Source organism: Camelus dromedarius, chromosome 8 (genome assembly GCF_036321535.1).
Source record: "Camelus dromedarius isolate mCamDro1 chromosome 8, mCamDro1.pat, whole genome shotgun sequence".
Taxonomy (NCBI): domain Eukaryota; kingdom Metazoa; phylum Chordata; class Mammalia; order Artiodactyla; family Camelidae; genus Camelus; species Camelus dromedarius.
The window spans coordinates 8,187-79,230 of NC_087443.1; the positions used below are offsets into that span (position 1 = coordinate 8,187).

At 43.2% G+C, this 71,044-nt stretch overlaps 2 protein-coding genes across 9 annotated transcripts; one reads left to right on the top strand and one right to left on the bottom strand.

Moving 5' to 3' along the window:
* The first annotated feature begins 4,881 nt into the window (after positions 1-4,881).
* LOC116155649 (zinc finger protein 39) lies at positions 4,882-14,995 on the top strand. Of its 5 annotated transcripts, none has more exons than XM_064487806.1 (5): positions 4,882-4,941; positions 5,574-5,811; positions 7,594-7,652; positions 9,869-10,033; positions 12,795-14,995. In XM_064487806.1, exons 2-5 carry the CDS (start codon positions 5,732-5,734, stop codon positions 13,475-13,477), a joined length of 987 nt encoding a protein of 328 aa, XP_064343876.1. In that variant the 5' UTR covers positions 4,882-4,941; positions 5,574-5,731; the 3' UTR covers positions 13,478-14,995. The 5 variants fall into 5 exon arrangements, 4 of the variants coding, with proteins under 4 accessions (XP_064343876.1, XP_064343879.1, XP_064343877.1 ...); XM_064487809.1 differs by lacking the exon at positions 12,795-14,995 and adding an exon at positions 10,274-10,697; XM_064487807.1 differs by having other exon boundaries at positions 4,888-4,941; positions 5,578-5,811.
* An 8,947-nt stretch (positions 14,996-23,942) lies between these two features.
* On the bottom strand, positions 23,943-34,600 carry SYCE1 (synaptonemal complex central element protein 1). Of its 4 annotated transcripts, XM_031462081.2 has the most exons (13): positions 34,408-34,600; positions 28,915-28,977; positions 28,240-28,299; positions 27,850-27,924; positions 27,180-27,227; positions 26,883-26,937; positions 26,130-26,219; positions 25,817-25,880; positions 24,952-25,018; positions 24,742-24,865; positions 24,560-24,670; positions 24,329-24,416; positions 23,943-24,089 (listed from the first exon to the last, which is right to left on the bottom strand). In XM_031462081.2, the coding sequence occupies exons 1-13, from the start codon at positions 34,475-34,477 to the stop codon at positions 24,012-24,014; spliced, it is 993 nt and encodes a 330-aa protein (XP_031317941.1). In that variant the 5' UTR covers positions 34,478-34,600; the 3' UTR covers positions 23,943-24,011. The 4 variants fall into 4 exon arrangements, with proteins under 4 accessions (XP_031317941.1, XP_064343880.1, XP_064343881.1 ...); XM_064487810.1 differs by lacking the exon at positions 23,943-24,089 and having other exon boundaries at positions 24,097-24,416; XM_064487811.1 differs by lacking the exons at positions 23,943-24,089; positions 28,240-28,299 and having other exon boundaries at positions 24,097-24,416.
* Positions 34,601-71,044: the final 36,444 nt, after the last annotated feature.

Here is a 71,044-nt window from a genome sequence, read left to right on the forward strand (position 1 = left end):
CTGTCCTAGGAGACATTTTCCAGCCTTCCACTCCTTCAAACCTCCAACAGCATCCCCTTCCATCCCACCCCAGGTGGTGTTCTCACTTCCCATTTCTCTAAGAAAGCAGCAGATGGAAGAGAATGTTTGCAGCCCTGGCACCCGCTAGCAAGGGCCCCTGAGCACCTGCACCTGCATGCCTCCCCTTGACCTGCACCTACATGCCTCCCCTTGACCTGCCCAGAGCTGTACTCCCACATCTTCCCCTCTCCCCACCTTCCTACGTGAGGAGGTGGCAACCTTGTTCCTACAGCTCTCAGACTACAGGCAGGGAGTCATCCTTGATTCCTCTGTCTCCCTTACATCACATCCAAGCCACCAGAATGTCCCTTCACTCTGCCTTGAAAGATGTCCAGATGCACCTGTCTCTCTGCACCAGATGTCACAGCTCCCTGCCTCTGCTGCTGCCGTGGCCGCCTTCCACTCTGTTTGTGCTCCGCAGGGGCAAGCAGGGCCCTGGAGGCGGTGCTCCATCTCACACACAGGAAAAGGCAGAGACTTTCCATGGCAACTGAGGCTTCCTAGGTCCTGCCCACCCTGCCTTTCCTGCTCTCCTGCCCCCATCCGCCCACCTCAGCGGCTGACCTCATGCCCCCCACCCCAGGGACCCTCCTGTCACAGGGCCTGTGCAGGATTCTCTGAAGGGACACTCTTCCAGCAGATAGACACCTGGCCTGCACTCCTGCTCTCTCAGACTGTGTTGAAATGTCACCTTCCCAAGGACCTGCTACTTTCTCCAAAGCAGCAGACACCCCCAGCCTTCCAGCCCCTCCTCCCTAGGGTTTCCCACCCACATGTCTGTGCCCCAGCACATTCCGGGTGTAACCACCACGCTGTGCCCATCAGAATGTGTATCAGAGAAGACAAGGGTCCTGCAGTGCCCTGTCTCTCTCCAGTCCTAAAACACCGTGTACACCTGAGATTTGTCAAATGCCTAAAAAATGGTTTGCTAAACTTCAAATAAAGAGAAATAATTTAGAGAAAAAGGATGGAAGAATGACATGACTGTAGAAGAGGAAGAAGGTGAGTCCCGTGCCCTGGGCCGTCTTCTCTGGGTCACCCCACGCAACAGCCGCACGTGGCCTGGAAATGTGCAGCCTTAAATCTTGGGGAAGGTGGGGGAGGATGACCGGCCAGTGGGGGAGGAATGGTTTTCATTTCTAACTTCCACCTCTGGATCCAGTCAGAGTGGGCTTGTCCCCAGCTGTCTGCGTAACTGCTGCCTGTCAGCTGCCATCCCATCATCGAGATGAGGGACACCAAGCCCTGGAGGGTGCCCTGTGGGGTCAGACGGTTGACTTCGCAGGCTGGGGTAATGCCCAGTCCTGGATAATGCCCTCAAAGGACAACAGTATGTCTCCAGCCTGAGCACCTGTCAACAGGTTTCTCCCCGGCTTCAGACTTGTCCACCTTCTGTTCACATGGGCCTTCTGGTGGGGCTGCTGGGCCATGCACTGTGCTCGAGTCCCTGTTCCTCCACTGCAGCACCACCCAGACCATGGGCACCCTGCCTACACTTACCCCCATCTGCTTACTTTTCCTCTTCCCCGTTCCCCTCCATTTCTTGTTCCAGAACATGGGGGCTGACATCACTGGTTGAGGGGAGGGGCAGCAGCAAGCTCACTGGTGTGGGGTTGTGATGGGGGGTGGAAAGGCCTGATTCGGTGTCACACGGGCAACCTGGGTCTGTTTCGCCAATTAACACCTGTGATCTGTGCAAGTTATTCAAACTCTCCGAGTGCTATGTCTTCATCTTTAAAAAAGAGGATAAAAATGTCCACTTCCTTGAAGTGTTGCTGTGCCAAATGAATGGTAGAGGCTGTACTGGCTTTTCTGTGGGTGAAAGAAGTTGGTTCGATTTGATGATCTCAGTTTATCTCTGCAGGAAAGGCCCCTGCAGTGCTCAAGGGGAGGAGAGAGTGGACACTGGGCACACTCTTTCTATGGGGCCCCCTACTTTATATTCCCCTTGTGTTTGTGGAATGCCACCTTAGAGTATATGGGGGAGAGTGTAGGTATTTTCTGAGTCCTCATACCCACAAAAGTGTCTTCATTTTGCTTTCATGGCTAACTGGTAGTTGGGAAAGTAGAGAATTCAAAGTCAACGTCACTGCTACTGTATTTTGCAGTGTCCAAGGGCTAGTGGACAGTAAGTTGTCTTGTTCCTTCTTAGGGAACCAGGATTTTCATGCCCTGTGGAAGTATCCGAACACCTCCTCATCACAGGTGCTCTGATTTCATCAACAGTTTTCTCAACAAGTTGGAGGAGGTCCAGTGAGGGCAGACTTTTCCCTATCCTCACACCGGGGCTGGTTGTGCAACCCTCGGACCACAGGTGTCACCCACAGTCTCAGGACAGGAGTGGACAGTCTTCTCCGACCTCCGTGTAAGGAGTGGACATACCTTCTAGTTCTCATCAGCCTCCCATCCAAAAGCTATTCTGGACTTAGTTTTCCATCACAGGGCATATAAATGGAGTGTTTATCTTTCTTTTGTTAACTGACTAGTGTTCACTGAGCACCTGCCAGGCAACCTAGCCCTGACTGAGACTCACAAATCCCCAAATGGCTCACAGTCTAGTGGTAAAGATGATGCATTAATTGGCTGATATTTAGAATGACAACTGCCACCATGGACACTCAGGACACCTTAGAAGCACAGATCATCTCTGTCCCTTATGCCCAGACAGAGCCTGCCACATATCAGACACTCAAAAAAGGACTTTAGGGATGTTGAGTGAGTATCTATCTTAACACAGGTGTGTGTGTGTGTGTGTGAACAGACCCCAAGCCAACTGAAAAACAGTAAAGAAACAATTCCTGGGAAGGGACATGAGCTCTCACTACCTCATAGTATCAGTTTAGTGCCTTGGTTCCAGCAAATTTATTCTCTTCTTCTTGCAATGTAACCCTGAGGCCTACCTTTGCAGGGCACAGCTGTCTCCATGGCCCGATTTGGGAGTACCTTGGTCTTATTCCTGATCTCCTCTCCTTGGCCCTGAGGACTTTAGATTCACACATGGAGGAAGAGGTTGCCCTTACTGGCCTGTATGTTATTAGAGGTAGGCTCAGGGTGAGGATCACATATTCACATGTGTATTACTGTCTCTGTTTTTATGGATGAGATGACTGAGGCTACAGAGAAAGGAGATGACATTCCCTATCCCAGAGGGATGAGCGTCAGGTGCTGACTTCCCCTCTCCCCAAATTCCTGTCAATCATTCTGGATTTAAAGGATCTCCAAATAGCACACCAAAAGGTGTTTAAGGGAGAAGAGTTAGATCCAGGGCACTGAAGGAGGGCTAGGGGTCCCAGAGTCTGAGAGAAGGGAATGGGAAGTAAAGGCTGAGGTCCCTCAGTGCAATGCAGTTACTGAGGGGCAACTGCAGGATGAGAAAAAGTACATGAATTTCAACAGAGTAGGTAGTATTTTAGGAAAAGGGAAAACCAGAGATAGGTCACATAGGTGACAGGGCCAGTCAGTCCCCACTCCTGCCAATGAAGTGCACACGAACACAGTCACGTAAGTCAGGTCTATCCCCGTGCGCGGCAGCAGGAGCTCTGATAAGCCTGTGTTGAAGTCCCTGCTTAATGTGTGGCAGAAACCAGGGACGAGAAGGCCCCATTCAAGTCCATCTCGCAGAAAAATAAAGAAGTAAAGATATGATGAGTAGATTAGTGAATGAATACACCTTTGGGATTTCTAGGCAGGTCATTACCAGACACTGGAAGTGTAAATTTTCACTCACCCAATGATCCAACTACTTTATTCTTGCACATAAACTAGAGCAGGCTTTCCAACAGTGGACTGTCATCTACTGATGGCTTAGACATTATTTTAGTGGATAAGAATCAGCATCTTTTTAACAGGTTCAAGGAGGGCTGCTGTCAGGAGTTTAAACTACTCCATGTTATTGCTGCCTCAGCGTCCACTCTGTGTGATCAAAGGGGCCTGCTACAACCGCAAAATGAAACAGCTCTTCCTGTAAGCACGTAACCCAGGTAACAGTCCGAGAGTCACAGACAAATGTAGGTTCCTGACATGACTTTCTCTGCAGCCCTTGTGAGCAACAGCTCCCCTCCCTTCCAGATCTTCCCCTTGTGTGGTAAGACCCGCAGAGGTACCAAACCCCCACTCTTGGTGCTCCGAAGTGACCAATTCGGTCTTAACCCAGACACCGACAGCACTTCAAGGACAGGCTGTAATGCAGGCGAGCGCTCAGGTCCCGCCCCACCCTGCAGGCACCTGCGTCAGCTCCGCTGTGGCCCCTCGGGGCACGCACGAGGAGCCTCGTCTGTTCCCTCTTCCGCGTGGTTTCCGTTCAACAATGGCTCCCCATCGCACACCGGGGATACATGGTAAAAACGCCAATTTCCCGTGATGGTTACGTAGTCTAACAAATCGCGGACACTTATGTTTCACATTCATACTACAGTATACACCAGTTGAAAAAAAACCAACCCTCGGTTCTATAACCGCAAATCCGTTCTGGGAAATAAAAACGGGAAAGCTGACCCCTAATGTCATCGCAGCTCGGCCACATAAGTCCCCACCGTCCCACGACGCCCCTCCCCTCCGTCAGAGCCCACGTGACGCGGCGCCGCACCCAGGAGGCTGCACGTGGGGCCAGGCACGGCCCCACCACAGCCGGGTCCCAGGCAGCGGGGCCCACGCCCGCGGAAGAACACGACGCCACGACGGCCGCGGCGGCCATACGCCCGTGGGGATCAAACTCCCGCGAGAACCAAACTCCCGCCTCGCGAGGACGCCTTGACGCATGGGACTCTGGGAAGGAGTCTCCCGGGTTCCTTCTGCGCGCGCGCGGCCCCGCCCACAGGTCGTCTTCCACTCGGAACTTCCGGGTTTCCCACGAGCACGGGGCCGGGGTCTGCGTCCGGGAAGGTGGGTGCGAGCGTGGGCGGGGCTCCGGCGCTCGGGGACGCCGGGCGGGCGTGGGGGTTGCTCCGCTTGGTGGGAGGGGAAGGGTCGGCGGGTGCGAGCGGCGGACCTGGTGCTGGCCCGGGGCGCGAGTGCAGCATCAGGATTCGCGGGCCGGCGCTGGGCAGGGCCGGCTCGGCTGGCTGAGCGCCGCTCGATGAGAGAAGGTGCGCTGCCGACGGCTGGACAACTGCCTCCAGAGGCTTCGCGAGCTGGGTGGTGGGTCCAGGGTGACGGCGAGGCCGGGGCGGGGGTGCGGGCAGCGTGCACGGGCCAGCTCTGCCCCTGGCGCGTCCCGGGCGACGTCGTCAACCTCGGAAACGCCGGCGCCCGAAGGACTAGCGAGATGCCCCCGATTCCTGGAGAAGTCACTGTGAAGGGTATGCGGACCGAGTCTCACAGGGTGGCAGTTGTGTTTGCGGGGTCTCGTGGAGTCTCGTTAGCAGGGCAAGGGTCAGGTCCCTTCCTGCGCTGTGCGGCCTGCTTAGCGCTCTTGATTTGCGTTTACAGTTTATACAAGACCTGGTTTCCAGGGACCGTAGTGCCAGGGGAGATGGTCGGGCTCTGGATGACCGTACCGTTTTCTTTGTAACAAGGTAGCTGTTATGATGAGTGAAGAGGAGACGCCCCATGGACAGAATCCTACCCGAGAGACAACTTTGTGACTTGAACCCTCTCGCCTGCGCTTCGGATCAGAGGCAGAACAGTCCCAGAAAGGAAGAGATCCTAAGTTTAAGTGGCCAGGCAATTGTTGATGCTTCTGCCCAGAGTGACTGAGATTGGGGTTGGTGCTACCTCCTCCAGAAGTTGTCAAAGACGGGGCGATATTGGAAGGTTTGGACTGATTTGTAGAAGACGACCTGAGCTAGGCTGAGAAGGGGTGGGCAAAGAAAGGCCTAAGGAAATGGGACTTATTGGAGAGGTCCTGAGGGAATGGTCTCGGGTCAGAGGGAGTGGAGGGACCTGTCACGGCTGAGAGAATCTGTCTACAGTGCTTCATAATCGATCCCATTCCTTCACACCCCCCACCACGTCGTTTCTGTTACCTGATCTCTCTCAAACCGGGTGGTATCAGATATCACTATATATAGAGGTGTGCTGATGCTTCCTCTTCCTGGTCGTATTTCTCCCTTGTAAGAAAGATTGGGGGTGGGGGGGGGGCGAGGGGAGATTTGAGGATATAAGTAATTTGCCAGGTTCACATGATTTTACTATATACATCAGGCATCTTGACTTTTGGATAGTATTATCCACTCTGCCACAGTTAAGCCAAAACACGAGCTTATTTTTGAAAAATACAGTCAATTCAAAAGAAACTTTTTTTAGAAGACCTTGCCTTAACATGCCTATCCTATTCTCCCTAGTGCTTTTTGTGCATTATGTGAATTCCAGGGACTAATAAAACAAGTGGTTCCCACTTCACATCAGAAATCTGTTCTTGATAATCGTATCTTCTACAGCACAGTAACAGAAGCCTATTTTCCACTGTTTAAAATAGGAAAATTAGAGTGAATCACATTTCACTCTGGCTTCAAACTGATTTTTTAAAATGTGAATAAAACGCAGCACATGTCGCCATGTGTTTAAAAGACTCGTGTTATAATGTAAAAAAGTTAAAACAGTTTTCTGATCTGCACACTGTTGCTTTGTACAATTGGCATGATCTGTTAGTTCCAGCAACCTTACTGAAGGCACCCAGTTGGCATTTGTTATGCTTTTCAGAAGTTCTACATGTGGTTGTGAAGTTCTGTTGATTGTGTGTGGCACATAATGTAACTCAAGACTTTCTCCCCCATGTCATTTTGTTAAAAATATTTTACTCTGTGATGAACCAACCTAAATTCACTGGCTTAAAAAAAAAAAAAAACAGTAAAAAGAAATATGCTCAGAGGTCTATGTTCCAGCTTTCTGGGCTCGGTTTAGTTGGTCAGTTCCTGTGCCAGGGCTGTCTGGGTCACACATGAGGCTGTAGCCGCCTGGTGCCACTTGGTGCCCTGACTGAGGCTGGTTGGTTGAAGATGACTTCCTTTACTTCTTCAGGGGCTTGTGCTGGCTGTTGGCTAAACTGCCTGTCCCTCACAGGCTAGCCCCAGGTTTCTTCACAAGATGACAGTGTTCCCAGAAGGCAGGCTCTAATTGACAAGTGCTTTTTATCCTATGTTTGCATCGTATGTCCTTTGGCAGGAGCAAGTTAAATGGCGAGACACACGTCATTGTCATTGGGAACTTCACAGGGAAATAATTAGGGGGAAGTAACCATTGTTTAAATAAACAACTGTTATTTAAGCATCTTTAAAAGTTTAAATTGATTTTTACCATTAACTGTTGATAAATCAGTAAGAAACATGTGCTTTCATTAACTTAAGGATAAATTGTGGATCTTACTTCTACAAACTAATAGACCTGTGGGTGCTCCTTCAATAGGGTCTTTCCTGCCCCTTCTCAAGGTGTAAATATTTTTGTCCCACAGGAGGCACACTGGCCATCTCCTCACCCCACCCCCACCCCAGTCTATCTGGTCTTTTCTAGTTACTGTTACAGAGCTTTAGCAGGAGAATCTAAGAGCAAGCCACACTAGTTCTTTGATGACACCGCTCCATTTGCCTTCTCTCCCAGCTCTATTTCTAGACTCCTCTGTGCATCTCTAAGAGCAGCAGGAAATGAATACATCTCAGGTGAGCTGATTTTTTTTTCCTTCAGCTTATTTTGTATTTTGCTGTATGAGCTTTATGAGGGTCCTTAAACTAAAATGGAAAAGTAAAATTTAGCTTCAGGGCAATATACATAAACAAAATGAAGGTGGCATGTGGATAGGCAGGTAATATGAGCTTAGAGTCATCCAAGGTAAGTGCAGTCACAGATACAGTTGTTACCTGATCGGAATGGACCCTCAGAAGAAAGCATGCTGCATCCTCTTGGGACATGAGAACTTACGGACACAGAAATATGAAACAGTGTCCTCATTGTCACATAGATGATGGAGTGATAGTGTTTCACCGCCCATTGGGAAATAAATGCTTCATGCATCTGCAGTGGTGACCGTTACCTGGTGCTAAAAAAGAACTTGCTTAATAAGGTTTTTCTGGAGTTGCTAAAATAGTTCAGTTCCAGACACCTTTTGGCTAAATCTAAGAATGTGTTGTTTATTAGGATAATGTTACACTAATTTACTGACTCAGGGAGAATTGATACCTTTATGATGTAGCCTCTTCCTGTCCATGAATATGGTATGTTTTTTCATTTATTAAGTTCTTTTGTGTCCTTCAGGTTTTTCACCCCTCACATAGTTTTGTGTGTTTTTTATTAAATGTATTGATAGGTGTTTGCTTGTTGTTGTTACAGTAAAAGCGTTTTTGTATAAATGAGATTTTTACGCATTATGCTTATACTCTGCTAATTTATAGAATTTTCTTATATAACACTATTTTCACATGATTCTCTTGGGTTTTCTAGGTATGGATTATTTGCAGATAATGATCATTTTCATTACTGTCTCTTCTATTGTGTGGACTGTTACCACTCAAATTGTTTTATAACTATGGTGATGCGGCTTCCTTATCCCCCAGTGTTTCCTGATTAAGCATGATGCTGACTTTCAGAGTAAGACATAGACGTTTTATCATTTTAAGGAAGAATCCCCTGAACCCTCCTTTGTTAAAGGGTTTTGTTACAATTGGGAGGGTATTTTGTAGATCCCTGCTCAGTGTTGATGTGGATGATTGTAGAATTTTCTCCACAGAAATATGAATATGTTGAAATATATTAACAGACTTCTTAATATTGAGGTTTGCTCTATTCCTAGAATCATCTTTAAAAGTTTCTTCTCTGTTGTCATGGTTTGTTTCTCTTTCCCCGTCAGTAAATGGTAATGTTTTCTGAAACACCATCCTGGTTCCTTTTCTCCTTTCAGTCTTTCAGGTTCTCCTTAAGCAGTTTCATTCACTCTGATGGCTTCAGCTACCACTAGAATGTGGCTGTTTCCGAAATCTCATATTGAGCCTGTTTCTCTCTCCTGAGCTCTGGATCATATATCCAGTTGCCAGTTGGACATCTTCACATCTTTAACCACAGAAATTTCAAAGGTGATACGTCCAAGATCTTTGCTGCTTCTTCCCATCTGCTTCCTTGTCCTTTTCTCCCAAGTTCAACTTACAGTGCCAGTATCTACCTAGCTGGTGAGAAAGTGGGATGCATTCACCCTGAGTGGTTATAAGCAGCTCTTTGGGATGTAGAAAGGAAATACAAGGATGCATGTGTACGTACTTTTTTTTAGAAAAATGGTGAGCCCAGAAGATTTTTTATTGATGGAATTAGATCACATACTTAAATGCAGAATACCATTATAATCAGTTCCTTGAATACCGTTACTGTCTTTATCTGTCACCGAAGCCTGGGAGCCCCTTCGTGGACGTGGTGCTGCTGGTGCCTCCATTCGTGCGGCATCTGCTCTTCATGCCCTTGCGGCTCGACTTCTGCTCTTGCCTCATGTTCACAAGAACATGTGGTTCACGTTGAACAGCTCACATATTTGGCTCTTCAGTGAAGTGCAGCCTGATAGCACAAAGCACAGCTATTCTTTGTCTCCTTTCATACCCCCCTGCCTTAAACATGTGTGTAACCTAGTTCATCTCACACACAGGCAAGAATTTGTACTTTTGTCTCCATACCAGGTCACACGCTCCTTTTATCTGTAGCAGCAAGGACCCTTTCAGATTTCTAAGGGAAGGTATAGTAGTACTTTTAGGAACTAATGAATTGACACAGACATAGGATATTCCTATGGTGATTTCTTCCTGGCCCACAATATAGAGCACAAAGCATGGTGTAGCCTATGTAAGATAAAACACACACAAAAGACTGAATTCCCAGGTTTCCTGTTCTGCTGACCCAGGCCGATGCTGTGAATTGAGGAGAAATTTGCTGTTAAAAGGGCTGGTGTCATTTGAGGATCTGTCTCCAACCTTCACCTGGGAGGAGTGGCAGGACCTGGATGATACTCAGAGGACGCTGTACAGGGATGTGATGCTGGAGACCTGCAGTAGCCTGGTGTCACTGGGTGAGCAGAACTCCCCTGGTAACTGCCAAGTGCATGCACCTTTTCCTTCCTTGGTAAAGGTGCAGTTGTTTATAAAATTAAGTGATGCTTAGGTTCAAGATTCCAGGCCAAGAAGAATGTGTGTTCACCCCTCTGGTCAGGGATTCAGATTGACCCTTCAAGAGTTGTGCTATTGCCATTCTTCAAAGCCCATGAAACTTAAGCAGTTTGGAAAAACCCTACATTATGTCTCATCAGCAGGGCTCTGCATTACCAAGCCTGAGGTGCTCATCAAGTTGGAGCAAGGAGCAGAGCCATGGACTGTAAAAGAGCCCCCAGACTAGAGTTCCCCAGGTCAGTTAGTGCATCCCAGGCAGGGAGGCTGGGGAGAGGAGAGCACAGCCGATGTTGGCCATGCTCAGCTGTTTTCAATCAGTGGTTTCCCGAGTCCATGCCTTCAGACAGTTTGTCTGCATATATCAGACTCAAGCCTTGTCCAGTATCCAGGTACGACTCTCACTTGTAAGCCTCCCTTTTCTGTTAATTGCTGAATATTTTCTCAGATTTACAAAAACCCAGTGCCTTCCTGCCTCTTGGAATTTTTCTTGGTTAGTCTCTTTCTCTAGATTCTCATTAGGCCTTCTTTTTGTCCATTCTCACAGACTGTTTTCTTTTGGGCATTTATTCATACATCCATGTATTCTTTTAATATGTTAATTGGGAAGTTTTAGGCACTGGGAATATCTGTAGCTGTTTGGATAACAGCAGTAATGAAAGAAATGTTCTTATTTTGTTGAAAGAGAAAAATGAAACAAATATACATGTTTAATAGTCAAATAAGAGCCACAAAAAGATTGAACCAAGATGAGAGAGAAAAAAATAGAGTGTATTGTTCTCAGAAGGGTGCTCAGAAGCCACATTTAGGGGAGATTCTTAAGTGTTTATATTGGTAGAGCTTATGTCTGAGATGACTATATTCCATTTTGGCATGTAACTTACATAAGATCTGGAGTAGAGAGTGGATATCACTACTGGAGATGGCAATTAGGAAATCATTAAGTCTAAACTGTTAGGGTTAGAGGAGGTTGCCTAGGGACCTATTAAGAACATGAGAGCAGGGGTCCAAGTGCAAGCCTTGTGAACCTTGACATCACGAATCATGAAGCTGAGGAGGCCCCAGTAGATTGTTTACCATGGAAAGTGGTGATCTCTGACATGGGAGGAAAAAGTAGAGATTTGGGTCCACAGCCAATAAAACTAACAGTTTCAAGCTGGGGGAGCTCAAACCTTGGAGTGGAGTTTGAAATTAACATTTTTACCTTCTCTTGTGAAGATCACTGTTGGCATTGCAATATCAGTGTACACACACACACACACACACAGAGTATGCGGAGAGAGCTGATGGCTACTCTAAAAGTTTATTAAGCTACACAGGCTTATAAAGCAAAAGAGAACAATATGGAAAATGTTTAACTATGGTATGACATTTTATGACTCCCTAGACGCACAGATTGTTTTAAGGTCAGGATTTTAAGATCCTCTGATATTTTTGATAGATTATGCTCATCATGGAGCCAGTGAGCCTTACATCTTATCAGGGTGGAACATATAAGAAAATAGCTGCTTGACGACATTCTTTCTGACTCAGGCGGCTGTGCCTGTGTTAGGTTGCCCCCCGCCGGGGATCTTACCCATGATTGGCTAACCAGCCTTCTCACCTCTGAGTCTGCAGCTTTTTATAACTTGTTTACCATTCCAGCCCAAGGCTCATTCCTTTGTTCACACATCTGGGGGGCTACAATCATTGTTTAAAAAAAAAAAAAAGGAAAGAATGAGAAATACAGATAGGACTCCAGTTTCAGTATAACTAGGGGACAGCTGAAACTATAAAGTACAGTGAAGTAAATGTCTTCAGAAGCAGTCAATTATCAAGTAATATCACTGGTTCCATGAAATGAGGTGAAAAGCCCAGCCTGTTGATCTCAGAAGGAACCAGAAAAAAGCTTTTTGAAGTTGGTGGGCACAGCCTGGGTTGTAAACTTAAATCCTTCAGACCAGCAGGAAGCAGTTGCACAAAGTAATGAACTAGAGTTTCCTGAACCTGTTAGCGTTCTGAGAAGCCAAGGATGTATTGTTAAGTTAGAAATTTAGAGATAGCTCCCTTTTCTGGTGTGGAGAAGAGATCAATTAAGCCTTTGAAAAATCCACCGGTTCCTATAGCTGTTCCCCAGAGAGCAGTAAAAAGTAAACAAACATAGGTGTGAAATCCTTGTTCCTAAGCAGTATTCTTGTCTAGGTGACAGGCACATGGCCCTCTCCCACATCCTATGAGTAGCTGACCCAGGAAAATCATGCCATCTTCAAAGCTCAGTGATCAGAAAAGGGCTGGCACAAGTTACACACAATTAGAAGAAAAAAGGTAGAGAAAATAGACAGGAAACAAATGGTAGATGAAAAGCTCTCAGCTGAAATCTACATCTAGAGAGTGAGTGAATATTTTGATCAAATACTTCTTATGATTTAAAAAGAAGGAAGAAATTTAAGCAAAAAAAGAAAAGAAAAAACCCCGATGATTTGATATTAGAAAACCTAGTAGTTTGTTAGATTAATTCACTAAGGAGAAAAATCATATACTTATAAAGTCAGTATCCATTACTGACTTTTAAAAAATCTTATTCCACTAGGATGGAAAGAAACTTCCTTACCTTTACAAGATCATCCCAGAAGAAGTACTTAGATGTGGTTCACAGGTATGTCTGTGATCATTTTTATCTCCTTCTAGGTGTCCACATAATGGGTGACCTGACTGAGACCAGCCAGGAAAATCATGGCAGACCTTTGTGGCAAATTGTAATCACCAGCAACAAAACATCAACTAAGAGGACAAGTGACTTGGGAAGAGCCTTTAATTTGAGTTCAACCCATATTTCAGGACTGCTTGTAGGTGATGGAAACTCCTCAGGAATGAAACCAGAGGAGCTGAATGTGTGTGAGAGCATGTTTCGCCCTAGTGAGCCTGAGGAGACACATGCTGGAGAGAAACCAGAGGACAGTGATGGAACTGGGAGTTTCCTCAGAGATGTTGAGTGTTCTCATTGTCAGCAGAAGAGTCAAACTTTGCAGCAGCCTTTTGAGTGTAACAGACAAGGGAAAGGTTTCAGGAAGGAGGCAGTACTCCTTACACACAGGAGGGCCCCTGTGGAAGTCACGGCTTACAAACATAGTGAATGCTGGGGAGCCCGTGATGGGTCAGCTCTCATTGCCCAAGGGAGACCTCACATGGGGAGGACCTTTTGTCAGAAAGAAACACCATTGAATCTTCACAGAGCTGATTTCCAGGAGCAACAGCACCCATGTAATCAAAATGGGAAGAATTTCAGCAAGAAATTACACCTCATTCAGCTCCAGAGAATTCAGTTAGGAGAGAAAACTTTTGCATGTAAAATATGTGGTAAAACTTTATAAAAGGTCAAATCTCACCAGACATCAGAAGATACACACAGGAGAGAAACTGTATAAATGTAGTGAATGTGAGAGAACCTTCATCATCAGTAAAATAGTCCTTAGAGAACATCAGAGAACTCCTATTGGGGAGAAACACTATGCATGTGATGAGTGTGAGAAACCCTTCTGCTGTAAATCAGACCTAACTGTTCACTGGAGAATCCACACAGGGGAAGATCCCTTTGAATGTAACAAATGTGGGAAATCCTGCCAGAAGTCAGCCCTCACTGCACATCAAAGGATTCACAACAGGGATACCCCTCATGAATGCAATGATTGTGGTAAAACTTCCGTAAGAAGTCAGTACTCACTGCACATCAGAGAACTCACACAGGAGAGAGACCTTATGCATGTAAAGAATGTGAGAATTCCTTTTGCCATCAGTCAGCCCTTGCTGTACATTAGAGAACTCACACAAGAGACAAACCTTACAGATACAATGAATGTGGGAAATCCTTCTGTGTGAAGCCAAAGCTCACTATACATCTGAGGTGTCACACAGGAGGGAAACCCCATGTGTGTGAAGAATGTGGGAAAACTTCCTACCAGAAGTCAAAACTCACTGTACACCTGAGGACTCACACAGATGAAAAACCTTGTAAATGTGACAAATGTCAGAGAACCTTTGGTGAGAAATCAACCCTCGATAGACATCGGAGAACTCACACAGGGGAGAAACCCTATGGATGTAAAGAATGCTGGAAGACTTTCCATCAGAGGTCAGCCCTCACTGTACATCAGAGAACTCACACAGGAGAGAAACCCTATGAATGTGATGATTGTGGGAAAACCTTTTGCCAGAAATCACACCTCAGCAAACATCAGAGAACTCACACAGGGGAGAAATCATGTGTGGCTGAGACTGGCTTTATGTTTGCCCAAACTCACTATCTTTTTCTTTTGGGGACACAGCCTGCATTTCTCAGCCTTCCTTTACTGTGGGTGGGGCTGTGTAACTGAACTCTGGACAGGAGAATTTGAACATATTTATCAACATTACTTCCAGGCCAGGCCACAAAAAAATTTCCATGCATTTCTGCTGATTTTTTTTTATGCCCTGTGGTCTTGTAACGCAAATTACTCCCAGGTTTGCCTTGGGAGCCACACATTGCAGATGGCAACTGGACTTAAGACAGAAAGGACTGATAATGGAGAGTGGAGATTTCCCCAACTCTACCAGAAGCTTCTATTTGTGTTTTACCTGAGTGAGGAATATTCACTGTTGGGCCCTTACAACACTACTAGTCCATTGTGGCCAGTTCATTTTATGAATTTGGGATAGACTGTGGGAAGAAATTACCAGTCCTTGTGTGGAAAATTCACACAGGATGGAACCTGTGTTGTCATCCTTCACCCCCAGTCATTTGACGGAAAAATCAAATCATTGGAAGAGACAAAGAATGCAACAAATGTAGGAATGCCTTTATCAGGCGGAGACAGATCTTGAAACACTGAGAATAAAATAAAGCTTTATAAATATCTTAAGTTTGTCAGAGTTTTCAATAAATCTTGCAGCTTATACACATATCAGAGAATTTCTAATGAAAACTATCAGCCTAGGTGATGTGGATGAAGATTTTCAGATAGAAATAATAAATATTGTACTGAAAAAATTTTAAGACTGTAGACCAGGGGTTCTAGTGGGGGTGGTTATGCCTCCAAGGGGACGCTCAGCAGTGCTGCTCCCGGCGCCAGCGCAGTCAGTCAGAGCAGTCACAGGGCCCGTGAAGGGTCCAGGGAGTGGAGAAGTAGTCTCCCTCTGGTGAAAACGTTGCAAGGGCATACTGCAGATGAGTCTGTGGGATGTGACACGTTACTGTGGTCATCTTTGGAAGATAACAGTATGGTATTGCCCACTTTATGGCCACAGTTCACATAGCTTCCATGTGCAAACTACTCATAGTCTGTCTCCCCAAAATCTCATTTTATAATGCTGTTGGCTAAAAATCCAGGATCTTGTCGTGTGTATCAGGTGTAGGTTCACATAGGCTCGTTGAGCACAGTTCCATATGAATGGTTGCTCTTAACCCGAAGGTGTGTGACTTGAAGTGACCAGTTACCTGTCCTGCAAACACTCAACTGGCAGTGGTAGCACAGAGATCCATTCAAAGGGGAGGGGATTGGGAGGCATCACTGGCTAAACCTAGCAGGACACGCTGTCTGTTCCTTGATGAGGGTGCAGTGGTTCAGGGAATGATCTCTAGTCTAGGGCTTTCGATTTTGCGCTCTTTGAGTCATCTTCCGTTTTTCATGAGACGTAGCCTGATTTTGTAATAACTGGTTGCTTCTGTCCTCCTTCCCAGAGGGCTTTTTTTAAATTTGAACTTTTTAAACCTCTTATTTCAAAGTGATTTATTGTGGTATGTCAAATTATAATCCATTAGATAAAAACCACACCCACATTTCCTCTGGAACACATTTCCTTCCTCCATCTTCAACTGATACTGTTGTGGGGACGTGCCCCTAAGATTTGTTAAAGCCCTATTTATCATCTATTTGTGAGGATTTACAAGGCACACCCTTAAGAGTCTCAAGAAAGGGTCTTACAGCAATACCTTTAGTCTGAAACTTACTGTGAGGCTACATTGTACTGGTAGATACTGAATTTGATCTTCAACCTGAAGTCATTTTATGCTGGAGAAGTCAGAAAGGAGGACCAATTTTACTGTCAAACCTAACATAAGTCCTGGCTCCTTTGTGTTTTGTCTAGATCATTCTCTGGAGCAGAACGATTTCTCTCTTTAAGCTCATCTCTCTCCCCTGATACCTTGTGGTGTGTGACTGCCAGCTACGAAGGTTTTGTCTCAGCTAGAAAACCACCTTAGTCGCTCTGCTTTGTGATGCTGGGCTACACTTCTTTTCCAGTCGACACAACCTTTGGCTTTCCCAGAAAGGGGCCTGGAGGGAGACTGTGAGGCAGAGCAGGAGGCATGGTTCTCTTCCTTCTTTGGCAGACGTCCAGGTGGTTGCGAGCAGGGGATGGGGAGGTGGCACAGGGGTGAGGAGGGGCGACACTGGCATTGCTCTCATCACTGGCCCTCGTTCCTCAGTGGTGGCTTGCACCTTCTGGCACCTTTCTTTGCAACTGTGCTGGCAGCAACTTTCACATGTCCTTGACCAGAGGCCTCCACCCAGTGTCTTGATACCAGAGAAGCAGGAACCACCATCCTGGGGCAGCCCTTCTCAAGTCTGAATTTCAGCCCTCCCAGGACCTACTCCTTGTACACTCTCCCTCAGCTGTTGGGATCTGAGCCATTTACTGCAGTTGCTGCCTCTGTACACCTCAGAGTTCTTCTTTCTACCTTTAATAGTAACTACTCCCAGTTCATTCTGTTAACATGCCACAGCTCAAATTACTGAGGAGGTTTCTGTACCATCACTTGGGTACACAGTGGGTAAAAGAAACATTTGGTATTTTCAACCTCTGTCTGGAAACCTTTGTGCCAAATTCCACATTAGGATAGTTACCGAAGTTTTCACTGCCACATAACACAGGACATTTTCCACACAAGCCTCCAATTTCCTAACTGTCCTCAAGTTCCTGTTAAAGATCTCCTGAGGCCCCTCTCCTTTCACCTGCTACCTGGTTTGAAAGTCAAAACACATGCTTAGGATTTGCTAAGGCATCATTCATTGATAGCCACCGAATTCTCTTTGAATCATCTGTTGCTGTGAAGTAAACCAACTACAGAAATCAGCATCTTAAAACAGCGACTTATCTCCCAAAGTTCTGTGGTTTGAGTGGGTTCAGGTAGTCTGCTCTTATCAGTGTCTTTAATGCAGCTGCATTCAGCTGTTCTCCAGGTCTGTGGTGAGCTGCAGACTCAACTGGATGGATGAGCTGGGTGTCCAGTGGACAGCACTGAAGCTTTCAGCTGAGGGCTCAGCAGAGGCTGTCACCGTGAGCAGGAGAAGAATGTGGGCTTTGTACAGCACAGCTGGGGACTCCAAGAGTCAGAAAGTGGAAGCAGTCCGGCTGTCGTAGGCTATGTCTGGAACAGGCACAGTGACACTTACACCATATCCTAGTGGTGGAGAAGCCACGTGGTGCACTGAGTTTCAGGGGATAGAGAAATGGACTCCATCTCTTCATGGGGAGTAGCAGGGTTGCATACTGGGGAACATGAAGGATGGGCAGTATTGTGCCCGTCACTGGAAAATACAATCCGCACACTCATTAAATGCCCCACTTGAAATAGCAGCAAAGTGCAAAATACCGAGGAACAAACCTGACCAAAAAATCATAAAGCTTCAATGTTAAGTGCGTGCTCTCAAGAAGAAAAACAGAAGTAGTAGCCAGACATCTGGGGGCCTGTAGACTTCCTGGAGTGAGGCTTGAGCCCACGCCCTGCAGGGGCCGTCTCTTCCCCTAGTGCTGACCCCTTCCTCCGCCTCACCCACTTCTCCCCAGCGCTCAGCCTGCGATTCCACGGGAGCTCTTGTCACATTGGGAAACTGGAGGCTTCTTCCTCCTAGTTTCCTTCTTTTGTTTCTGATGCCTTCTCTCCCACCACCTTCCACCTCCTGTCCCTCAGTTTCAGCGTCCTTCTCAGTTTACCTTGTGTTTGTCCCAAGAGTTGCTAAATTTCTTCTTGTCTCTCCTGAGTCAGAGCTGAGCTCATTGCTGGCATGCCATACCTGTTTGGGTCTTCTGGGATGTTTCTCAGATGACGAATTTTGCTGTTGTGGGGTATAGTAGATTAGGTATAATGGCTCACTTAACATCCAACCAGTCCAACCCTGTGGTAGCTGGTCTTCCCTCATTAAGTAGGCTTGAAAGCTAAAAGCTCTTTCCGAGATTTGGAAGGCTGCATAGTGGCCCCCAGAGATACCAGATCTCGATCCCTGGTAACTGTGAATGTTTCCTTAAATGGAAAGAGTTATGAAGATTAAATTAAGGATTTCAAGATGAGATTATTTTGGATTGTCCAAGTGGGTTCTAAGTGGAATCACAAGCATTCTTACAAGTGAGGGGCAGAGGGAAAGTTGACACCTATAGAAGAAAAGACATTTGTGAGACCCCAAGGGAAAGGTTACAAACGGATGTGGCCACAAGAATGCCAGCAGGGGCTGGAAAGGATACATGTTCCCCTAGAGTCTCTGCAGGGGGCACGGCCCTCCTGACACTTTGGTTTCAGCCCAGTGTCACTGATCTTGAACTTTTGTCTTTCAGATGTGAGAGGATACATTTCTGTTGTTTTAAATCATTATGTTTACAGTAATTTCTTACAACAGAAATAGGAAACCAGACTCCCTCACAGCTGAAACCATGTATGTGACTCAGGCTCCATCAGGCAAATGTATCCAACACTGAGTGTAGCAGTCAATGGACCACTCAGATCTGCTGAGAAGCAGGGCAGAAGTGCTCCTGACTCTCCTGGTGGTGATGTTGGCTCTGCTGGGTGATTGTGTTGGGCTTCCTAGCTCCTTAATTCTGGCTGGGGCATTAAGGCAGGTGTCAATTTTGGGGGGCTGGAGTCCCTATATTTGTCTTTTACTTGTTCAGAGTAGGGGTTATGTTGTCTTCCTTGGTTTTCCTATTGTCTTCATTTTGTATTTCCCCAAAGCACAGATGAGACATGAGCTTGTGTAAGCAGTTTATTTGGGAAGTGGTTGAAAAAAGCAAGAGTGAGGGAGTGGGGAAAATGACATAAGAGGGGAGGAAAAGCCAACAGAGTGTGTGCTACTGAGCTGGTGATGACTGTGAGCAAGCTACAGTCCTGGTGGACACTCCATAAGGAGCTGGGTCATGTGCATCTCAATGACTAGGCATGGGAAGCCAGGACCTTTCTTCATGGCTTAACCGTTAGCCATTATCTCCCTGATGCTGTTTTAACCCTGTTGCCTTGCGTGAGGTTGGTGAGTCCTGACCCAGATCAAGAGACAGAATCCAGAAGGAGTTTTAAGTTAAGTTACAATTTCCTGGGAAGAAATGGCACACCATGCAGGGCACTCAGAGGTAGACAGAGGAGAAGGGGAACTGTGGGCAAGCACCTGTACTGTGGATTCAGCAAGAAGGAAGGTGATCAACACAGCAAGCAGGCTTAGGATTGGCTAATGTGAATGTGTTCAGTGGACTTTGGGACATTGGGGCTGTCCCTGATTGTTCTGGTACCTGGCCCTGGGGCAATTAGGGCAGGTATACAGGAGTGCAGAGTGTGAGGGTACAACTCAGCAGGTGCTTGGGAATGTGGACTTAACTGGCTGCTTAAGAGGATAAAATCTAGCTAGGGCCACAAAATTGAGTACAGACTGAGCTCGATTATTTGGGCTATTTGAGTGGCTTGAATAAATGAGGAGACTTATAGAGTATAGGGCATACATTGCCCTAACCAGCATAGAAAATATTTTATCATGAGAGTAAAAAGGAGGAATACAAGTAGAAGTATAGAGTCCATGTAGGCTGGCCTATAACTAGGTCTCCCAATTTATATGCATTAGCCAAGAAAACAGATCTGAGATTCCCAGGGTTTCTAACAATATCTTGGTAGAATTGTAAAATGTGTTACAATTGTGAGTTATATATTTGACAATATCTTGATTTATTTCTCAGGTCAGTGTGGCAGGTCTGGCCACTATGGTTTTAGACAGACTAATAGCTTAGAGAAGTCACTGTAAAGATGTGTGGTATTTGGGTGTAACTAGTTGGAAGGTGTGGTCATGGTGTTAATGGTGGGAGACTCAGGTGGGAGTTAGTGGTGGAAAGCTGGAGCTGGGAGTGGGAGAGGCACTGGGGAGTGTGTTGTCCTTTCCCTGGCAGGCTGAGGAATTGACAGATCTGTGGCAGTTGCCTCCTGGGGAAGGCCATAGTCTTCATTGATTTGTAGGATGGTACAGACAGTGGTGACCTCTACCAGAATTCCCTTCAGGCATAGAATCATAGGGATATATGCTTTTGCAGATGGCAAGGCATATATTTGGACCATGGGATAAGCAGACAGGGAGCTCAAGAAACATAATAGAATTGCTAGTGTCAAAGGAAGAAAAGCAATAAATATCCTGTGTCCAGTTTGCCAGCAACTTAGGAGAGGCAAGTCTTGGGCATCCCTGGAGCAGAGGTTTTAGTGTCCAGGACAAAGTTGTCTCCAGCTTAGGGAGCAACGTCATCTCCAACGCTGAGCTCCTGGATAGAGCAATATTGTCCAGAATGTGAGACTGGGTATCTTTTCCAAGTGGACACCCACTCAGGGTTGTGTGAGTCTTATTTTTGTGACTCTTTGGCATTATAACGATGCTGGACAACTTGTCTCATTTGAAGGCAAAACTGGGCCTAGGAGCTTGACTTGCAAATACCTTTTAAGGGGCTGTGGATGCACAGCTAGGCAAGGTGATGTTGGCGTCTGTGATACTGTCAGCATGAACCAAAATGCCAGAACCCAGCTGGCACAGTTGAAGGCTCAAATAAAAGTGGCCAAATCTAAGGGTTTTTAACTCTCCAAGGTTTTTCCCAGATGGGTGATGAGTGGGGTTCTGTTGCAAATAGGTTTAAATCATATGGTCCTATTTGGGAGTATGTTGGTAACAGGGCGTGAAGTTGTTTGACAATTAAAATGTCTGTGGCTGATGGAGCTCTGGCATTACCTTCGACAGGATGTCTAGTTTGGCCAATCACTAGGTCCCTTTGCCTCAGTTGTTGGTTTGGACGGTGACAAGCAATCCTGCAGTCTTTGGGTTGTAAAGCCTGTGTTAGTCAAAAGTGATGGCACGTGGGCCTCCGCATTCACCACGCTGGTTTAAGCAATGGCTTCCTTGGGAGGTCTGGACTCTGGTTTGCAAACCAGTGAAGACACCAAGATGACTAGCGAGGAGACCAGCACTCGCCAGGATAGCACATGGCTCCCTTGACTGGCTTCTGTCACTTGGTGTTGATATTCCCCTAGCACGTATCACCAACAAGAAGAGGTTCTCTGGTTTTACCCTTATGGGCTACGGTGTTGAATTTATTGCATCCAAATTTGAACTGCATTTACTAAGTGGAGTTTTCTGTTTATCTTTTTGGTAGTCCACACTGCCTGTGAGAGTGGTTCTGGAGTACATGGAGATGTCACCCAATTTGTAGCCGAGCACGTGGGCTTGTTTCCTGCTACACAACGGAAAAGACCAAATACTGAAGCAACAGTCTTCAGTAGAAAGTCTTTGTTGCAGGGCTGCCAAACAAGGCGACAAGAGGCAAAGTGGCACATTTAATTTGGAAGGAGGGAGCAAGAGGGGCAGGGGGCTCAGGAATGACTGGTGGAAAGTAAGTGTAAATTTCAAAGGAAGTATCCAGAGTTCTGCCCAGGCGCTACTGCTCTGCTCCTCATGCCTCTTTGTGGATTGCACGTGCAAATTCAGGGGGTTCAGTATGTAACAGGAGGTGGATTTTTAGCCTGTGACATCTAAAGTTCATTCTCAGTCATTCTAGTCCCTCAGCAAGCCTGTACATCAGCAAGTTGTTTCCGTATTTTCAGTTTCCCTGGTACTCTGGACAACAAGCTTGGTGTTCCTGGTGTGTCTTTTTGTTTCTGCCATATGGACCTTGCAAGTTACAGGGTATGGTTTCATAAGGGGCCTTGAATTAAGAGGTTAAGGCCTAGGACAAGACAGACCCATCTAGGGGTCCATTTGCTGGAGTGGAATTTGAAAAATTGAGGAGAACATTACATCTCTCAGTTAAGCTGGCTATCAAGACCTGTCAGGGAGGTAAGAGTGCTACTGAAGGCCTTTTAACATAGTATAGCATTGTGTATTCTGAAGAGTGAACATGTGCCTTGGTTAGTATCAGCAATGACTGCAACTCCACAGGCGATGAGGGTAGGGATAAATCAGGTCTGGACTTGCTGTCCCTGCACACAATGCTTTGGCCAAAACTGCCATCTGCAGACTTCAGAATTCCTATCCACCATCATGGTCTTCCACACAGCATTGCTTCTGATCAAAGAGCTCCCTTAACAAGCAGAAAAGTGCTGCAGTGGGCCCAAGCTCTCATGGAATTCACTGGTCCTACTAGGCTCCCACCATCCTGAAGCAGATGGAATCGTGGAATGGTCTCTGGAAGACCTGGTTACAAAGTCAACTGGGTGGCAATACCTTGGAGGCTGGGGCAGGGCTCTCCAGACGGCTGTGTATGCCCCGAATCAGTGTCTTAACACACAGCACTGTCTCCCATGGCCAGCACTCAAAGGGCCCAAATCATGGGGTAGAAATGGGAATGTTAACACTCACTGTGATCTGCCCTAGTGTGAACACGTCCTAGTGATCTGCTGGCAAAATGTTTGCTTCCTGCTCCCACAACTGTATATTCCGCTGGCCTAGAGGTCTTAGTCCCAGAGGGAGGAATGCTTCCACTGGGAGATACAATAATGATTCCATTGAGCTGGAAGTTAAGACTGCTGCCAAGACACTTTGGGCTTCTCATGCCTGTGACTCAACAGCCAGAGAAGGAAGTTAGTGCTGGCTGTCCCCTACCAGGGGACCTGGACTGCTTCCCCACAGTGGAGGCAAGGAAAGTAAGTCTGTGATGCAGGAGGCACCTCAGGGCTTCTTTCAGTATTACCAAGCCCCGTGATTAGTGTCAGTGAAAACTGTACCAACCCAACCCAGGCAAAAGTACCAATGGCCCAGATCCTGCAGGAATGGTTTGGGTCACCCCATCAGGTAAAAAGCTGAGCTGCTTGAGAAGGCAAAGGGGACACAAATGGGTGGTAGAAGAAGGTGAAGGTAGTTACAAATACCAGTTACAGAAATGGATATACAGACACAAATGATGACTGTTGGGGCTTCCATCTACCCCACTGGGTCACTTTTCCACCTGGATGGGGGAGCCTTTCAAGAGAAGGCGTGTCTTTGTACCTACTAGAGTCACTGTCTTTTGACCCAAGAGCGGACTTGTGCTCCCACCGCTGTCCTTGCTGGGGCTGGTGCACTCCAGGGGATGTGCAATATGCCATGCGCACACAGCAGTCCTAGGTGACTGACTCCCAGCACACTGAGGATTTCTAACATATTATGTTCTTATAACAAATGTCTCAGGTGTAGATTTTGTGCCCGTGAAGGCACAAACTTCATTTAGACTCCAATTACATTTCTTTTTCTCAGCTAATCAGTGGGGACTGTGGGCAGCACCTTGGTCCTCATTGTTGGGGTTTCTGGGATTCTGTGTGGTCCAACCCTGAATAAAGAATGGAAGAAACAATCACAGGGTGGGCTTCCAGAACTCCTGGGCCAGTCCCGCATCCCTCTGCCTGGGGACCAGAACATGTCAGGTCCTAGAAATGAGCAGATCAGGATGTGAGGTTAGGGAAGCATTTATTGAGTGCCTGCTATGGGACTCTGGCTGGCATTAGGAGTCAGAGTGTAGCCAAGGCTTCACCCAGTCTCAGGGACCAGGGGTCTTAGACGGATAACCCCACCATCCCCACCCAGCACAGACTCAGCTGAGGCAGCTGTACTGAAATAATGCCTTTATTTCCTGGAGCCCAGGGTGTAAGTCCAGTGCAAAGTGGGTCCTCCTTGCCTAGGAGGGCATCAGGCCCTGCTTGGTTGGCAGTTCTGGGTCCTTCTCCTCACTGACTCCAAGGGGCTTGGGATTGGCCTGCAGGAGGTCAGGGTCTGAAGTGGGAGTCTCCTCACATCCCTGTACCCACACCTCCATGGGTCCTGCCCCTTCCCACCCCACTACTGCCATTCTCTACACCTTTGCCTTTGCTGTGTCCCTGCCCTTCCCCGAAAAAGACCATCTTCTGAGGACCCTGCAGACCCCCTCCTTGCTTTCCCACCCCCAGCTCCTTTCACGAGCTGTCTCTGCTCTCTGCACCCAATTCCAAGGCTCACAGCTTCTCCTGGGCCAGCCCCTTCCTCTTGCTTGCTCTGGCCTTGAGCAGGGACCTGCACCCCAAGTTTTTCCAGCTCCTCCTTCAGCCTGGACAGACAGGGGTGGGGTAGGAGGGTGGGGAGGAAGAAGTGTAGGATTATGAAGAGACCAAGAGGCAGAGGCTGGAAAGGAGCAAAGATTCCCTCAGCCACCTTCCCCTTGGGGACTGGGGGGAGGGGCTCCGTGCCCACCTCTGCCTCTTCTGCTGCAGCTGCTGGCACTTCTGCTGCAGCTGCTCCTGGCGCTGGGCAGCAGCCTCCAGGAGCTCCTGAGCTTTCCTGTTCTCCTCCTCAAACAGATGCCTGTGGGTGGGGCCATCAGTGCTGGCAGCCCCCTCCTCCACCCCACTCCCCACTCCCCACCCCTGCCTTACACCACAGCGGCTGCCTCCTGGCTGCGGAGGAAGAGTCCCTCAGTGATTGTGGAGCAGCCGGTGGCTCCAAACTGGGAGCACAGACGATGTTTCACATCCTCCAGCTTTGCCTCCACCAGCTTCTCTGCAGCAGGAAGAGACAGACAGATGGGCAGGGCAGGGCAGGGCAGGGCAGGGCAGGGCAGGGCAACCCCATTTGCCAGGCCTCACCTTCCTTGAGCAACTGCTCCTTGCTGCTGTCCAAGGCACCAATCTCCAGGGCCAGCCGCTCTGGCTTCTGAAGGGTAGAAAGGAGGCCTGTTCACATATCCTGGCTTCCTCCCATGTGCCTCAGAGAAGTCGATCTGGATCTGGTCTTTACTCAGCACACCTTGTTTCCTACTGCTCTGGCCCTCTGTGTTTACTAGGCATGGTCCAGCCTTGAGGCCTTTGCATTTGCCATTCCCTCCGCCTGCAACTGCTTCCCCTCAGATACCTGTGGTGCAGTGCTGGAGTGGCTCATGAGCTGGTTAAGTTCAGCAATTCTGCAAGGTTTGAGGTCAGCCCTCGGGTGAGTATGTACTACAGGGGATCCTGCAAACAGTACAAATTGAGGCTGTTCTCTGGAGAGTCAGTTACCTGCCCAGCACTGCAGCTCCTCTTCCCTCTGTGACCTCCTCACTGAGGCCTTCCATCCTGACATTCACTCTGTCTTCTTGTTTGGGATTCTCGGGTGGCAAACACTGGCCTGCTTGGCTCCCCACTGCCTGCCCTGTGTCTTTGACGGCCCCACACACACCCATGATCTCCCTGATGAATGCACCTTCCGTGGTTCATCAGGGCTCCTCCTGACCACTAAAGGCCTGGGAGGGCATCAGGGATGAATAGGCAGGACCAGTGAGGAGGATGACCAGGTGGCAGCGAGGGTGATGAGGAACTGGACTGAACATGATTCTGGTATGTGGCCATCAGGGCTTGCTCAGGAGCTGGCTGTGGCAATTGAGAGGAAGGAGGCCAGGAGGATGACCCTGAGTTATGGGCCTGGTGCTGCCAGGTAAGATGTGGAAGGTGGAAGGAGTGGCTCTGAGTGACTCACATGGAACTCCCAGAGGTCCTTGTGCTGGCCCATCAGATCCTCCAGTTGTTCCTCAAAATCCAACCTGGGGACCAACCACACAGGATGAGGGGCCATGGGCTGAGAGACACCCCTCCCCAAACTAGCCCAGGCCAGGGGTCTTCACGCACAGACCTGGGGGAGCTCTCCCACACTCTCTGCTTTGCTGGGCGCACTTTTTGCCACCTGGACCCTCCAAGCCTCAGCTCAGCCAGCTCCTCTTCTAACCCTCATTCCTAGTATTACCCTCTTACAACCCAGCCCAGCCCACCAGGCCTTGGGCAGTGGCCTTTACCTCAGCTGCCTCTGTTTGTTCTTTTCTTCCTCAATCTGGGAGTTCAGGGCAGAAATTCGATCTTTGCATTCCTGCAGCATGGTCTGCTTCCTGGCAAGAGGCAAGGTAGCTCTTCATGTTTTCTGAATGTCTCCCTAGGAGGCAGCTGGGATAGGGCTTCTGCCTTCTTCTACTGAAGTCTGTTCTAGCCTTCTAGATTGAGGTCCTTCTCTGTAACTGTGGGGGGGGGGTCGGGGGCATAAGAACACGCCCCTTCACAATATCACTGTGAAGCTTAGGGAGATCAGTGTGGGGATGGTCAAACGCACAGTTAATCTCATGGATTTCTCAAAGTTTCAATCTTGGGGCCTCTGGTCACAAAAGGAGTAGAATAAGCATTTGGGAGGTAGAGAGATGGATGCACAAACAGCTGGGTGGATGGAAGGATGATGGATGAATGGAGAGACTAGGAGGACAGATGGTTGGCTTGATACCTCAATGAAGGGACAGATGGACAGATGCGTGAACAGATAGCCAAGATGCCTGTGGAAGGTATAAAAGGCACAGAATAAAAACCAGCTGAAGGAAGTTAACTGATGTTCAGGCAAATGAATGGTGATCCCATTGAGTGAGAGAGTACTGTTAGAGCAAGGTGGGAAGACACCCACTTTACAAAGGGAGAGGATGAGAGCTGTGGGTCTGAGACCGATTCCCCTCACTTTCTTTACCAGAATGAAGGGGCAGTGCAGAGCAGGCCCAGGTGGCAGCTCTTACCTCTGTGCCTCAGCTTCCTTCTCCTGGCAGTGGAGCCGGAGGGTCCTCAGGGTCTCTGCAGGGGGAGGAAGTGAGGGTGCCACAGAGCCCATCAAGGCGTGAGGCTTGGGCAGAGGTAAACGGGCCGGATCACGTGGGGTCCTGTGGAAAGCTGATGGGACATGTACTGCATGGCTGGTGGAAGCCACATGAGGGATGCCAAGGAGATTCAGGTTTCAAAGGCTTCCACTGCTACTGAGAGTGGGCTTCTGCAGGGTGGCAAAGGCAGAACCCTAGAGATAGAGTAGCTGCAATTACCTTGCTTTTTGCTCAAGATCTCTTTCAGGTGCACTTTCTCTCCACTCACTGGAAAACACGGTAACAGTCAGGCATCAGGAACCATGCACTGCACCCTCAGGGACTGGGCTTGCCCAGTCACATGGGCAGTTTGGTAAAGCCATACCCCTAACCTCAAACGTGGGCCCCTCCCCTCTTGCGCACTCCCTGTAAGCACCAAAGTGCCCAGAAGTTGATACAGGATGTTTGTGAGGACCCTGTGGAATGCCAGTACGTTTACATGGAGGGGAGAGAAAAAATAAAGACATCACATGAAGTGGGATAAGGGCTGTGAAAAACACATCAAGCAGTAAGGGCCATGTGACTAGGTGCAGGCAGGGTGCTGTTGGTCACTAGGGAAGGCTTCTCTGAGGAGGCGACATCTGAGCTGACAGCTGAATGATGATGTGAAGCAGAAGAAATCCGTATTATCTGGGGAACCTGGCTAGCAAAGGCCCTGAGGTAGGAGTACGCTTGGAGGGTGTTTCAGGAACACTCTCACCCACAGAGTGGGAGTGGGGATATGGGTAGGACCTGAGGTCAGGGAAGGGGCAGGAGCCTTTGGCCACACAAGGATGCTGACTGTCTGGAACACGTGGTTCAGGGAGGCATGACATTGAGGGGATCTCTGGGTGACCCCTGACAAGCTTACATGAGTCCAGTTCCTTCTGCAGGGCCTCCCAGACAGTCCGGGCCTCCCCCAGCTCCTCACTGGCTTTCTTTTTTGCTGTGCCAAAGAGCAGGACATTGTGTAAGTGTCTGTTCTTGCAAACATTTAACATTTGTCTTCACGCAAACCTAGAGGGGCCCAGATTTTACAGAGCAGGAAACGAGGCTTCCAGAGCCTAAGCCCTTCTCTTGGGGCTCAGCTGGCAGCAGTGACTATGGCAGCTGTACTGAGCTGGAGCCATGCTTGGCTTATTGCTCTGCTGTTTCAAAATACTTAGTAATTTTGAGCAAGGGGCCCTGGATTTTCATTTTGCACTGGGCCCTGCAAATCATGTAACTGATCCTGGCTGACAAGCCAAAGTCCTGACCTCACCTTGCTGAACCTCATTAATCCGGTTAATCAGGACCTCAACCCTGGGCTCTAGGCTTCCCGCTGCAGGCAGAAAAGAAAGTTGAGTGAAGATGAGAGACAGGGCAGAGAGTGGTGGGTGCCCTCCAGGGGCTCACATTCTGGGTAGGGGAGACAGGAACAGATAAACAAAAATACAGAGTCAAGTTGTGGTAACTGCAGTCAAAAGAAATAGTGGGGCAACAGATTAAAAAGTGAAGAAGTGGGATGTACATCTTCAGATATGATGAGACCTCCTGAAGGCCCCAAATCAAGTGAGGTGGGCAGGCCTTGCAGTTCCCCCGGAAGGCGTGGGAGACAGTGCAAAGGCCTTCCCTGTGGTAGGAACAAGTCTGGAAGGTGCCTGGTGAGCAAGCAGAGAGGAGCAGAGCGGAGGTGCAGGGAAGGGAGGAAAAAGTGAAAACCTGGATTCAACAGAGTGCAGTGAGAGCCAAATGGATGGCCATCAAGGGACTGCCTTTATCTCCTTACACTTTAATTTTGAACCATAGGGTCATATTTTTACTTCAAAAAATTAGAAGTAGGAGAGAGCAAATGAGTTAAATCTCAAGGTTGTGAATTGTGGGGCCTGGAATGAATTCCACTTCTGCCTGACCCCAAACCTCAGACTGAGCCTCAGTTACAGAAGAGACATGTGACCTTTCTGCAACTTCTTCACCATTTCCATCAAGTCTTCAATTTTCTGTGAGGACTCAGCCTGCCCTGTGGAGACAAAACCAAACATGTAAGAATCATGCAGGAGAAGCCTGAGGAAGGACCTGACAACTTTGGGCTGGAACTGAGGTGGGCTGAGGGCAAGTCTCCAGGCACTGTTGCCTTTGCTCCTCCACCTGAGGTAGGCACTGCACAAGAGATGAATCAGGCCCCTTCACAGTCAGCTTTTCCTAAAGGGTATAGTGACACCACAGATTTTCCTTTAATAAAACTCAGGGCAAGAAAAGGTGTGCACTCTTACTGCTAGTACTGCTCAAAGCTCAGGATGTAATAATGAAAGAAAAAAAAAAGGAGTGGTATAAAAAACTGGAAACAAGGAGTCAGAAGTCACTGTAACTGGTAGATGGCATAATCAACTAGAAAGTTCTAGAGAATCTTATAAAAAAAAAAACTCACCAAGAATACAAAATTTAATGTCTCATTTAAATATATATAAATACAAATAGCTTTCCTATATAGAATCATTATTCTGAAGCCTCCCAGTAAACTATTTCATATATACTTACTTATAATCAATACAGGCACTTACTTTTAACCCCTTAATGAATTAGATCTAGGCAACTAGTATTAATGGCATTAACAACCCAATAAAGATAACTGGACATTATGAGCTGTTTGGTGTAAAAATATAACGTAGGATTCTTGTCAAAAAAAATGACACTAATACTTGTTAAGCCTCTTAATCTAAATACCAATTCAGAGGAAACATATGGACAGAGGAACACTTTAAAGGAACATGGAGATGCAATTAGCAACATCCACACTGGGAAATTTCAACCAAAAACAACCCAGTTTCTTTCATTTAAATACATTTCAGGGGGAAAGGGAGAAACAAAGGCCCTTATAGATAAAAAGAAATTAAAAATACATCAGCCAATCTCAGTAAATGGACTATATTTGAATCTTGATTCAGTCAAATGCACTTTTAAATATATTGATGACATAATCAGGGAAATTTGAAAATGGACTAGACAGCTGATGAAACAAAGGAATTATTGTAGCTATAATTCAGATGTGACAATGCTACTGTGGTTACTTTTCTGAAAAGAGTATTTAATTTTTAGAGATATACATGGAAATATTTATAAGTTTTTATGCCTGAGATGCTTTGAAATGAAATAGTGGAGTGGGTGGTAGGGAGTGGGTGAGGAAAAGAGGAAACAAGATTGGCCAAGAGCTGATAATTGTTAAAACTGAAAGATGAATTCATGGGGTAATTATACTTTGTTCTTGAAAATTTTTAAACTGAAGTATAGTTGATTTACAATGTTGTTAGTTTCAGGTGTACAGCAAAGTGATTTAATTATACATACATGTATGTACACATATATATTTTCAGATTGTTTTTCATTATAGGTTATTACAAATATTGAATAGAGTTCCCTGCTTACAATAGGACCTTGGTGTTTATCCATTTTATATTTAGTAGTGTGTATCTGTTAATCCCAATCCAAATTTATCCCTCCCTCGCTTTCCCCTTTGGTAACCGTAAGTTTGTTTTCTACATCTGTGAGTCTATTTATTTTGTAAATAACTTCATTTGTATCATTGTTTTAGATTCTACATACAAGTGATACCATATGGTATTTGTCTTTCTCTGACTTTCCTCACTTAGTATGATAAACTCTAGGTCCAGCCACGTTGCTGCAAATTGCATTATTTCATTTTTATGGCTGAGTAATATTCCATTGTATAAATATACCAGACCTTCTTTACCCAGTCATCTGTTCATGGACATTTAGGTTGCTTCCAACCTAAATGGGTATTGTAAATAGTGCTGCTATGAACATTGGGGTGCATGTATGTTTTTGAATTAGAGAATTAGAAATCAGTTTTTATCTTTTCCAGATATACACTCAGGAGTGGGATTGCTGGGTCATATGGTGAGTCTATTTTAGTTTTTTAAGGAACCTCCATACTGTTCTCCATAGTGGATGCACTGATTTTCATCACCACCAACAGTGTAGGAGGGTTTCCTTTTCTCCATATCCTCTCCAGCATTTATTATTTGTAGACTTCTTGATGATGGCCATTTGACTGGTGTGATGTGATACCTCATTGTAGTTTTGATTTTCGTTTCTCTGGTAATTAGCTATGTTGAACATCTTTTCATGTTCCTGTATGTTCTTTTGCAAATACTTAAATTTTTCCACAATAAAAAGTTTTTAAAAATCAACCAAGGGGGGAACGGTATAGCTCAGTGTAGAGTGCATATTTAGCACACATGAGGTCCTGGGTTCAATCTGCAGTACCTCCATTAGAAAAAAAAACAATAAATAAGAACCAACCAATCAATTAATCAATATAGAGAAGGTAAATAATTATTCCTACAGAAGAACAGAGAAAGGGAGAAAACAGTTAACCAAAAACTACACAAATGGTTAATGAATATTAGAAAAGATGTATGACCTCAGTAATAAAGAGATGAAAATAACATATTATATCTAGCAGGTTGGTAAAGACTAGTAAGTCCAACAATGCCCTGTGTTTATGATGATGTAGAGAAACAGGCCCTCATATACACTGATAGTCGGTGGAAACTGATGCCACCTTTTGTAGGACAATCTGGCTACATCGACATTTTGAAGACATAATTCCACTTCTAGGAATTAATCCATCAGATATATTTGGTTAAATATGCAAAAGGTATGTTAAATGACATTGAAGCAATATTTATGTCAAAAGTGGGAAACAACTTGAATGCCCATCAGTAGAGAACTTATGATTCATGTCCACAATAGAATACTGTGCAGCAATTGAAAAGGAGGTAGATTCTTATGTATTAACAATGAAAGAGATCCTAGATAGATAAAAGTAAAGAAAGTACGAAACGGTGTAATATAGACTCCTACCTGTCTACAAAAAGAGGTGAAAGATATACCTTGTCAGTCAAAAAATATATGTATCCTATGTCTAAAGAATTTCTGGCCTGAATCACACAAAGGATTTTTCAACAGTAGTTCTGAAAGATAGGACTGGAAGGATAGGTAAGAGAATGTTTACTTTTCATCACATACTTTGCATATGGCTTTATTTTTAAAGGTTAATAGATTTCCCTGGGTGACCCAAAAATGACATTTACAGTTTCTCTGAGCAACCATTTTTCCAGGTATTATTAATAGACTAGGCAGTGAGCTGTACCTCTGTATTTTTCTATACTGCATGTCATAAGGTAAGGCACAGAGTGGGAAAGCAGTAAATAACTGTTCAAAGCGCCAACTAAAACAGTTAATAAAAAAAAAAAAATCCAGGGTACTAAACTGCCTGTGTAATATGAGGCCCCTAATTTTTACTTTTTATTTTTAAATGATTTCAAATTTACTTAAAAGTTGCAGAAATAGGATACACAGTTTCTACGTGCCCTTCACCCTGATTTTTCCATCTGATGACATTTCTGAGCCTTGAGAATGAGTTTCAGACACAGTGCTTCATTACCCAAAATATATCAGTGTGAAGTTCTAAAGTACAAGGACATTCTCCTTATGTAGTCACCACAGTACAAAAATTAAAACTGAGAGAATAACAGTGATAGATATTAAGATATGATCCTCAAATGGAACTTTTAAAATGTCCCCTACTTTCACTTTTACATTTTAAAGTTCTGTAAGTATTAATCACATAGTTCTAGTAGATAAAACAAAATTAAGATTAAAAAATGTCCTTTCACCTCTACATTGCCCTCAAAATTCAAATTCCTTCCTGAAAGTCATCAATTAGGAAGGCAGCTTCCAGACATCTTTCTGTGCAGCCTCCATAGTGCTATAATTATCATTTTTCCATCTTGCCTTCCTTCATAATCTTTTGAAGATCATGCTGTATCTGCATAAATGTATCTAATAATTTAAAAGTTGATGTAGTTAACTGGATTTTAATTCCATTTCTTCCTCATTTTAGAAATCCACTCTACAGGTATTTCTCAGTGTACACAGGATTTAGCTATTTCCCCCCCATGTTTTCCTACCCCCATCTAGTCTCCAGTGACTACCCAGTCCATGCATCTATGTGTTTTGCGTGATCCTCCAGGATGGTGACCAAAATGCGGGAAAAAGTAACTTATATGCTAAAATTTGTGCCAGACGGGCTACTGCAAAGCCTTTACCCACTAGTCTTCCTATCCTCTGAGTATACTAAGGGCTGTGTCTCCGCAGTACCACTGACACTAGACAGCACCACTGCCCCCTTTTAAAACAAGCTAATGGGCTGAAAATGGGATCTCAATGTCCCTTAATTTCATTGTTACTTGCCATAGAGTGAATGTTTGTGTTCCCCCAAATTTCATTTGTTGAAATCTTAATGTCTGAGGGGATGGTATTAGGACGTGGGGCCCTCATGAATGGGATTATTGCCTTATAAGCAACCCCAGAGAGGTCCCCTGCCCCTTCTGCCCCGTGAGGGCACAGTGGGAAGAGGACATCTAGGAGCCAGGAAGCTGGTCCTCACCTCACACTGAATCTGCTGGTGCCTTTGTTTTGGGCTTCCAACCTCCAGAATTGTGAGAAATAAAACCGACGTTTATAAGCCACCCAGAATCTGGTATTTCATCAGTTTTAAGACACGGGTGAAGCTGGTTAAACCTTCACCTGAATGTTAGTTTATGTGAGGAACTTGAAACTCGGATGCTGAGTTTCTTTAGCACAGCGGCGGCCACAGGAGGTGCTTAAGAAAAGGATCGCTATGCATCTGTCCTGCTTTTCTCTTGTCCCTCACTGAGGTTGTCGCTGGGTGCCACGCCGTAGTCCCAGCAAGCCATCTGTGCTGTTCACCTCACGAAAGGCGCACGGAGCACCCGCCTCGTGCCAGAGCGGCCCCGCGGCCGGCAGGTGTGGAGGGCGCGTCCAGGCCTCCTGCTCACGGCAGGCCGGAACGCGGGGCGCGGGCGACAAGGGCAGGTCAACCGGCCGCGGGTTGGCGCCCCGCACAGCCCTCCCCACCCCCGTGCAGCGCCCAGGCGCACGCCCCTCTGGGATATTTTTCACGCCTCTCCTCTATGCTGGGCTGTAATTTCGAAAAACTTTTAAACTGAAATGAACTGCCACGTCCCCCTCTCCCGGTGAGGTGGACGCCATCACTCAACGGCCAGTGTGAGGACGGAAAAACGTGAGGCCCGCACCCGGGCCCGCGCGGCACACCGCCGCTGAGAACTGCCCGGGCAGGGACCGTCAGGTGGGAGCCCCGGGGACGGCCCTCGGCTGGGAAGCCTGTGGAGGCGCAGGATTAACTCGGAGGGCTGTCCCCTGCCTACGTCGAGCTCCTTCAGCAAACAGCAGGCGGAGCCGCCCAGACCCTTCCAAAGCGGCTGAAAATAATTTTACCTCACGACCCCCGGACTCCGAGGAAAAGGCCGCCTGCGCGCGCTTTCTGCCCGCCCAGTCTGTCTACAGCCCAGCCCCCACCGAAGGCCGCCGGGCCCAGCACTACCTCTGGCCTCGTCAGCCCGACCCATGGCTCCCGCTGACTCCGTGCCCGAAGGCCCCGGCAGGGCGGCCATTTCCTGTCAGTTCGTGGGCTCCAGGCGTCTGGCGCCTCCACTGGGATTGGACGGAACCCGCGCCGGGGGCGGGGCGTCCTGCAGCGCGCCTGCGCAGTGTGCTCCGCGCCGCATTCCCTCGAGAGCGGGCCACAGGGGAGACGGCCGGGCAGGCGCCAGTGCGCATGCTTGAGCCGCGGGGCCCAGGTGCAGAGCAGGCGGTCTTCCAGGCTTGGGGCTGGCCCGTTGGGGAGCCGGCGACCTGCGCACGACGCAGAGGTCTCCCGAGGGCCCGCCCCACGTGACGTCGCCCGCGTAGGCAAGCGTGCCTGCGCCTGGCGGTAGGGAGCCGGGTTTGATTCCCATCTCTGCCCAACTAGGAGAGGTTGCCGGTTTGCTCAAAGACTCCGCACGGGCACTCTGGAGCGAGGCTGTGTGTCGGCCCCATCAGACTTGGCTACTCTTCTCGTCCCGATGCAGAGGAAAACGCAAGGGTGGAGCGAGACCCTTGTTCCTCCCAGCGTGATCTCACTTTGGCCCTGCTTAACGCGATGCGTCCTCACTGGAGGCGGGGCCGAGGGGTGGACGGTGTCAGATCTGTGGAGCGGGCAGGGCTGCACGCCTGCCGCGTTCCCTGTGGGTCCAGGAGGGCCATGGTGGACCTTAGGTGACTTTAGGGGAGGGTTCAGCCAGGCTGCCGGGCTCCCTGCCTGCGCGGACGGGACAAAATTCACGTTTCTGGGGAGGCCGGTGAACCTGGGTGCAGGCCGCGCAGGTGTCATTACCAGCCTCAGTCGTCGTCACATCTGCAGAAATCCTGTTCCGAGACGTCCCGCCCCTCGCTTTCCTCACTTGTTGGTGGGATCCAATCACGACAGTAGCAAGTGTGAGGAGCAGCTTTGAGCACGTGCAAAGCCCTGCTCTAAGAACTGACTTCAATTTTCCTCATCTGTAGACTGGGACTAGTAATAGCAAACAAGAACTAACGAGTTACGAGGGCTTCCTGTGCCAGAACAGTTACTTTTCTCATGGTACCAGATTATTTCATTTAATCTGTCAAAACCCAACCTGGCTGAGCTTCCCCTCACTCACTCTGCTCAAGTCAACAGCCTCCTTCCTCAAGACAAATAAGCTCAAACCTACCTTAAGCGTTTACAAAGGCTGTCACCTCTACCAATTGCACCCTTCCAAAGGGCCAAATCTTGAACTGTCGCATCAAGGTGAATATGCCTTCTACAAATCCGTAGCTCACATGATATGAATAAGGTTATGAAAAGTCACAGAGCGTTAGGATTAAGGATCAAAGTCAGCCTGGGCCACTGTCAGGGAAAGGGTCAAGAGTCAATGTGAGAGGCCAGATTCAGGGTAACTTTTCATTGTTAGGATCAGTATCAAGGTCAGGGACAGGGATAGGAATTAGTGGCTGAAGCCATGGTGGTTCCCACCCAAGACCGTGGTTCAAGTCAGGGACCACCGACACGAACTATGGCAGAGTGGACCATAATCTCCTTGCTTCTGGGCCCACTTCTTTGGGAATGAACTGACCTAGGCAAGATCTGGACAGACCAAAGGTTCAAATGGCCCTTAAAAATAGAACCCATCCTGTTGTACAGACTTCCTGGGGTTAGGGGTTAGGGGTTATGGTCAGGGATAGAGATTAGGGTCAGGATTAGGATCTAGGGTTGGGCTGTGGCTCAGGATCCAGGGTCAGGGTCAGTGTTGGGGGTCAGGGGTCAGAGCTAGACTAGGGCTAGGGTTTAGGTCTGGCATCAGGGTCAGGGTTTAGAGTCATGGGTCAGAATTAGAGAGTCAGGGTTAGAGGGTCAAGGTTTAGAGTTGAGGGGTCATAGTCCAAGGTCTAAGGGTCCGGGGTTAGAGTTGGTAGGGTTTAGGCTTAGATGTCAAAGGATCAGGGTTATAGGTTACAGTGTTAGGGTTAGAGTTAGGTTTAAGCATAACTGATTCTCTTCCCCCTCTTCACTCTCCATCTTTCTGAGCCTCCAGGATGGATAGGACTTGCCTAGAGTCACACATGAGACAGGAAGTTAAGCTGGACCATTGATATCTGCACCAGAGTACAGGGCTCTGATAGAAGAATGAAATGTCTGTTCTGGTCACTGATTGTTTCAAATCCAGTTCTACCTCAGTCAGGTGTTCTGGAGAGCCTCAGAGTTTGCACAGGATGTCTCTCTGCCCTCCCACCTGGGAAGGGAGGTGCTGGCCCCACTCTGTCTGGGCAGCCCCAGGTTCCAACTCAGCCCTGACATACTGGGCACTCAGTAGATATGTTTGGATTTATACAGTCTGAGTGCAGCGACCTGCCAGCCTCCAGGTGCTGCATACTTGAAGACTGGCTGGGCTGTCCTGGGCCTGGATGGATCCTTTGTCCCACCTGTCCAAGTGGGGAGCAGTAGACAGTCAGGTCTTAGCCAGGACAGCCCTTGGCCTCCAACCATCCAGGCAGGCATCTGCAGTTCTCTAGCTCAGGCCAGCCTGGGCCCTTTCAAGCCCTTGTTGCCAATTACTGAGCTGACCATGCTGCTGTGCAGTTGAACAGCTCCTGGGCAGTGTAGACAGCCTCTTGGGATGTCTCTTTTCTCACAGCCTTTTAGCTTGCCAAGAGATATAATAACCCTCTACACATTGCATGTGGCCCTGGCTACAACAACCAAACAGCAGACACCGTCCCTACAATTCTTTGGTCTTCCAGTTGTAACACACTTTTGACATTCATACTTGTTAAGAGTAAAAGATATGGGGGCAACTGGGCCTCGCAGTGGGCAGTTTTTCCTTGAGGCCACACAGTCTCAGTGAGCTGTATGCAGTCAGGGCTCAGCCCCTGTTGCCTCCAGAAAGTTTGTCAACTGTGGATTGTATGGTATGGAATGACCCTTGAGGCTCCCACTGCTTCACTGAGTTTCTTTGCCACCCAGCATTTGGTCTCTGCTCTTTGTAAAAGAGAGAGAAGAGACTGGAAAATGAGCAAATTTGTTCTTCCGTGATGGATGATTAATTTGGCCAGGGAGTGAGTGTGACTCCTGGGCTACCTCCTCCAGAGACATAAATGAAGTCTGTGTGCCTTTTGAGGCACATGGACAATCAGGGCCAGGCTCTGAGATGTGAGGACCCAATGTCCAAGACAAGAGCCTTGAGTTTACCACCAACAGCAAAGTTTTTGTTTAGCAAGTGGAAGAGCTTCTTGCCATCAAGGAAGGACAGCACAAGACCTGGATGAGTGGCTGCAGCCCCTGACCCTAAACAAATCCCTTCCTTCTTTGGGCTTTATATTGCACAGCTGTGCAGTGGGCTGTCAGTGATATAGAAGCAGTTACTTTCCATTACCCAGTATCTTTTCTCATGCCCACATCCAGCACTTCAGCTTTCCTTGGGGGAACTGCTTGTCACCTGCTTCCAATCCAAACATTTCCAGAGGGCACACCCCACATTCCACCCATATTGAAGATGGACTTGTGATCTGTATCTAGCCAATTCTATGTTCCATCCTCTTGGTGCTCTGATGGGTTCAAGGATGAGAATGTGACCCATGCCAAAGGCATTTAAAGCCATGACTTTTCATGGACCCCAGGGAAGGAGAAACACTCTGGTAAAATAGACATTAAGTGGGTGTCAGCCTAGAGTTGCTGGAGGGACTGGATGCAGTAAGAGAGACTGTATCTATGAGTGGGACCACCCAAAGGCACTTAGTAGAACAAAGGATTGGAAAGAGACCAGGTCACATTGCAACAGAGTGAGCCCTTGGACCTGCCAGGACCAAACCCACTCAAACCTGTGTCTTGCAATTATAAATTTACTTCTATCATTTAAAAAATTGATTTATTTTCCTTGAGTAAATGTGCCCAATCCCTTGGAATCAAAAAAGCTCTAGCTGATACATCAGAATCAATAATCCCTGAGGCTTCCTCAGGTGTACAGGTGGAGCATGGCTGAGGGAGATAGAGACACAGAGTGGGGTCAGATCTTAGGGGAACTGCTGAATAACTCTGTTTCTGTCCCTTCCATGTCCCAGGAGAGGGAAATCCCAGAACAACGAGAGGAGAACCAGCACAGGGAAGAGGTCCTTCAGTAGCTAATTGTTCTTTTTGTATATCCCTTAGTTATGTTCCATTTTGTTAATGTGTGTTTTTACTAGGAAGTCACCCATTTCCTCTAGATTTCCAGTTTGAGGCAATAGGTTTCTCCTATTTCACTTTTATTTTCTTCTCTCATTCTAGTTTTCTACAGAAATCTCACAAGTAATGAACAAATATTGATACCTTATTATTAAATGACGTCCATATTTCATTTGGGTTTCCTTTGTTCTAACTCTTTCTTTCCTCAGAATGCATCCAGGGTACCACGTGACATTTGATCATCATGTCTGTTTAGGCTCTTCTGGACTTCGACAGTTTCTCAGACTCTCCTTGTTTCTATGACCTTAACATTGTTGAGGAGAACTAGTTAGGTATTTTGTAGGATGTCCCTCATTGGAATTTACTTGGCGTTTTTCTCTTAATTAAGTTGAAGTTATGGGTTTTGAGTAAGCAGATCACAGAGATACAGTGCTTTTTCATCACTGTATATCAAGGGAACAGGCTCTCAAGGCAGCTTATCATTGTTGATATTAACTTTGGTCATCTGGCTGAGGAGGTGTTTGCCAGATTTCCCCACAATGAAGTTGCTCTTCCCCATGTTCCTACTGCGTGTCTTCTTTAGGAGGAAGTCACTTTGGGAACTAGCACTTACGGAGGGAGGAGTTAGCTTTACTTCCCTGATGGGTGGCTGAGTGTCTACATTAACTATTTGGAATTCTTCTGCATAGGATATTTCTGTTTAAACCCATCATAAAAAACCTACATAATTACTTACTTTTACCACCATGGACACCTGTGGATAAGTTTTGTTTTTTTAACTTTTGGTTATAATCCAGCACTAAAGTGTTTGGTTGCTAAATTCATTCCTACTTTGGTTATTGAATTTTTCCATTAGCTCCTGTTTTCCTTTGATCTCTGACCCCCAGAATGCTGACCTTTGACCCCTGACATCCAACCCCTGGCCTTTTAAACTCTGACCTTTTACCCCTGGCCTACAACCTCTGACCAAGAAGGATTTCTGCTCCTTGTGATAAAAGTTGTAGACAGATGCTTTTGTTTTATGGCAGAAATCAATAATTACAGTCCCTGCTCATAAAGAGCTTGCTATTTCCAAATTTATTGAAAGTTGTGTGGTTGGTTGTAATTGAATGTGGTAAGAGATCTAGTATGTTGTGGAGCTGATAAGTGACCTCTGACCTCTAACCATTGTCCTTTGACTTGACCTCTGGCCCCTGACCTTTGACCTTTGTATCCTTATTTTTTGTTTGGTCATAGTTCTTCAAAGTAGTTGTCTAAATACTGGAGGCCTAATCTTAGATTCTAAGGGGAGACTTGTTTAGCTTTGGGAAAAACTGCTAAATTGTCTTTCAAATTAGTTGTATAGTTGTCTTAATTTGGAATTCCCTGATGATATCTGATGTTGAGCATATGTTTCTATGTTTATTTACTATCTGTATATCTTCTTTGGTCAGATCTTTAGCCATTTTTAATGTGGTGGTTTGTTTTAGAGTTCTTGGTATGATTTGAGTACAAATTCTTTGTATTTATTTTGCAGTGAGATATATATATGAAATATATATCTTTCAGTGTGGCTTGTCTTTTTGTTTTATGAAGAAGGTTTTCACAGAGTTTAAATTTTTAATATTTTAAGTCCACATTATAAATTCTGTTTCTTTTGTGGACAGACTTTTGTGGTTTTATGGTAAAATTCATCACTAAACTAAAGGTTAGATTTTTTTCTGTTTTATTCTAGAATTTCTATAGTTTTCCATTTAAATTTGTCTATGGACAATTATGAGTAAATTTTGGTGTAAGCTGTAAATTTTGTGTCTATATTTATTTGATGGCACATGGCCTCCAAGTAATTGTTGTCTAACTATTTTTGGAGAAGTTATGGGATATTTGGCTCCATTTCAGTTTGAATTTCCATATTTAGTGGACCATGCAATTTTGCCAGCTGGGAGCATGGCCTGCACTGAACTGCATGGTTGTGGCCTGCAGTTCCCATCTCTTCAGCAGGCAGTGCCAAGCTCACTTCTCTGACCCTTAAGGCACATGTGCATTTCACTGGTGGGCTTGGCTCCTGCATGGACTGGCTTCTTGCACCACAATAGGAGCTCCATCTCTTCAGGACCCACCAAGGTTTCAGCTTTAGGGCAGCTCTTAGTTTCATCCGTGCAGACAGGAGCCAGATGCCTTCAGGACCTGCTGTGAGGTGCTGCCAAGGGAGTGAAAGATGAGGAAAAAGTAAGAAGAAGCTTCCTGTGTGTGGTTTATGCCTAAGGGGTTCTATGTTCAGAGAACCCTGCAGAGGACAGACTTGATGTGAAAAATTGTGGAGTTTAGTTTATTTTGTGTGAGGTGTTGATGATGTCCAATGTCATTCTTTGGCTTCTGGTGTCCAGTTTTCTCAACACTGTTTATTGAAGGGGCTGTTTTTCCCCATTTTGTGGTCTTGGCTCCTTTGTCGTGAATTAACTGACCATATATGAATGGGTTTATTTCTGTGCTCTCTACTCTGTTCCTCTGGCCCATGAGCCTGTTTTTGTGCCAATACCATACTGTTTTGGTTACTGTAGCTTCATAATGTAGTGTGAAGTCAGGAAGGGAGATGCCTCCAGCTCTCCTTTCTCTTTGCCTATTAGGGCTCCTTCGTTGTTCCATACAAGTGATAGGATTGTTTGTTCTGTTTCTGTGAAAAATGCCATTTGAATTATGTTAGGGATTGTACTGAATGTGCACACTGCTTTGGCTAGATGAACGTTTTACCAGTATTAATTATTCCAGTGCCTGAACATGAAATTTTTTTTATTGATTTGTGTCTTTGATTTCTTTATCTGTGTCTTATAGTTTTCAGTGTGCAGGTCTTTTATGTACTTGTTTAAATTTATTCCTAGGTGTTTATCCCTAGCTTCCTGGGGTGGGACCCAGAGCTCCCTGACCAGGGCTCATTTCTCTGCAGAGACCTGGGTTCCTCAACAAGGACTGTGCTTGGTTGAACACATGTGATTAACATACTGTTGATGACTGTCCAAAATGTCACAGCACAGCTGCCCCAAATGTCACCAGAATCACCTTTGCTGGGATCATGCCAACTATGTGTTTGCTGCAGAAAGAGGCAGAATTCCCCTCAGTTTGCTGGTGTCTGGCAACATTGGGAGATGTGTGTGATGTGGGCATCCAGTTTACGGTGTGTTTTAGTACCAAGGTGTGAGTGGAGAGAGGGCTTGGCTGGGACTGGGCAAGATTCCTGATACAATGATTCAGGGCTGGTGAACATGAGGTGTTCTGAGCTGAACTGTGTCCCCCTAGTTACTGTGTTGAAGCCCTAGTCCTCAGTGCCTCCGTCTGCAATTGTAGGTGGCCTTTACAGAGACGATTATGTTAAATGAGGTAACCAGGGGCCTAATCTGGGAGGACAAGTGTCCTTGGAAGCAGAGAAAGCCAGGACACAGACACACAGAGGGACAACATGGGGGCCTGGGGAGAAGACGGCCATCCATATGCCTCAGAGAGGCCTCCAGAGGAATCCAAGATCACATACCCCTAGGTCCCTGATCATGTGTCCACCCCCTGCCAATCATGTGCCCCTGTCCCCTGATCACGTGCTGCAAGGCCCCAGATCACAGTTGGTCCAGTGGCACATTCAGTGCAGTATTGAGGCTTCCACCATGTCTGTAATTTCTCTCTCTGCTGCTGCCTTGCCTCTGCTCCGAGCATTCAGGGGCCCTGTTCCTACATGTAGACCTTTGGATCTATCTCCTTCGGGAGCTGACCACTGGCATCGTGTAACAACTTCCTTCCTCCAGCAGATGCTGCCGGGGGGATGGAGATTTGCACCACACACCTGCGAGCCCTGGGCTGTGTGGGAGCCACCTGAGTGTGGGCAAGCCCAGAGCAGCTGTGTCACCTGGTCTGCTGAGGTGCTCAGTGTCAGGGAACCCAGGAGCCAGCCGCCTAGTGGGGGTGCTGGGGACTCTCAGGGACTCAGCAAGCATCCCTTCCAGCAGACAGCCCAGCCAAAGTGGGGAAAGTTGGGGGATTACAGGTGGGAGAGAGTCCCTGTCTTGTTTCTGGTTCATGAAGTCCAAGTTGGGATGGGATGTGAGATGCACCGTGGGGACAGGAGATTTGTCAGGACCTGCTGGAGGAGCTGTGCACGAGATTGGGTTGAGCCAGCATCAAGCCTGTGGCTATAGAAGGGCATTAGCGTGGGGATAGGCTCCATTAGTGTGGCCATAGGCTCTGGAGGAGGAGCTGACAGTCACTGTGGCACAAGGAAAGTGGGGGAGTGGGAGTCCCAGGTGTCTGGGCTCAGCAGCCACTGAAGGTGAAGCTGCCTCCTGGGGAGTGGGAAGTGGCAGGGTCACAGTCCCATGAGGGGCTTGTCAGCCCCAAGGTGAGAGGGGTGTTACCAGGAAAAGGAAAATAGTAACTACCTCTGTTCTTAGTCACCCCCCATGAAAAAAATGTTTGATGAGAGACAAAAAGAATGATATAAACAAGATTTTTATTAGTGAGGTAAAAAATACGTGTGGAGCGTAGTGCACTCCTGAGGATTGGGGGTGGGCCCCTCCAAGAGAGGACAATGGCACCACTCCCTCCTGCCTGCTGTTTTCATATCCTGGCTTTGTGATTGATTGACAACTCAAATTACCTGCACTCTGGTTGATTGACAGCTCAGGTTCCTTGTGCTCTAGATTGTTCCTTTCCTCTTCCTCTCCCCCTGCCCAGTGCTCATTTCTATTGTTGACTGAAATAAATGCGCAGCCTAAAAGTTGAGAGTTATGTTTTATTTGGCGGGAGGACTCGAGCCTCTCAGATCATTCTGAGGGGCTGCTCCAAAGAGGTGGGGAGGGGCTAGGATATATAGGAGCTTTACAACAAAGACCAGGTAGTTGGAACAATAAAAGATTACTTGTTATCAAAGAAAAACAGGCATCTCAAATTAAAGAATTTAGTGCTTTTCTATGTACAGGCGGAAGAAAACAGCTAGGCTCACTGAATTCATTCCTTTGACAAGCACCTAGCTGTCTAGGGCCAGTGTCCTGTTCTTTCTTGTTCTGAGTCTCCTCAGAGTGCACCATTGTGAGTGGCTGCAGAGGCTGGGCTGCAGGCTTGTCTTCACTGGGGGGTGGGGCAGCCACTGATGACTTGATGGCTTCAGCATTCTTTGTTTACTGATGTGGTTTGCAGTATTTTTCATTCACAGTGCTCCCCCTTGGTCCTAAATTTGACCAATATTTTGGGAGACATTTCATGACCAATTTTGTCCCATGGTGCTAGGAAGGCTCATTCCTTGATCAGGCGAAGATTCTGTTGACATGCCACTCAAAGTGCTAGTTTTTGGATCAGGATCTGTTGATACTAAAAATTCTCTGCATCACCTGTCTTACTAGTCTATTATGATCCAGGAAATGTTCACCCCTCGTTGCTCATTCCCATACCTAGAATCACACTGTTACAATTATTCTACGCAGGGCTATAAATTTTATCTATTTCTTCAAAGATGTTTAGCCAACATCAGTCTTGCTGGAGGCCTAGTTGCACATTGGGAAATGTAAGAGACAATTTTATAAAACAGGCAAAACACAAATAATATAGTTAGCAGTATTAATAAGGTCAAAAGTAAGAATTTAAGCCAAAAACTTCAACTAGATGCAGCTCAGTGTATCCCCAGGTCATCTGACATACTCTGTTCTATACCAATCCTTATCTTTAAGAAAGACATTATACAGACATTGTTCATAAGACTCCAGCCAAATTTCATAGTGGTATTAGGTTCATTATCTTTAGTATAGTTTAATTTTTTTCCAACATAAGAGAGTCTTTAAATTTAAATGTCCATACCCTGGTGTTAACTATATAAGTCCTTTCCGTAATTGAGGGAGGTTACATTCTTTGGCTGAAATCTTGCTTGTTGCCTTGATTGAGTTTGAGTGATCTTATAAGAAAATTCATATTTATGGTTAGGCTCAGAGCAGGTATTATTAATTGGCCAGGTGAGGTCTCCCATCTTGTGATGTCAATAGTGGCCTAAATAGAACTATAATTTCTTTTTTAGAATAAATTTTCTGAGGGCTATCTAGTTAGAACCTTGGAGTAGGGAAACCCACCAAGATAACACAGAAGTACTAGATATGGGTAATTTACCATAAACCTAACAACTGGATTAGTTCATAATCAAAGGTATGAGCAATTATCAAAGTAACTGATATACACACCTGGGCCAGTGTCTTGGGTCAGTTGTGAATCTTAGATGTAGTCTTCTTCTCATCCTGGCCTGGTAGCTTCTTCTCCATTTGAGCACTGTTTTAAGTACTCTATAGGCAAGTCCAGTGCAGGGGCTCTTTCTGACTGGAAATTAATCCCAAAGTCAGTTTCCTTCAGCTTTTGCTATGTATGGTCTAGTTAAGAGTACCTGATAAAGGGTCCTTCCATTCAGGTTGGAGATAGTTCTTTAAGTAATGTCTGTTTCAGTATATATAATCCCCTGGTTGCGGGTGATGGGACATCGGATCTTCCTCCAAGGATAGATTACTGAGCTTCAGAAACAAACCTAGAGTGTCTTTAATAATTTAATTAAACTTTGCAGCAATGTAGCATAACAGCAAGGAATGATTTGGGAAGTGAGTCTTACTAAATATAGACTTCAATGAACAAAACTAGAATTTAATATCCACTAAAATATAATCTTTCTCTCTTTAAAGTTACCTTCATTTTTATCAAATATAGCCAAATCAAGATGAATTTGTTTACAAGTTAAGTCTGATTATTTGATCATATAGGCTCTTTTAAATTGGCTGTGTTGGAACTTTTAATGAGGAGTTACAGGCTAGAATTTTAATAAGGCTTTCTAAGACCAGGAAAGCCATATCAAGGGCTTGTCATAGATTTTTTGCTTTACAGATTTAGGTGAATTCTTTTCTCTCTAAGGTTCTCAAAATACCTTGAGATTCCTATACGTGTTAGGAGGTGATCTTTCTAATTTATCTGATAGAGCCACTGGGGACCTAAGAGTTTCCAGTCTCTGGAGGAATCAGATAGAAAAGACAACTGTTCCACCGCTTACATAGGTACAATTTATCAAATTGCTGTGAGTCATAATTAGCTTAAGGAGAAGGGTTTCTTTATGTATGGGAAACACAGATTAAAAGCCAGTAATATTTCAGACAAAATCAAAAATTATAACCATATTCATCAGTTTACTCAGTCCCATGTAACCAATCTTTTGTTGTTGTTGTTAACAGTTTTTTGAAATCAGAGTTTTCATCTGATCTTTAAAATTTCTTATCCAGTTAATTCAGTGCTATAGTTTGAAATTTATTAGAAACCAGTAAATCTCCTTGAAGAGAAAGCATTTTGCAAAAGCATCAGAATAAAATAACTCCATAAATGACAAAAGACTTAAAAGCACAGTTAAACACCTAGTTACACTGTAATTGATGAAGATACCTGGTCACAATAACCAGAATTATGACTGCTAACCTTCCAGGTATACCAGATTTTTAGGGATTCCATATAATTTCTCGAATATCTATATTAATAATATTTTCTCATACAATATAGCCTAGGAAGATTTATTATTCATTTGACAATAGTTCCCATGTTATTTAACATACTAAATGAAACTTACTAGTTTAAAATCTCTCTTTGGGATGTTTCAGGGGCCCTCTGAAGCATCCCAGATTTAGCTGGAGGTCAAAAGAATTCTGATTAAAATTTGATATTTGGGAAGCTTGTTTAAAAGTTTCAAAACACTTGGTCAGATAAAAGTATAGGTCACTGTAAAACAGTACTTATTCATTAACAAGAAAATATTTCAAAGGTAAATTCAGAACAGATCACTTATGGGGTAAAAGAAATTTTACAATCTGTTATCGTGTTACAGAAACAACAGGCCAGCCAAGAAACAAGCACCACTCGGAGGGTTGGAGTACTCAGATTTATTACGCTGGCGGGCTCAGAGGGGTTTCTGCTCCGAAGCTCTGAGCACCTCCAAGACGTGCACATGAGGTTTTATAGGGTTAATTACAAGTATGGGGCTATTAGCCAATAAGGCTCAAGCAACAAAAAGCAAGGAATCAGTGCACTGGAGCTTATCAATTCGGAACAGATCACGTTACTGACACTTGTTGAGCTTGGATTTATGAGTTAGCTTGTTAGCCCAGTAAACTGACACTAAACTTCAGATTTACGAGTTAGCCCAGCAGAACTTAGATCAGTAAACCGACACTTATCACGCTTAGATTTGTGACTTAGCTTGTTAGCCCAGCTGGGCTTTTCCTTCACAATCGAAGGTGGATTAACATTTTAAGAAAACTTTGTCCTATTAACAGAGAGAAAACCAAATCTAGTCTTGTACCAGCTTACCTCTAAGATTCATTTACTTCAACTAAATTTATTCTAAACTTAGCCAATCCTGACCATGTACAAAACTCTTTTCTCAGGGTTCCTCTGCCACAAGCCTTCCACAACTTTCTATATCCATATTATTTTGTCCCTTATTTTCTCTTCCATTTAGAAGTAACCAGCTTCAGGACAAAGTCACTATTTTCCATTAACAAAATATAATTCCTTTCTTCATACCTTCTTTTACACATTCATCTAGTTTTCCTGGGATACTGAGATGTTTCCCTTAATAGTAGAGAATATTTCAGGGTGGCACCAACCATTTATTAAGACTTCTAAACACCTTTAGTTTTTCTGTAAGAGGAAGTCAATGGTAAGTAATTAATATTTCAATCTTATTTTATCTGAAAATGGCATAGCTATTTAATAAACTCCCATCATTTAACTTAATTTAGCACAACTCTAGAATTTTAAGATTCCAAACATTTACAAAGATTATCTTAAGTATACATTTCTAAAAATATATTTTTAAAGCATTTACCCAAAAACTCTTATCACATTTGAATTTAATTTACTTAGAATTTTATCACACCAAATTACTATTATTGTTTTTTGACAAATCTGCAACAGATATGATAAGATCTTATTTGACTTTCATTAAACCTAGGTACAGTAAAGGTATTATACTTAATATTGATGACTCTAAAGATGTCTACATTAATTAGAGCAAACCTAAACTAAACTTAATACTAGGTATTAACTTAATATTGAATATTTTCCAGTTCATGTGAACCTGAAAGTCAATTTGATCAGTTTTTATTTTAGAAATATTTAATTTGTAAGCACTTATTTTCAAATCAATTAAGTAGAGCTCTTTGATTTTAATTTTTTTAGCAGTAGAGATATCTCATATCTATAATGTGTACACATACTTATAAGCAGACAGAACTAGAGCTCTCATAGCTTCACTTTAAAACTTAGTTATGAATTAGTTATTACAAAATAAATTTACTGCTTATAAATAACAGTTGGAATAAGTTGAATTTGTTTGCTCAAATCACGAAGGCTTACTATTTGTGAAAAAGACTTTTAAGATTTTTATTTGTCCTTGACAATGTCTGAAGGACCAGATAGAGTTCTGAGTTCTAAAATCCCCCAAATTTCTTTGGCTTTAAGTTTTACCTCATTGAGCTAATAATTAGGCTTAATCTCAGGTCATTGTTTGCTGTAGTTACATTTCTGATTTGTAAGACAAAGATAGTTGCTTTTAGTTCCCCCAAAGACTATGTGTCACCTAAGTCCAAATGTATCTCCTTAATTTGCTTTCATGTGTCATTGAAAAGACCTCCAAAGAGTTATGTGTTTTAAAACTTGAGGGTTTACTTTTTCATGTCTTCAAAGGCTTGCATAAGGCCCTTTAGTAAGGTCTCTTTTCCTTGAGTTATAAGTTTAACCCAGGGTAAGTCTCTTATTATTATTTTTCTTAGCCCCTGAACATTAGTTTTTAGTTTTACTTTATATTGAATGGCTCAGGTAACTATACTGGTTTCCTTTAGTATGTTTAATTAGTATTTCCTGAGGGGCAGATTTATGTGCCCAATCTTACAATACCAAGAAGGGGAAGCATTCCCCATTGAAACATATCTATCACACAACATAATTAAAGAGGTTTATATAAAGCCCATTTAAATATACCAATTTTATAAACTTTCATCTCAATTTTATCAACCCTTACATCTTTAATTTTAATATTTATTAGGTTTAATCAATAAGTTATTTTTAGAAGGAGTGCTTAGAAGACTTTTTCTTTTATTTCTTGTCTACTTTATCTAATTTTATAAAAAGAAGTCTCTGGGATCACCAAGTTTGAGCCAAAGGACTTAGGCCCTTATCAACTTTTAATATGATTAATTGGTCTGTTGCCCCAATCATTGATCAAGTATCTCAGTGTATATTTGTTTTCCAGCGCTATAAATATATACACTTTAAACTGGGGTAAATAAGGCAGATTTGTTTGAACTTTAATGTTGGGGACAAATAGGTGATCCCTTTGGCCTTTTAAACTTTATGTTGTGTAGTATCAAAACCGTGTATCTTAATCCATAAATGTCCATTTTATTTATCCCATGTAAAATAACCATCTAAAAAATATTTATCCATTTGGGATAAATCTCTTGTTTTTCCTTGTTAAGAAAAAACCTTTAGACATTTTCTACATTCCTTTTTCCAGTTACTCAACCTAATTAACATGAATTATTCTGTTGTTTTTATGAGCACCTCTAAAACTCATTGAGGGGAAAGGGAAAACACAAGTGTAGCTTTCCAAACCGGTTTTTTTTTTTTTTTTCCCACTAAGTTCTTAGATTAATCATTAGATATATTTTTCCACCTTCAAACTTGATTAATTTTAATAGCTACCAATAAAACAGATGTTTATAATTAGAGCTCTCTCAACTTTCACCAATTTAAAAGTTTCTCCGATTTAAAGGATCCATCATCTGGCCATCAATGAAATGTATGTATATTATTAATGATTTCAAACCAATAAGATGAAGAGACTTTCCCACAAGAGAGAGGGGGGTGTCACCTAAATAAAATTCAAAAGTTTACTCCCCAAAAGGGAAAGGCTTTTGTGGTCCAGGCTGATGTAACAAAGGTTAAGATGGCAAAATGCCTGAGAATTGGTACAATCAAAGGATTGTTCAGAATCCCAATTTATTTTTTTGGCCGCCATATGTATACCATACTTGTATCTTTTGGATGGCAGAGTCCAAATTTTCTTCAAAAAAGAAACACATACATACATACACATAAAATGCCCAGAGAAAGATATAACATTTACATTTCAAGGACACAGGAAGAGAAATCCAAGTCCCCCAAAGGGGCTTTTGGTTTTGTAAGGTCAGAATTCCGAAAAATGTTTTTATCAGGCCTGGCTAGTTATTTTCAGGGTGAGATTTTTTAATTCCCAATTAAAGTTGTAAGTCTTGTATGTACATAATTCTGGCAGGGGTAATAGTTGGAGGCTGGCAATCTGTCATTTCTTTTTCTTTTGTCTTGAAAGTTCTATTCCCCATTCTAAGGTCAGGTTGTTGGAATAAAATTGCTAGTGGATTTCCTCACAGGGACAACTGCACGGCATGAGGTCTTTGCCTCTACCACTCCTGCAAGATTCTTAGTCACCTGAGAAAGCTGTTGCCAGCCAGGAGGAGGGTCCCGTTTTTGGACTCGAATGGCTCCTCATAAGACTTTTACTTTTATCTTGACAAATTCAATGGAGGTAGCAAAATTGAGGAAAGCGTTAGACCAGCCTCCTACCTAACCACTCAGTGCAGACCTCGGTATCTTTGAACGTGGCCCCACCCAGCAAGTCTCCACTGGGTGGGTATCCCCCCACCTGGGTATCTTTCAACTGGAGGGCCAGGTACCTGGATACACTGCCAAATAAAACTCAGAATCATCAACCAATATGGGAGATCTGAGAACCAGAAGAGACTCACCCAAATTTGCCTGGACTCCCTGAGGAGGAGGATGGGCACAAAGGGCCTCTGCTGGTACCAAGGCTCTGTTTCCTCGTAGAGTTCAGGTGAAGGAGAGAAGTCTGCTCTGGGTCCCTTGTCGTGGTCACCATAACTGTTGACTGAAATAAATGTACAGCCTGAAAGTTGAGTTATGTTTTATTTGGTGGGAGAACTCGAGCCAGGATGACCGCCTCTCAGATCGCTCTGAGGGACTGCTCCAAAGAGGTAGGGGAGGGGCTAGGATATATAGGAGCTTTACAACAAAGACCAGGTAGTTGGGACTATAAAAGATTGCTTGTTATCTAAAGAAAAACAGGCATCTCAAGTTAAAGAATTTAGTGCTTTTCTATGTATGGGAGGAAGCAAACATCTGGGCTCACTGAATTCATTCTTTTGACAAGCACCTAGCTATCCTGTCCTTTCTTATTCTGAGTCCCTTCAGAGTGCACCATTGCGAGTGGCTGCAGAGGCTGTGCTGCAGGCCTGTCCTCACTGGGGGGTGGCGGCAGCCACTGATGACTTGGCTTCAGCATTCTTTGTTTACTGATATGGTTGCAGTATTTTCATTCACATTGCAGTATTTTCATTCACAAGTCCATAATATTAGTTTTTTGTGGATTGGTGTCTTGTGTTGTGTGATAAAATTCAAAGGTTATACTCTACGTGACTAAACCCAAGGTCATGTAGATTTTCTTTTGTTTATCTCTGTAATTTTGATAGTTGTGTATGAATAAATTTGAATGAATTTGTTGTAAGTCTTAAAGTTTGTGTCTCCATTTACTTCACTCCACATGGCTTCCAATTAATTGTCCCTTAACAATTTGGAGGAGTTACAGATATTTGGCTCTATTTCAGTTTGAATTTCCAGTTTAAAGGATTGAGCAGATCTGCAGTCAGGGTGGGGCCTCCGCTGGCTGTGATGGCAGCTGGGTCCCCGCACTCCCATTGGCTGGCAGGGCCCAGAGCCCGCCTCCCCCAGCTGCAGCGGGAACGTGCGTGCGTTCCGCCAACGGATTTGGCGTCCTGCGCAGCTGCCTGGAGCTGCATCTACTTTGGACCTGCTGGGGCTTCAGGACAACAGGGAGTTATGTTCGTGCTGATAGGAGCCCAGTCTCCTCAGGACCCAACAGGCGGTGCTGCACTGAAGGGAAGGTGAGGAGGAAGGAAAAGTGAGGGAAACTGAGAAGTTTCCTGTGAGAGGCTGACTGCTGAGGGGATTCCCTCCTCAGAGGCCCAGGAGAGGAAGGGCTGGATGTGAGAAGCTGTGGGTTTTAGTCAGGTTTTGTGTGTGGTGTAGAGTGTGCTGGGTCCTTCTTTGGTGTGTGGTGTCCAGTTTTCCCAGGGCCATTTGTTGAGGGGACTGTCCTATCTCTGGTGTAGGTTCCTGGCTCCTTTCTTGTGACTTAACTGATCACATATCTGTAGGTTTATTTGTGGGCTCTCTACCTGTTCCTCTGTTCCATGTCCCTGTTTTTGTGACAATTCCACACTTTTTTTTTTTGGTGACTGTTGTTTCATAATGCAGTGTGAAGTTAGGGAAGGAGATGCCTCCAGCCTGTTCTTTCACAGAATCCCTTTGGCTGTTCAGGGTCCTTTGTGTTCCCACACAAATGTTAGGAATGTTTGTTCTGTTTCTGTGAAAAATGCCGCTGAAGTTAATTTTATTTCACTGAAGTATAGTCATTTTACAATGTTCCGTTATTTTCTGGTGTAGGGCAAAGTGATTTAACCAGGGTTGCTTTGAATTTGAACACTGCTTTTAACATTATTAATTCTTTCTATCTGTGAGCACAGGATATCTTTCCACTTATTTGTGTCTGTTCAGCTTCTTTCCTCAGTGTCTTAGAATTTTCAGTGTTCAGGTCTTTCATGTACTTGATTAACTTTATTGCTAGGGTCTTTTTTTTTTTTGATTCAATTATAAATGGGATTTAAAAAAAATTCTCTTTCTTGGGAGGAGGGTATAGCTCAAGTGGTAGAGTGCATGCTTAGCATGCATGAGGTCCTGGGTTCAATCCCAGTACCTCCTCTAAAAATAAATAAATGAGTAAACCTAATTACCTCCCTCTCCAAAAAAATAAAACATTAAAAAAAAAAAGACTCTTTCTGATATTTCATTATTAATGTATGGAAAGGCAACTGATTTTTTGTGTATTGACATTGTACCTTGTAGCTTTACTGCAATGATTCATTAGTTCAAAAAGTTTTTTTGATGGTTTGATGTAGAAAACTAGAATTCAGAATTGCCCTCTTTGGACTACATCCAGGTCATCCACAGCATGCAAGACACAGTGGCTCCTAATCTTCCCACAGTGCCTCTAAATTACCTTTGGAATCCTACAAGGGCAATTAGCATCAGTACTTTGGGTGAGCTGGATCTGGTTAAAGGTTAGCCTCTATAAGGAAATCTGATGTCTTCTCTGCTTTTTTGGTGTGGTGTTGACATGGTTGTTTTCAAAAGTAATTTAGTTTCTAGTAATTTCAAACATATAAAAAACTTTAAATAGCTGTAAAAAGTACTCACATTTGCCACCTCACTTAAAATACTCCAGTGGGTTTTACCTAAAACTGGGATACTCTCCCAGGGAACCAGCGCATAAACCCTAAATGAAGACATTTTATGGTTCCACCTTGTAATCCCATCCACAGGCCCACTTCAGCCTCAGCATGGCCCCAACTTATGGAAATCCTTTTTTTCCATACTGTGCCAGTTTTCTTTTTCTGAAACTATTACTGAGAGTTTCCCTCTTTTTCAAAATCTTAATGGATTTAAAGCGCATGAGATGAGTACCATCTGGGTTGCCTCTTCTATGTGGCTTCTTTCACTTAGGATGTTTTCAGTGTTCATCCAGGTTGTAACATGTATCGTCAGTGATTCATTCACATTTTTCATTGTGGTTAAAAAGGCAGAACATAACATTTACCATTTAAGCCATTTAACTATGCAGTTGTGTGGTATTAACTAAAATCATATTGTTGTACAGATACCTCACCATCCATCTCCAGAACTTACTCATTTTCCCCAAGTGAAATTCTATATTCATTAACCACTAACTTTCCTCAACCCCTGGCAATGACATTCTTTCTATCTCTGAATTTAGCTTCTCTGGATACCTTGTATAAGTGGAATCAAGCAACATTTGTCCTTCTGTGACTGGCTTATTTCTCTTAGCATAATGACTTCAAGATTTATCCCCATTGTAGCATGTGTCATAATTTCCTTACACCACATTTAGTTTATCCATCCATCCATTGATGGACCATTGAATCGCTTCCACCTTTTGCTATTTTGATTAATGCTGCTATGAATATGGGTGTAGCCATCTGTTTTCCAGTTTCTGCTTTCAAATATTTTGAATATATACCCTGAAGTGGAACTGATGGATCACATGGCAACCCCATGTGTAAGTTTTTAAGGAACTCCCATATGGTTCTCCACCATGGCTGCAGAAAAATATGGCAGTTTATGAATATACCCTATTTGTTTATCTATTTAGCCTTTGATGGGCATTTCAAGTGTTCTACCTTTTGGGCCATTGTGAATAGTGCTGCTATGAATATTTGTATACAATTCTTTTTTTGTTTGAACACCTGTTTTTAATGCTTTGGGTCTATATCTAGGAGTGGAGTTGCTGAACCATAAGGTAACTGTATTTTTGTCTTTTTGAGGAAATGACAAACTGTATACATGAGCTGTACCATTTTCCAATTCTACAGGTAATGTTTAAGGGGTTCAGTTTCTCTACACTTTTGCCAATATTTGTTGTTTTTAATTTTCTTGATTGTAGGGCTTCTAGTGTGCTGGAAAGGATATGCATTATGGTATTAATTTGCATTTCCATCATAACTAATGTTTAACATCTTTTCATGTGTTTGATGACTATTTGTCTTATCTGGAGCAGGGCCTATTTAGGTCCTTTTACCATGTTAAAAATTGGGTTGTTCTGTATGTTTGTGAGTTGTAAAAGTTCTTGATATATTCTTGATAAAATTTTTTTCAAGTATATAATATGCAAATATTTCCTTTGATTTTTGTGTGTTGTCTTTTCACTTTCTGGATGGCATCGCTGTTCAAAAGTTTTTAATTTAGAGGAAAGGGAATTTATCTTTTTTCTTTCCTTGCTTGTGCTTTGCTATCAGATCTAAGAAAATTGCTAAATCCAAGGTCATGATGATTTATTCCTATTGTTCCCTTGCAAGTTTATACAGCTTCCCACCCTATCTGTGAGGTATTGGTTCCAGAACATGCTGTGGATACTAAAATCTGTGGGTGCTCAAGTTTATCATATAGAATGGTGTAGTAGTTGCAAATAATCTAAGCACATCTTCTTGGACACTTTAAATCACCTCTTATAATACCTAATACAATGTACGTGATACATAAATAATTGTGAAGAAAATGCAATGTTATGTTAAAAGTTTGTGGCATGCAGCAAATTCAAGTTTTTTAAAATGGAACTTTCTCAAATTATTATTATTATTATTATTATTAATTTTCTATCTGAAGTTGACTGTTTCTGCAAATGTGGAATCAGCAGATGAGGGCTGACTGTAAAGCAACTTTATCTCTCTTTAAATTTAAGACTTTTCTCTATCTTGAGTTAATTTTGTATGTGGTGTGAAGCAAGGATCCAATTTCATTTCTCTTGGAAGTTAAAAATTTTCATTGAATATATAATTGTCCAGCACCATTTGTTGAAAACACCCCCCCCCCCAATTCAATGTTGCCCACTGTTGTAAAAAATCATCCAATTCTAGATGGATGAGTTTATTTCTGGACTCTCCATTCATTTCCGTTGACCTATAAGTATATATTTGTGCCAGTCTCACATTGTTTTACTTACTGTTATTCCTAAGGGAATTTACTGTTATCCCTAAGGGAACCCTTTCCTTCCTTGTGCCTCAGACCCCACAGCTGTGCATTGGGCTGTCAGTGATGGGAATCTGCTGCTGTCCCTCACCCAGCATCTGTTCTCATGCCCAGGTCCAGCATTTCAGTTTTCCTTTGGGAACTTCTCACCTACTGTGGGAGCACAAACATGGGTTAACAAACTTTGATATTGTAATAATTGCTTTACTAAATCATATTCTCACCTTTATATATTCTCACCTTTATGTAAACATGTAAGAAATGTATAATCAAAACCAATGCTTTCTATATTTGTCATTATACTGCTCCTACAAAGCAAAATGTCTAAAAGCATAAAAGACTAAACTCTCAATACCAGTCATCACCTCATCTATGGAATTTAGCTTAGCTGCCTTGAAGCTGCTTTGCTAGCAGAAAACTGCTACAAACAGTCTCCTTGCCTTAAAAAGCAGAGACATGCTTTGCTCACTTTACTTAGCTCAAGATCATGTATTCAGGGCCGCTTGTGCTTATGGAAAAACATAACTCATCCCTTGCCCTAACCGGCAGGACATGCTTTGTTTATCAGACTCAGGTGGATAGTGCAGGCTGCTCTTGCTCACAGAAGACTGTGACTTAGCCCTTAGCTGGGAACAGCTGGGCTGCTTCGCATGTTTAGACAATTTCTGATCATAGTATGGAGACTCTGTGGTGGTCTGGGTTTTCATTATCAGTTATTCAGAACAGTGTAACCTTGCTCATGATTGTTTAAAGCTAAAAATAATTGCTTGTATTATCAATATTGTAACCTTCTCTCTAAGTGTAAATCAAGATTATGATGTTTCTGTTTTTCATGAACTGAAACTGCTGACCTATATCCCTGCACGTATACCATGCCCTTTATTCCTATGATGTATTTCACTTTGATTCTTTTGTTTCTCAATTGTTCTCAATAAATACAAGAGCTTTGGAGGAGCTCGGGGAGTTGGTCTCCAGCTCCCTCTCACTCTCTTGACTTAAAAAAGTCTTGAGTAATCTCATTCTTCCACAGTGGGACTTTTGCTGGACAAAACCCACAACCTACTTCTGGTACAAACAGTTCCAGAGGGCTGACCCTACCCTTCACCCACCTTGATGATGGGTGTATGATGCATGTTTAGCCAATCCCCTGTTCCATCCTCTGGGTGCTCTGGTGGGTTAAGGATGATAAGATTACCCAAGGCAGGCCAAAGGCATTTAAAGCCATGACTATTAATGGAACACAAGGGAAGGAGAAAACTTTTCCAGTGGAGTGCACATTGAGTTGGTGTCAGCCTGGAGGCTCTGAGGGCCCCTGGACGCAGTGAGAGAGACTACAGCTGTGAATGGGACCATCCAAGGCACTTTGCAGGATATAGGGTTGGAGGAGGATCAGGTCACATTGTGAGAGTGTGAGCCCCTCCTCCTGCCAGGTCCAAACCTACTCTTAAACTTGCCACTTGCAAGTATGAATTTAATTCTACCATTTAAAAAAATATTAAATTACTTCAGCAAGTGTGTCCAGTCACTTGGAATAAAAAAAGTCCTAGGTGATACATCAGAATCAATGCCCCTGAGACTCCATCCACATGGCCTTCTCACTGAGTGGTTCATGGCTGGGGAGAGGAAGATAAAGGGTAGAATCAGGTCTCTGATGGGCTGTCAACCATCCCTGTTCCTGTTCTTTCTCTTTGGGGGGAGTGGAAAACCCCAGAATAATGAGAGAAGAACCAGCAGAAGAAAGAGTTCCCTGGATGGCTAATTGGTTTCTTTGTATTTTCTTCATTATAGGGTCCATCTTATTAATTTTTGTTTCACTAGGGAATCACCCATTTTCTTTTGGTTTCCAGTTGTGTGTAAGAGGTTTCTCTTTTATTTTCTCCTCTCTAGTTTCTTACATAATTACTATAATTAATATGCAGATACCAATACCTTACTATTAACTCCTGTCCATATTTTATTCAGGTTCCCTTCATTCTCCATTGTTATGTTCCGGGATTCCATCCAATGCACGACATGACTTTTATGCATTATGACTCTTTAGGCTCTCCTTGGCCTTGAGAGTTCCTCAGACTTTTTCTTTTTTTAAATTGAAGTATAGTTGATTTATGTGTTAATTTCTGGTGTACAACATAGTGATTCAGTTATACATATTCTTTCTCATTATAGGCCATTACAAGTTATTGAATATAGTTAGTTCCCTGTGCTATACAATAGGGCCATGTTGTTTAACTAGTTTATATATAGTAGTGAATATCTGCACATCTCAAACACACCATATCTGTATATTTATACTACAGCTTCTTTATCCAGTTATCTGCCATGGACATTCAGGTTGCTTCCATGTCATGGCAATTGTAAACAGTGCTGCTGTGAACATTGGGGTGCATTTGTCTTTTCACGTTAGAGTGTTGCTCTGGATACATGCCCAACAGTGGGACCTCAGACTTTTCTTGCTTCTGACCTAGACAGGAGGCGGTCACTGTGTGGAACCTACACTTCAGGACAGGGGGTTTAGATCCACCTCTGTGATGGGTGCCATCAATTATTAGGAGTTTTCCTGCATAGGAGTTTTCTATTCAATCCTTTTTATGGGAAAAACCTTTCTGTCATCATTTCACCGCACCATTGTGGACACCTGGATAGATATTTTAGTCTTTTGGTTATAATCCAGCACTACAGGTTTGGTTGCTCAGTTTATTCCTGCTTTGGCTATTGAGACCTCTTTCATTGGCTCCTGTTTCCTATGAGATCATTCCATATTTTGGGGTTTTTTTTTTTCCCTTAGTACTTCCTTACTTTCTGATACAAGATTCAAGATGATCCTGGCTCATATATTGACTGTCTCAGTCGTAGTATAAGCCATTTCTTCAAAGAGTCCTGATTCTTTTTATTAGAGAATGGTATTAAGGACTTACATATGGCAGGAAAATGTCCTCAGCTTATAATGTAAAGAAATGTGTGCATGTGTTCCCACCTTAGTGTACTGTTGCTCACGGATCACTGCCCCCTAATTCTGCCACTACCACAGAGTGATTGTTTCATATTTAAGTTAATTAGAAAATGGCCAAAGCAAGAGGGGTACTCTGATCCTCACTCTATCTCCCTAAAAGTAGGAAATAAACTTGTCACTTGAAATGTTCAGAAGCCCATGTAAACAGAACTTGTTACTTCTTTAATTTACCACTCCAAGTCCAAATTCTGTTTAGATTCTTCATTAATTGAGTACCCCAAAGCTACATTTCTTTGGGCTGTCAATTCCTGACAAATGTATAGTCTTATAGATGTATAAAATATGTCGGGTTTCACTACTTTTTCCTTCCCATTTCTATGAGACTTTTGTGTGTAGGAATTAAAATTTCTTTTTCTCCTGTGGCTCTGTCTTGTGTTAGTTTTATTATTAGTCCAGCCACAAGAAGTCAAGAGGGAGAGAGAGTGAAATTTCCCCCTTCCCAATAATATACACTCCTAATTATAAAGTTTTCTATGTGGAAATGTCTGTATTCATATGAAGCAGAAGATGGTATTATACTGATGCCTCCAACTTGATCCATTATCATATGGACAGGGTACACCCCCCCCCCCCGCTTATCTGTAACTCCCAGTCAGACAGTAGATTCCTGGTTCCCACCATCTTTCACCCATTCAATTCATTTCTCATTCTGCTCCAGATGAGCGGTTTGAGCATTCTTAGCTCCTGCCCCTGTGGGATGGATCTTATAGACCCCACTGTTTACATGCAGGGTGTTTTCCCTTTAGTCTACACGTTCTGTTCATTCCTGCAGTTACTGAGGCTGGCCCCTTCTGCTCCACCAGCAGCAGTGAGTGTTTTCACACATCTCTAATACAGAGCCTGTGTTATATCCTGCATTCCGTCCTGTGACACTACCACTTACTCGATCACTTAACTGACTCATTGGGTCATAAAAATCTATGGGTTTAGACAAGTGCGTAATGGCAAATGTCCACCACGAAGTATCGTATGGAACATTTCAACTCCCACATGACCTGTTTACCACCTCTTAGTTTTCCCTTTCCCTGAATTTCACATAAATTAGGTCACATAGTGCATAGGTAGCCTCTCCAGACTGATTCTTTCACTTGTCAAAGGAAAATCAATGTGGAGTTGGTATTGACAAGAGAGCTCTGTCAAATGGAGCCAGGAGCCCATTCAGAACTTGTGACCTATCTTATCACATCTCAGCCTGAATCAAATCCTGAGTTTAGACCTGACGAAGCCACCCAGGACATCTGCCAGAAACTTAGCTGTCTGCCAGAAACCTATCTGTCTGCCAGAAACCTGTCTACTGATTGTACTCTTGGCCTCAAATAATTCAGGACATAGTGATCACTTGAGTTTCTAAGCCATTATGAATAGACCTCCTGTGCATTACTTGATGTTCATTTTTGTTTCAACAGTTTTTCAAAGCAGTTGTCTAAATTCAAAAGATGATTTTTTTGGATTCTAAGTTGAGACTGTTTAGCTTTGGAAGAAACTGCCACACTGTCTTCCAAAGTTGGCCACATCTGTCTTCCACTAGAATCTTGAATATATTTTTGTATGGTTATTTTCTATCTGTATACCTTTTTTAGCCAGATGTTTGTTTCTGTCTGTACCCACTTTTAATGGGGTTGTTTGTTCTAGATTTTATTGGTATAATTTGAGTACAAATCCTTTATCAGAAATGCATTTTGCAAATACTTTCTCCTAGTTTGTGGTTTCTCTTTTGCCTTTATGAATAAGACCTTTCACAGAGTAGATGTCTATATTTCTATAAAGTCCACATTATTAATTTTGTGTTGATCTGTAGATAGGCATTTGTTGTTGTGAGTTAAAACTCATCACCAGTCCCAAGGTCTTACAGATTTTCTCCCTTTTCCTTTTAAGACTTTTATAGTTTTGCCATTTAAATTTGTCTACGGGCAATCATGAGTGAATTTTGCTATCAGTTGTAGTTTGTGTCTATGTTCTCTTCATTCTATATGTTTTTTAAATTAATTGCTCCTTAACCAGTTTTTTGAGACAACATAGTGAGCTATTTGGCTGTGTTTCAGTTTGGATTTCCAAAGGCACTACATAGAGCAGAACTGCATTCAGGATGAGGTCTCTGGGCTTTGTGAGCTCAGCATTCCCTGAACTTTTCTGATGGTCCACAGCGGGGTGCCAAATCCACCTCTGACCCACAGGGCACAGGTGCATTCTGCCCATGGACTTGGCCCCTTGCACAGCTGGCAGGGGCTTGGTCTCTTCAGGACTGTCAGGGCTTCATCTTTTAGACAGTGGGGCTGTATCCATGCTGTCATGGGATGAGTTTTCTTGGGCATTGCTGTGAAAAGGCACAATAAGAGGAAAAAAAGACAAAGTGGGGAGAAGCTTTCTCTGTGCAGCTGACTGCTCAGGGGAGTTGTGTCTTCAGAGGAACCTCAGAAAGAGGTTGATGTGGAGAACTGTGGGGTTTCAGTTGGTTTTGTGTGCAATGGAGATGGTGACCAGTGATGTTCTTTGGTGCTTGGTGTCCCATTTTCCTGGCAATGTTTATTGAGGGGAGTGTCCCTCCCTCTTTGTATGTCCTTGGCCCCATTTTCATGAATTAACTGACCACAGCCATGTGGGTTTATTTCTGGGCTCTTTATGCTGTTACCCTCGTCCGTGTGTCTGTGTTTGTGCCAGTTCCTCACTGTTGTGGTTACTACAGCTCTGTAATACAGTTTGATGCTAGGGAGGGAGATGCCTCCAGTTGTGTCCTCCTTTGTCAGAACTTCTCTGGCAGCTCAGGGTCCTTAGTTGTTCTATATTAATAGTAGGATTGTTATTTCTATTTCAATGAAACTTATCATTGAACATTATATTGATGTTGCAGTGAATTTGTTGATAGTTTTGGGTAGAATCAATAATTTAATACTAGTAATTCTTCCAATCCATGAGTACAGAATATTTTTCTGTTTATTTGTGTCTTTAACTTCTTACTCAATGGTTTACAGTTTTTTGAGTATAGGTCTTTCACATCCTTGGTTAAATTTGTTCCTAGTTATTTTCTTCTTTTTGGTACAATTATAAATGTGACTGTTTCCTTAAATTTTCCTTCTGATAGGTTATTATTAGCGTATAGAAATGCAACTGATTTTTGTACATTGATTTCAAATTGAACTTTACTGAATTTATTTATTTTAACAACTGTTTGTTAAGTGTTGTGGAAAATTGAAATTTTGAAATCTCACTGTTTCTCCTGCATCCCAGGTCGTGCACAGGATCTGAGACTCGGTGGCTTCTGGTGTACTCATCCCACAGTGACTCTTAATAACAAGTAGACTCCTACAAGGGCGATGAGCATCACAACTGTGGCTGACCTTGGTCTGGGTGAGTCTTGGCTTCTATAGCAAGGTTTGATGTCTGTCTTATCAGCTTCTCTGCTGTGGTATTGATATGGTTGTTTTGAAAAGTAATGGACTTTCCAGTAATTTCTTTGATGGTAAAATCTACTTACAGTTGCCACTTTATACAAAATACTGTAGAGTGTTTTAGCCCAAACAGGGATAGTCTCCTGAGGAGCCATCATATAACCCACCAGTGAAGAAGTCATATGGCTTCCACATTATTGTGTGACCTGCTGGCCCCCTTCAGCTGTCACCACTTGGTCCAGCTGCTTGTTCTCTGTTTCTGGGTTTTTTACTGAGACTCTCACTTTGACAACCTTGATGGATGTAAAGCACACATGATGACCATGTGATCTGGGAGAACTTTTCTTTTCGGCCCTTTTCACTAGGGATCTTTTCAGTGTTTATTAATGGTGTAAATTGTATCAGTTCTACATTCCTACATGATTTTCATTTTGATTAAAAATACATATGAAACTTTTAATTGAAATCATTTCAAGTACACATTTCTGTGGTATTAACTACCTTTACATGATTGTACAAACAAGATCAAGGACTTGTGTGCCCACTTTGAGCCTGGGAGGTGCCCAGGAAATTGAGTAATTCCCTGAGATGGCCCAAGACATCACCTGAAATACCATCTTCCTCTAACAGCAAGAGAAAGGAAGGTTATGTTCATTATGTAGATTTAAATCTTAGCCTTCTCTATTGATAAGTTTTCTGAGATTTAGTCTTTCTTTTATTCCTGGTACAGAAAGGGAGATTACTTTTCAAATGGAGATTTCCCTTATAAATGTAAATTTGCCTCACAAAAGGCAGTCTTGACTTGGGTTTCATAGAGTCTCATGTGTCTTATTTTTAAAGAAATCTGCCCATTGTAATCTTCATGCCAAAGAGATATATTTTAGGGTGTCATTTGCCCTCTTTTCATGGGTGTACCCCAACTGGCTTATGTATTCATTCACAGAAGGACATCCTCATATTTTAAAATTTTTAGCCATTATGAGTAGAGTTGCTATGAATAATTGCATGCTAGTTTTTGTTTGGACACTTTATCAAAGCAATTATCTAAATACTAGAGGTGGAATGTTGGATTCTCAGGCGAGCATTGACTAGCTTTGGAAAAAACTGCCAAACTGTCTTTCAAAGTAGCCACACAATTATTCCACTTGCAGTGAGGGAGAGTTCCTGTTTTTCTTCATCTTCCATCAACGACAAGTAATGTCATTTTTTTAGAGTTTCGTGGTTCTCATAAGTGTGCAGTGTTATATCATTGTTGTTTTAATTTGCAATTTCCTACTGGCGTATGATTTTTGAGAACATTTTTATATGCTTATTTACTATCTGTGTATTTTCTTTGGAGAGGTGTTTGTTAAGATCTTTACCTATTTTTATTTGGGTTGTTTGTTGTAAAGTTCTGGGTGTAATTTGAGTCCAAATCCTCAATCAGTTATGTGTTTTGTAAATTTATGTTTCTCAGTATGTGTCTTGTCTTTAGGTTTTCTGAATAAGGTCATAAACAGAGTTTAAATTTTTAATTTTTTAAATTCCATGGTATAAATTTTACTTCTGTGGATAGACTTGGGGATTTTTGTAAAAGTTCATCACCTAGACAAGGTTATGTCAATTTCCTTACAGATTTTCTTTTAGAATAATCCCAGATGTGTATTTTATAATTGTCTATGAACAATTTAGAGTACGTTTTGGTGTGAGTGGTAAAAACTGAGTGGTTGTGGCCTGCAGTTCCCAGCTGGCCAGCGGGTGGCACCACACCTGTTCTCTGACCCTCAAGGTGCACGTGTCTCACTGGGGGGTTTGGCTCCTGTGGGAACTTGGCTCCTTGCGGGGCTGGTGGAGGCTGGGTCTCCTTAGGACCCACCGTGGCTTCAGCTTCAGGACAACACTCAGCCAACCAAGTCCACCCAGACAGGAGCCAGATGTCTTCAAGAACCACCAGGAGGCATCACTGTGGGAATAAAAAGTGAGGGAAAAGTGGGGAGCGGCTTCCTGTGTGTGACTGCAACCGAGGAGGTCCATTTTCAGAGGATCCAGCAGAGGAGGGGCTTGATGTGGAAAATTTTTGAATTCACTTGATTTTGTGTTTAGTGTTGACAGTGTCTAGTGTCATTTTTGGGGGTATGGTGCCCCATGTTCTTGGCACCATTTATTCAGGGGACTGTCCTTTTCCCGTTTTGTGTTGGCTCTTTTGCCATGGAGTAACTGACAACATAAAGATGGGTTTATTCCTGTGCTCCCTGTTCTGTTCCTTTGGTCCATGTGCCTGTTTCTGTGCCAATACCTTACTGTATCTCCACTGGTGACTGTAGCTTCCTAATGTCGTGTGAAGCCAGGGAGGGAGACGCCTCCAACTGAGTTCTCCCTTCTCAAGTTTGCTCAGGCTATTTCAGGTTCTGTTTTGTTCCATACAAATGGTAGGATTTCTTGTTTTCTGTTTCTGTGAAAAAAATGCCATTTGGTAGAGTTTGGTAGAGTTTGCAGTTAATGTGTACACTGCTTAGGCTTCGTGAGTGTTATAATAATGTTCTAGTGCATGAGCACAGCTTTATTTTGTGTGTATGTCCTCTTCAATTTCCTTATCAGTGTTTTCTAACTTTCCCTGTGCAGGCCTTTCACATCCTTGGTTAACTTTATTCCTGGGTATTTTATTTTTATCTTTATTTTGGTGCAATTGTTAAATGGGATTGCTTTATTAATTTCTCTTTCTGAAACTTCTTTATTAGTGTATAGAAAGTCAATTGATTTTTGTGTATTGATATTGTATCATGTAGCTTTACTAAAGTTAATTATTACTTTTCAACTTTTTTTTTTTTTTGGTATTTTGATGTGGAAAAGTAGAATTCAAAATTGCCACTGTTTTTTTTTTTTTTTTAAATCACATTCATGTCATTCACAACAACCAAGACACAGTGGCTTATGATATTCTCTTATGGTGTCTCTCAATAATATGTAGATTCCTGCAAGGGTGATCAGCTCAACCATTTTGGATCAACTGGAACTGGAGAAGGCTTGGGCTCTACAGTGAAGTTTGATGCTTTCTCAGCTTTTCTGTAATGATTTTGACATGGTTGATTTAAAAAATTATTTACTTTCCAATAATTTTGAACATACAGAATATGTGCAGTAGCAGTACAATGTCCTCTTCATCTATAAGCTCAGGTTTCTCACTCATCATCGATGTAGCATGTATGCCACTTTTCATGACAATCTCTAGTGTGTTTTTGCCTTGAGTAGAGACACTCTGTCTACTCACATCACATGCAAATGAAGATTCATTATGGTTTTCACTTCATAATGCAGTCCACAGGCTCAGTTCCACTGTCAGCACCTGCTCCAATTGTGTAGCAATGGGTTTTCCCAATCCGATCCAGTGTTTTTTTTTTTTTTTTTCTTTTTTCCTGGAACTGTTCCTGAGACTTTCCCTTATCTTTCCAACTTTGATTTAATTAAAGGACACAAGATGAGTATGATCTGGGTGGCCTTTTCTGTATGTCCTCTTTTCCTTAGGATGTTTTCATTGTTCATCCATGTTGTAACAAATATCAGTAATTCATTGTTTTCATTGTGATTAAATCTATTCCATATAACATTTACCATTTAAACTGCTTTAAGTATATAGTTTCATTACATTTATGTCATTTAGTTTTTGGATATTGACTACATTTACATTGTTGTATAAATATTCTCAGCATTCATCTCTACTATTTTTTCAGTTTCACCAAGTGAAACTGTATCCATTAGACAGGAACTCCTAACCCCCTGGCAAGTACATTGTATGTTTTGTTATTGAATTAGACTTATACGGATACCTCATCTTAGAATCATAGAATGTTTGTCCTTTTTTGGTTTGGTTTGGTCTGGTTTGTTTCCCTTGAATGACTTCAAGGTTCATCCACGTTGTATCATGTGTCAGAATTACCTTCGTTTTAAAGGCTGAACCCTATTTAAATGTGTATATACTACATTTTGTGTATGGAATCATCCATCTGGTTGCTTGTCTTTTGGCCAGTGTGAATAGGGCTGCTATGAACATGGCTGTAGAAATGTGTTTTTCAGTCTCCGCTTTCTATCCTTTTGGGTTTATACCCTGAAGTTGAATCAACAGGTGATACATTAACTGTATGTTTAAGTTTTTGAGGAACCACCATACTGTTTTCCACAGTGGCTGCACCATTTTACTGTATTTCTTTCAATGGCAGAATTATATCAGTTTATTGATGCACTGTAGTTTGCATATCTTTTCATCCATTGATGGACATTTGAATAGTTTCTACCTTTGAGCTGTTTCAAACCATGCTGCCATAAATATTAGTGTAGTGTAGCATTTTTTGTTTGGACACCTGTGTTAAATTTTTTGCCATATATGCATATATATGAGGGAAGTTGCTGAACCGATTGATAGTTGTTGGGGGAAAGCCGTGACTCAGTTATGGTCATCAAGACCTTAGCAGACCCAAGTAACCTGTAGCTCAGTTTAAATTGAATACTATTTACCAACATCATCGACCATCATAATGTGTTATTCAGTCAGTGGTCACAGGACATTCAGTAATTACACATCCATGTGCAAATCAGTAAATAGCTTGCTTTATTACCCCTCTACTTACTGCTTAATCTCATACTTTGTCTGTCCTTATCACCTTGCCAACCCCCCCAAACAAGTCAAAGGATGTAACTATGTAAGATTCAACTGACTCATCTAACAAAGATACTGCCCTTACTTCACCCAACCAGTTACTATAACTACAAAGTGGCCTTTTAACTGTATCCATCAATTGCTTAGACATGTAAGGCTTATACTGATAGGCATACCCCTAGATCTGCTATTTACTTTGAACAAAATTAAAAATACAGTACATGGTAACAGTCTGCAAAAGAAACATTGTATGTTTTAATAGTAATTTTAACACAATGTGGACTACTATACCAAATACCAAGGTATAGTTAAATACATAAATCTCATATGTTGAAAATCCTACTCAACCTGTTGTTGTAGCTTTAATAATTAAAGCAAGGCAGTGAAAATGCCTGGACGAGTTTACTAACTCCATAAACACACAGATTTCATTTGAGCCTTTCTAATAACTTGTAATAAAATTACACATGCAAGTTTCTATATTCCCATGAGAATGCCCTCTAAATATTTTAAAAGGGTAAAGTGAGCAGGTATCAAGCACCCTAGACGTAGCTTTCAATGCCTCGCTGAATCATGCCCCTATGGGAAATGACTGATAAAAATTAAGCCATAAATGAAAGTTTGACTAGGTTATCATAACTAATTAGGGTTGGTAAATTTTCATGCCAGGTACCACTGTCATAACATGAACCTCAAATGATAGAAAGTCAGTGTGACGCGTGCTAAAGAGTATTGCAAAATGAAGTTAAGTCTGAGCTACGGTGTGCAAAGCCATAACTAAAGTGAAAATAAGCTACTAAAATGACTTTAACATTCCTTATTACAGGTCAGTAAAGATTCAAAGTAGTGTCCATGTATTAGTATGGGTGTAGATACCCAACTATTCTTATCTTTAAATCAAAATAAAATAATTATAATTATTTTACACATTTAAGTAGAATTCAGCCTTTAAAACTAAGGTAATTCTGACACATGCTACAATGTGGATGAATCTTGAAGTCACTCAAGGGAAACAAACCAAATCAAAATTATTGGCCAGATGAATACTCGCCTAATACAAAAAACAAAAAGGATCCGTGGTGCTTCCTATGGTGTTTATAATCCACAAAACCTGATAAACCTCACCACTCTCATGAACACAGTCTGTATGTCTATGTACCAGCATCTTCAGCAACCCCCCAAAGGAGCAACAGTGATCATAATGATCAGATATAAGAACATTAGTTCTAGGTGTAACCTATGGGGTGGGAAGATAAGGGTTTCATTTTCTACCTTGAGTACAAAATAATATATACAAAATTGTGATGAAATACCAAGGGAGAACTTAGTTGTAAATTAAGAGTGCCCAATACAGTCAGGCCACAAAGCAGGCACACTCAGCCCGTCACCCTCCTCAAATAGCAATAAATTTTCATAACCCATTAACAAGTAGTAGACATTAAAAAGGAGAGGAGTTCTTACAAGGTGGGCACACTGGAGAGTGTGCTTGGTTACATCAAAGTGTAGTTTTAATAAAAGCACCTGATTTACACCCAGTCGATTCCATACTTCATGAAAAATTTGAACTAAAACTAGCTGAGGCTTCCTACCAAATTTAACTGTCATGAGTAAATTAAAGATTCATTTAACATCTAAAGTATAGAAGATAGACATTTAAATCTGGTAGCATAAAGTACCATTAGGGAATGATGAAATAAGTTAAGTACCTTGAACCCAGATGAGGTACTTAGGAACAGTTTAGTGGAACAGACTCATCTATATGTAAAATGGAAGATCTATGAGTAGAGGTAGTAAACCTAACAAGGCTGCTGGCAGCAGGTTGTTCAGAAAAGACTTTTAGTTCAGTTTTAATTATTAATTAAGAATATAACTTCTAATATAATTTTTAATGTTTTTAAAAAAGGGGCAGATTTTTAGTTACAGGATAAAAACTCTTGAGAACCAATATAAACAATGTTGCAGTTGGCTTAAAAACAGCCACCCATTAAGAAAGTATTCAAGGTTGGGGAAGGTATAGCTCAGTGGTAGTGTGTGCAAGGCATGCACAAGGTCCTGGGTTCAATCCCCAGGACCTCCATTAAAGAAACGAACCTATTTGCCACCTCCCTCTAAAAATGGCAAGTATTCAAGGTCAAGAACACATTCATCACAATTACAATATAAAAAAAACCCCTCATAATTTAATACTGGACTAATCTATTAACTAGTAAAAGCAATACTCTTCATATAGGCAGCAGGAAATACTTCTCCTTGCATACACTTATATCAGAGTGAATAAGTTACTGATAGTTTATTGTAAAATAAACCCTAATCAATATTTAATTATTTATAAAAACAATTCTTAATCTAACACAGGTATGAATTTCTAGGAAAGATTAAAAAAAAAAAAAGTAAAAGGAACGTGGTGATCACAAATCCTGCCTGTTTACCAACAAGATTTCCTCTAGCACTTCTGGCCTTAGAGGCACTGCCTGATCATGGACATGTTTAATGGCCATAGTTCCCCAACCCTGCCAAAGTAGCATGATCATTTGTTTTGCACATAAGGAGTTGGGAGGATGGCCCCACAAGGTTTTATTATCTCTTTTCATCAGTGAGATTGACCTTCCCAATAAGAGGTGGGAGCCATATAAAATGAGAAGATCCTATGGTGCTTTAAGCATTTAACCTATAAAGTAAATAACTGAATATTAAGGGATAACATAGCTTTTAATGGCTTAAAATATTTGGTTGTGGTGGCCCTGGTGAATAAAACAAACACCAAACTGCAAGTGATTAACATTTAGACCAGCTATTGAAAATGCTGTGGCATGTATTGATCTAATATATTGATTAATAGAACGTGGTTCTCTAGGGATAACAGTTCAATCCAAATTTAGGGTTCATTTCAACAATAGGGTTTATAGCCTCAGAACTGGATCAGAAAATCCCAATGTTGCAACTGCTGTAAATGGTTTATTCAATGATTAAAGTTCTGTGAGATGTGAGTTCAGACTGGAGTAATCTTGATTCGTTTCTACCTTTTATACATTTGTCCCAGTATGAGAGGACAGGAGAGTTAAGGGCCGCTTTACAAAATCACCTTCAAATTAATTGGTGATACAATACAATTTAAATAATTTTTACATACTCTACTGTAGAACATGGTTTGTTAGGGTAGCAGAACTCAGCGATTGCATCAAACCAAAACCTTTATTTCCTGAAGCCTAAGTCCTCTTCCTAAGAATAGGTTTATAATCTTATAATAGGTTGATAATATATATAATATACATATATTACATTATATACATAGTGTTAAATTATATATAATACATCAATTTACATATATATAATACATCAATTTGCACATATATATTATATTATATTATATATAGTTTTAAATTATATATAATACATCAATGTACATTATATAAATATAGTTGCACCAGTGTTGGCCTTAACCATGGCTTCCACATTAGGAGCTCCTCTTCCCATACCTTAGCCACTGTCTGCTCATGTGAACCTAGGCATACTTCTCATACGGCTGTATTAAGCCTAGCCATGTATTCCACCCCCTGATCTGCATTACCTTCATACTAAAAACACACACTCACCAGAGCTCTGTGGGCAGCAGCACAGACAATCTCATGTGAAGTAAACTAGCATTTATTGGTTTATCATTCCTACTGATAAATAGATCATTTATACTCTCAGGCATTACACAAGAATATCTGATTAATTTCCCCCTCCCAACTCCTAGTCAGATTTTTATTTACCTCTAGTGTAGCAGAAATCAATGGAGCTCCATTTGACTTAACAGAAGGAGACTCAAAAGTTGTATCTAGCTTCAATGTAGACTATGTAGCAGGTCTATTTTCTCTGGCCTTTATAGCAGGTTAGGTCTATATCATGATAATAAATATTTTCATAATATATTTTTAGGAGCATTTCAAATCCCTAGATAACAGAATTATATACAGACAAATTACACACAGCCAATGTTGTCATTCAAACACTCCTCCTAACAATCTCCTTCCTTGGACTTTGAATATCCTACCCACAATCTTGAGATGAACAACTTATACATCTCCTATGAAAAAAGAAATTAACACTAACAGTAGTCCTGTGTATGTTTCACTACCCATCAGTGCATCGGGCATCCCACCGAAACATTGATATGTTTGACAAAAGAGTTATCTGAAAAGTAAATAAAAGAGGTCTAAGAACTCTTATTCCTAGAATCACAGGAATTGATCGTTCCCTTAAGAACTTAAAAGTATTCATGCTGCCACATTACACCACATTCTGTGGTGATGGATGGGCCCCCAAGTGAGCTATCAGTGTTGTTTGATATCCTTACTATGCTAATAAACCCTATTTTTACTATCATTCTACTGACCATTCCATGATTTTATTAGCAAGCTGACATTGTACAAGTATTTCCATTCTAATAAGAAAATTGAATGCAAAAGTTATAGAAGCACCCAACAACTGTTCTCTAACACAACCCACCACATCCATACTATTTATGTGGGATTTTACTTTTAATCTAATATACTCCAGCCATGGACAAGTACAAAATTTTTTTATCCAACAGGATCCACCATTTAAACAACAGCACTAGTCACAAATTTGGACTTCTCACGTTTCTTTTCTGAGTGACTGAAGCTACACAGGGCATCCCCCACACAGCAGGGCCAATGCAATTAACGTGATGAATGTGCACCCCCAAGTGTCACAGCAAATCTC

What these genes read in the sequence shown, in the direction of transcription:
- SYCE1 (XM_064487810.1), bottom strand. Translation starts at nt 34,477, where the DNA reads ATGGCCGCCCTGCCGGGGCCTTCGGGCACGGAGTCAGCGGGAGCCATG. An exon ending in GATTAATGAGGTTCAGCAAG is followed by an intron (nt 27,925 to 28,239) that starts GTGAGGTCAGGA and finishes TCTTTGGCACAG; the next exon opens with CAAAAAAGAAAGCCAGTGAG. An exon ending in GATCTTGAGCAAAAAGCAAG is followed by an intron (nt 26,938 to 27,179) that starts GTAATTGCAGCT and finishes CTCCCCCTGCAG; the next exon opens with AGACCCTGAGGACCCTCCGG.
- LOC116155649 (XM_064487806.1), top strand. Translation starts at nt 5,732, where the DNA reads ATGCTTCTGCCCAGAGTGACTGAGATTGGGGTTGGTGCTACCTCCTCC. An exon ending in AGACGGGGCGATATTGGAAG is followed by an intron (nt 5,812 to 7,593) that starts GTTTGGACTGAT and finishes CTTCTCTCCCAG; the next exon opens with CTCTATTTCTAGACTCCTCT. An exon ending in CAGTAGCCTGGTGTCACTGG is followed by an intron (nt 10,034 to 12,794) that starts GTGAGCAGAACT and finishes ATCTCCTTCTAG; the next exon opens with GTGTCCACATAATGGGTGAC.